This window comes from Gossypium hirsutum, chromosome A02, assembly GCF_007990345.1.
Source record: "Gossypium hirsutum isolate 1008001.06 chromosome A02, Gossypium_hirsutum_v2.1, whole genome shotgun sequence".
In the NCBI taxonomy this organism is placed as follows: domain Eukaryota; kingdom Viridiplantae; phylum Streptophyta; class Magnoliopsida; order Malvales; family Malvaceae; genus Gossypium; species Gossypium hirsutum.
In genome coordinates, this window is record NC_053425.1 from 105,802,471 (window position 1) to 105,860,315 (window position 57,845).

At 33.0% G+C, this 57,845-nt stretch overlaps 3 protein-coding genes and 3 long non-coding RNA genes across 6 annotated transcripts; 5 read left to right on the forward strand and 1 right to left on the reverse strand.

Annotated features, from left to right (window-relative positions):
* Nucleotides 1-20,765: 20,765 nt before the first annotated feature.
* On the reverse strand, nt 20,766-22,179 carry LOC107931633 (uncharacterized). The gene is made up of 2 exons (XR_001693278.2): nt 21,572-22,179; nt 20,766-21,078 (listed from the first exon to the last, which is right to left on the reverse strand). It is a non-coding gene; the product is annotated as an uncharacterized lncRNA (long non-coding RNA).
* Nucleotides 22,180-23,968: 1,789 nt separating this feature from the next.
* On the forward strand, nt 23,969-26,258 carry LOC121209586 (uncharacterized). The gene is made up of 2 exons (XR_005904713.1): nt 23,969-24,340; nt 25,024-26,258. It is a non-coding gene; the product is annotated as an uncharacterized lncRNA (long non-coding RNA).
* Nucleotides 26,259-32,939: 6,681 nt separating this feature from the next.
* Nucleotides 32,940-33,841, forward strand: LOC121209588 (glutamate receptor 3.4-like). The gene is made up of 2 exons (XM_041080492.1): nt 32,940-33,386; nt 33,545-33,841. The coding sequence occupies exons 1-2, from the start codon at nt 32,940-32,942 to the stop codon at nt 33,839-33,841; spliced, it is 744 nt and encodes a 247-aa protein (XP_040936426.1).
* Nucleotides 33,842-39,177: 5,336 nt separating this feature from the next.
* LOC121209589 (uncharacterized) lies at nt 39,178-40,322 on the forward strand. Its single transcript, XM_041080498.1, has 2 exons — nt 39,178-39,732; nt 39,839-40,322. Exons 1-2 carry the CDS (start codon nt 39,424-39,426, stop codon nt 40,190-40,192), a joined length of 663 nt encoding a protein of 220 aa, XP_040936432.1. The 5' UTR covers nt 39,178-39,423; the 3' UTR covers nt 40,193-40,322.
* Nucleotides 40,323-41,209: 887 nt separating this feature from the next.
* On the forward strand, nt 41,210-42,446 carry LOC107931659 (uncharacterized). Its single transcript, XR_001693281.2, has 2 exons — nt 41,210-41,935; nt 42,208-42,446. It is a non-coding gene; the product is annotated as an uncharacterized lncRNA (long non-coding RNA).
* A 10,701-nt stretch (nt 42,447-53,147) lies between these two features.
* On the forward strand, nt 53,148-54,257 carry LOC107931630 (uncharacterized). Its single transcript, XM_016863571.2, has 2 exons — nt 53,148-53,911; nt 54,011-54,257. Exons 1-2 carry the CDS (start codon nt 53,476-53,478, stop codon nt 54,091-54,093), a joined length of 519 nt encoding a protein of 172 aa, XP_016719060.2. The 5' UTR covers nt 53,148-53,475; the 3' UTR covers nt 54,094-54,257.
* Nucleotides 54,258-57,845: the final 3,588 nt, after the last annotated feature.

Sequence of the window (57,845 nt, forward strand, 5' to 3'; positions counted from 1 at the left end):
TTTTACTAGAAATTATAAGTTATTTCATAACTATTGAAATTCAGCATTTCCACATAAAACTCTAACTTCAAACTCTTTTACAATTAGGTTCCAAACATTCACTTTCTATTCAATTCTTTCAATAAAATCATATAAACAATTTGACGCTCTAATTTCCATGCCAAATCATCATATACTTCCAGAACATATTCATAGCAACTTTCAATTTCTTTCATAGAGTAAAAAACTAATGAATTCAACAAGTGGACCTAGTTGTAAAAGTCACAAAAAACATAAAAATTTTAAGAAATAATCAAGAATTGAACTTACTTGATGTAAAAATATGAAAAACCAGCTTAAGAGAACTCTTCCATGGCATTTTTTCTGATGAGAATGCAGAAAAATAAAGAGAAATCTAGATAATTCCACTTTAGTCCTAGCTTTATTAAGTAAATTTTGCAATTTTGCAATTTTTCCCTTAATTCTCCTTATTTTCTTACTGATTTCATGCCCTTACCGTCCAGTCCAAAGAGACCTTGGGTCTATTTTCCTTTTAAACCCTCTTTCTTGTATCATTTAAGCTATTTAATCATTTCCCACAATTTTGCATTTGATACAATTTAGTCCTTTTTGTTCAATTAACTATCAGAACTTTAAAATTTCTTGACGAAACTTTAATACTAACTTATTAACACTCCATAAATATTTATAAAAATATTTATGGCTCCATTTAAAATTCTCGAGTTCTCGATACCTCGTTTTTTATTCTAATTATTTTAATATTTATTTTTAGTACACTATTCACTATTTCAAAATTTTTCTTAACTTCACATTAACTTATACTCACTAAATTAATAATATTTCCTACTCATTTGTCGGATTTAGTGATCTCGAATCACTGTTCCGACACCACTGAAAATTAGGCTGTTACATGCATGCGGCCGGCTTCGCCATTATTAACTCCAATATTGGGTGCTGCTGACGCGAACATGCTTATTTTTCCACGCAATTTCTAGGAGGTTACCAAGTAATGCAAGTTCCCAAGGATAATTTATGGTGGATAGGGACATGAGAACACGCTTTGAAACCCCTACCGTTGACCCGAAATGAGTACTTTTAGCTTACCTTTCCCTGCAACTCAAATGAAAGAGGATTCAGTTTCAATTTTCTACTCATTAGAGGCATGCAGGGGGCAACCTTTACCAAGCTTTTTGCTATTGTCTTGCTATTATTATTGTCATCAAAGTGTAGTGGGACAATAGATGGAGCTGATCAGGAAGATGTAAAAGCTGATGTATGTATGCATTGTGTCACCGCCAGAGATACATACCAAATCCAATTACAATTCAACCATTTGCATGGGGGAGTTAAACCCATAGATCTCCATGGTAACGTGATGTAAGCTCCTTGTTTCACGATCGATCGATTGATCTATCTATAATTAAGTTAGAATAGATGTATGAATCTGACAAAAATTGACTGTTATTAATTTTGCAGATCATTATCAAAACTGTGTGGCCATAAAAAACCTGACTACGCATAGACACAGGTTACCAATTCTTTGTACTGTCACAAAATATGAAACTGCATTTTCTATGGAAGTAAATGAGTTTGCCAAGAGAACCAAGGCGACCATACTTTGTGCTCTACCTGCAAGAGCTGAAGCAACAATGATAAATGAATCATCAACGAGTTACATGTCTCGTCATATGTATGAAATTGTTCGCGATATTGCTAGAGCAATCGGCAACTTCCCGTGGATGAAGTTAAAAACTGGATTGACTATGTACAAGTCCGACAGAATTAGTGATTTAGACATCGTTACTTTCAGCTTGAACTGTCGCCAACCACAAAATGCTAGTGGGATTGTTCAACTGGATGCAACTTTATCGTTTTTGGCATCCAAGCCGGTTCACTGTTATAAAAAGTTAAGCATTGGTGTACCAGTAAGATCGATTCCCAGGCAGTTTATTAACATAAGCCATGACAAGAAGAACTACAAGGAAACACAAATAACAGGGTTTTGGGTAGATATTTTTAAAGAAGCTACTTCAATGATGTCAGCCGGTAGACCTTATAATCTGGTTCCTTTCTACGGGTCTGATGATCAGCTGTTTAAGGAACTTGCTCGCAGGGTTAGTCTGTGACTTTGTTCTTTATATTTCCTACAAATCAAACATCATTTAGACTGACTGAAATAATTTTCATATCTTTTTATGTATGATAAGACTTTTGATGCAGCCATTGGCTTAGCAGTAATGACCAATGAACAATCCTAGGTTGTAGAATTCTCATATTCATATATCAAAGTAGGCACGGTGGTAGTGATTAAGGAGAACCTTGAAATGAACCAATTTTTTTCATTTATGATCCCCTTCACCAACAAGATGTGGTTTACTTTGGCTGCTATCATAGTGTTCAATGCTTTTGTTATTCGATTAGTTGAATCTGGAACTCGCCATGAATCTATTGGAGCTATCTTCTGGATCCCTTTGGCGACCCTCTTCTATGGAGGGCATAGTAAGATTTATTTTAAAATCACGCATTTCACTTTATTCTTGAGCAGCATGTTCTATATGGATACCAGTTGCAATTACCACACTACATGATAGGATATACAAGCATCTTCAAGTAACCCTCGTACTGATAATTGGTCATATTGTAATGCAGAAAAATCACCGAGGAACAACTTAACTAATTTTGTACTGGCCCCATGTGATACGAGTCACAAAAGCCCAAATTCTTGAGGGCAAGGCCCAATAAGAAGATTCCAAGCCCAATCAAGAAATCCACCCATACTTAGTTGAAAATCAGGCCAAATTGTCAAAGTGGCCCAAGTTGTAAAGTTTTATTTTTATTTATTTATTTATTTTACTTAGTTTAAATGTTTATACAAGAGTCCCAAATAAAAGACCCTTGGCCGAATTTCCATATTAAAATAATTAGGAGTTCTTTTTTTTAGTTTTAGTTTTAGTGTTCTAATTAAATTAGGAAAACATTTGAAAGGCCTATTTATATGGCTTGGCCAACCACCCTACATTACATTACAATTACATTGAAAATTTCAGATTTGATTTAAGTGAAAATTCTCTTTGAGTTCTTCAAGGATTTTCTCTTGAGTTTTCTTTAGAAGTTGTTTTAACAATCTTTTTGATTGTGGGAGCCATCTTCAACCTTCTTCTTGCCATTGATATTCTTTGGAGGGGAGATTAGAGCCGTTTGAAGGGAGTTGTGAGATCTTTCGAGATTTCAAGGCTTCTTAGGACTTATCTTTTAATTTCTTACTGTCAACTCTTTCTTTATTTCTACTTGTGCTGAATCATTATCTAATCTATTTTCTTTTCTTATTGTGTTTTCAGCCTTTTTCTATCTTAAGGAATCAGCCCAAAAATCCCCAATTTCTAGGGTTTTTCCATACTCTTTTTGGGTGAAATTAGATTGTCGAAATTTGGGGAAAACTATCTTGGTGTTCAATTGGGCAGAATCACAATCTCCTTGAAGGTTTCAAGAACCCTAACACTTATTTCTATTCTCAATTTGATTCTTTGCTGATTTGGGGATTTTATTTCAGATTTGAAAATTTAAAAATCTAATCTTTTAATTTTCTGTTTCGTTTCAGATCTAATTGTTTAGGGTTTTCGTAGGAGTTTCAGATTTTGGGCGTTTTAGGTGTTCTTGGTTGATTTCTAAACTGATCTCTATTTTTTAAAGCATAAACAACAGTTTTACCCAGAAAAATTGTTCAAAAAAAATTCATTTGAGTGGGTAAACGTTGTCCGATTGATCTGAAATTTTACATACATGTGTTTGGCACTGTGATTGAATATAAAAAATTATTCCCGCAAAAAAATCAGTCAAAAAGTCAAAAAAATCGAAAAAAAGACGAAATCCAATAAAAATTTTAAAAAAATTCAGCGGGTTGAGTTTGGTGCCCAAACTTTCCAGATCAAAAATTAAATATTTAAGGACATTCGAGATTTAATTTTGTGATTTTTTGAGATCAGGAACACCTCGAACGAAGTTGTCAAGTTACTCCACAGTTTTTCGGGTTTTCTGTTTTCAGCAATTTTTATTGATTCTTAGCTGTAGGTTTTCATTTGTTTACCTTTATTCTTCCTTTACGTTATCTAACACCTTCTTGTTTCTTGTGTTAGTAGGATTTAAACGTGTGCACAACTTCTTCCTCGGTACAACACGAATCAATTGGTGTCTCGTCAGTTTTTGGCATCCTAGTGCAAATTAGGATTCTTTGGTAGTTTGGTTCACACTCTCTAATTGGTTGATATAAACTCTGATAAAGAACTCACAAGATTGAATTCGACCTCATTGAGAATTTGATTTTTTCTTTTTGAGTGATTAACGGTGAGGTTTGATAACTTTTATTTTTGAGTGTTGAGTATTTTGCAGGTTTTAAAAAAAAAATGTCTACAGGTGATAATACTAGTGACATATTTAAAAAATTCCAACAACAGTTGGACGAACAGGCTGCTGCACTTCGAGCGTTGACTGCTACTATCAATGAGGTGTGGTTGAATCAAGAGCCTCAATATCGAGATCAAATTAAAGACGATGTGGATAACCAGCCTCCTGCTCATAGGCACGCTCCTCGGCGTGTCCCTAGAACTGATTATGATCTTCATGATCGTGGACAACCCTCTTTGACAAAACCAAAGAGCGAGCAGCAACGAGAACATCTCTTTCATACTCGCTGCCATGTACAAGGTAAGCTTTGTAGAGTTATTATTGATGGTGAAAGTTGCTCGAACGTAGCCAGCACGACGATGGTGGAAAAGCTTTGCTTAACCACTACCAAGCATCCACGACCTTATCAACTACAAGGGCTTAGCAACGAAAGCCAATTTAAGGTCACTCAACAAGTGCGCATCGCCTTTTCTATCGGTAAATATCAAGACGAAGTCGTGTGCGACGTAGTACCTATTCAAGCCTGCCATTTATTACTAGGAGAACCATGGCAACTGGATCGAAAAGTCACTCACGATGGTCGTACCAATAGGTATTCTTTCAAGCATCAAGGAAAGAAACTTACCTTAGTGCCGCTCACTCCGGAACAAGTCCATGAGGACCAAATCAAACTGAGAAATTCTGTTAAAACAAGTGAGGAAAAAGAAAAAGAGAATGAAAAAGAGCAAAAAGAGATTGAGAGTGAAAAGGAATGTGAAATAGAAAAGAAAATTGAAAAAGAAGTTGAAGAAAGAAGAGAAATGAGTTAGAAAAAGAAACAAAAGAAAAAGACGAGGAAAGGCTAGTGAGGAATGTTTCTACTAACCAAGATATGAATTTTTCTTGTGTTGCTACTTTTCAGGTTCCCGAAAGATCGAAAGATAACTTTCAACTTCAATACCTCTCAAATGAAAGACGCTTTCATACGATCAACTTAAGCAAAGATGAAATCACACTACATGATCCCGAAGGTAAGCGAGGTAAGGAAATTTTAGAAACCGAGTCCAGTGCAGATTTGAAAATTATTGATAAAACTTTTGGTGACTTAGTTCTTAAAAGATCCCATCATTTTGATCCGATTAATTGTTACTCTTCGATTGTGGTTGATAAAGTCATTACGAAAAGAAGCGTGATTTGTTATTCTCTTGATTTACCTTGTGTAAAATCCTTGAATTTGTCCAAATCTGTTTTGGAGAATAAGGTAACGAAATTTGCCAAATTTGTTTTCAATTTATATTCTTGCCTTAAACAGTTTATGTGGTTGTACATGAAGTTTGAGTTCCATTTGACAAAGGTTAACTCAACAACGGAGATTCGACTACACTATGCCCCCGATGAACGAAGGTTTGTTTTAAATGAAAAAGGTAAAATCGACCCTTATTCTTTTGCTTATCGAGGTAAGATGCTTGAAACCTTTGAAACACTTTTGTACTCCTCGGATAGTGATAAAGATCGTGTTGATGAACACTTAGATCGAAACGTGCTTGACTGTCCTATTTTATTTATTGATGATCTATCTGTTTTGATGGTTGATAAAAAGATTCTTGTTTTTGATAATGCATGTGTGAGTGAATCTATAGACCGTCGATTAATGCATGGTATGATTATGCAACTCTGTGAACCATGTAAATCTTTTCAAATACCTACTTGTGACGATTATGTTTACCATTTGATTTATTACTCGCAATTTATTCATGGTTTGTGGGAACAATGTGAGACGACTGAATGCCTTAAAACATGTCCATCTTTGTTTCAAATATTTGACGAGGCAGTGGTGAGTAAATTAGATTGTTTGCATGGTAATCTGAATCTGTCCATTCACATGCGTTATACCTGTTCTGTTATGCTTATGATTGGACTACAAGCTTGTTTCCGTTGCTATTTACTATCTCATGGCTATTCTTTTCAGTGGACTCAATTGCCATTAGTCCCGTTCGATAGAGGAAAGTCGAGTTCATTTGATTTTTCAGATTCGAGGACGAATCTTTTTGAGGAAGGGGGGAATGATACGAGTCACAAAAGCCCAAATTCTTGAGGGCAAGGCCCAATAAGAAGATTCCAAGCCCAATCAAGAAATCCACCCATACTTAGTTGAAAATCAGGCCAAATTGTCAAAGTGGCCCAAGTTGTAAAGTTTTATTTTTATTTATTTATTTATTTTACTTAGTTTAAATGTTTATACAAGAGTCCCAAATAAAAGACCCTTGGCCGAATTTCCATATTAAAATAATTAGGAGTTTTTTTTTTTTTAGTTTTAGTTTTAGTGTTCTAATTAAATTAGGAAAACATTTGAAAGGCCTATTTATATGGCTTGGCCAACCACCCTACATTACATTACAATTACATTGAAAATTTCAGATTTGATTTAAGTGAAAATTCTCTTTGAGTTCTTCAAGGATTTTCTCTTGAGTTTTCTTTAGAAGTTGTTTTAACAATCTTTTTGATTGTGGGAGCCATCTTCAACCTTCTTCTTGCCATTGATATTCTTTGGAGGGGAGATTAGAGCCGTTTGAAGGGAGTTGTGAGATCTTTCGAGATTTCAAGGCTTCTTAGGACTTATCTTTTAATTTCTTACTGTCAACTCTTTCTTTATTTCTACTTGTACTGAATCATTATCTAATCTATTTTCTGTTCTTATTGTGTTTTCAGCCTTTTTCTATCTTAAGGAATCAGCCCAAAAATCCCCAATTTCTAGGGTTTTTCCATACTCTTTTTGGGTGAAATTAGATTGTCGAAATTTGGGGAAAACTATCTTGGTGTTCAATTGGGCAGAATCACAATCTCCTTAAAGGTTTCAAGAACCCTAACACTTATTTCTATTCTCAATTTGATTCTTTGCTGATTTGGGGATTTTATTTCAGATCTGAAAATTTAAAAATCTAATCTTTTAATTTTCTGTTTCGTTTCAGATCTAATTGTTTAGGGTTTTCGTAGGAGTTTCTCGTGACTTGGCAACTCGATCTTGGTCCGCGCGCAACCCCGTATCACCATGGTTCATCCTGATCCTGGTTGTTTCTTCAACGTATACAACAAGCTTTACTTCCATGATAACAAGCTCAGACACCGAGTCATCATCTTACTTAGATATAGAAATTATCAAGAAAACAAATGCAACTATGGGTTATGATATGGAAGATTCAATTATGTTGCAGCATTTAGTGGAGGTCATTGGGTTTCAAAGAAAGAATATCAAGCACATTGCTCAATCTTCGTTTGATGATTATGCAAAGGCTCTATCAACTGAAAATATAAAGGCTGCATTCTTTTGGACGCCATATGCCGAAGTTTTCCTTGCAAAATACTGCAAAGGTTTCAGAGCTTGGAGCCCAAGCCATGGCCTACGTGGTTCTTAAATTGTAATATAAACGATGCTCGTTTTCCTAATTTGTTGTTCAAGCTTCAAGGAACATCTTTGACAATTTTCTTTTCTTGTATTATAGATCGTTCCGCAGGGTTCTTCTTTCGGTTCACATATGTCAGAGGCCATAGAGCTATTAATACAAAGTGGGAAACTCAAGAAAATGAAGGAAGATATGCTATCTCTTTCATATTGTTCGAGTTCAACTAATGATGGTACCATGAAACGAGGAATAGGACCTGGACTCTTCTCGGGTTTTTTTTTATTTTATTAGGTTCAGTGTCTGCAATTGCATTGGTGATCATGGTCATTCGACTATTGAGAAGACGTTGGGAGAGACTGGTTCAAGGAATGTTGATGGGTAGAGATCTTTGGGTGTGGTTGACTACTCTGTTTTCTCGAAACCAGAGGGGAAATATGCTTCAGGTTCAACTAGCAAGGATTAGTTGAAAATGTTGGAAGTGTCGGAGATGATCAACAATTGATGGACAACAAGCTAGACCAGTATTGTATCTAAATGATAAGTATCTTGAAAGGTTGGTTCAAGGAATATTGACTGGTAGAGGACTTTGGGTATGACTAACTACTCTGTTTTCTCGAAACCAAAGGGGAAATTAGCTCCAAGTTCAACTAGCAAGGATTAGTTTCACTTCCCAAGCAGAACTTACCTGCTCCTAGTATCATGGGTGTAAATGGAGGTCGAAGATGTATTCAGTTTCTTATATATATCATGCCGATGAAAATAATTATGTTAGAAATTTATAAGGAACGATCATAATATATATATATATCTTTTTCATAATCCAAGATTTATATATATCGCCCCCTTCATGTTGACGATTCCTTGGTTTGGATCCATAATCTAAATGGAAGGAATCTATTCGGTTCGATCTGGATATTATGTTCTCGTCACTTAAAGAAGGCCATCAAGTTACATCATCTAGTGATGAAAGCTTTTCAATTTGGGATTGGAAGAAAGGGATTTGGAATTTGAAGATCTTCCCTCGAGTTAAAAATTTTCTATGGAGATCTTGTCACAACTCCAATCCCTCCCTCGAAAATCTCACTAAAAGACGATATATCGTCTCTATGCCAGAGATGTGGTGAAGAGATTGAATCGATGGAACATGTTCTATTTTTCTGCCCATTTTGTATGACAGTTTGGAAACTTTCTTCCTTTAGTTACTGTCCAAGGAAGGAATGTTTCAGAGGGATGTTTAAATGGTGGACTGATATAGGCAGTTGGCTTATGACTAAAGGAGTAAAAGAACAGGTGGAACTACTCGCCCATATTTGTTGGAACATATGGACGACCGGAAATCGATTGATCTTCGAAGGTATCAAGGACAATCCTCTTGGTATTTGGCACAAAGCATTGAAAGAAGCTGCTGAGTTCAACGAGTCTGTTGATGCTGAATGTTACACCAACAAACTAAACATTATTTAAGGTTAAACTTGAAATTTAAAATCTAAGAGACTAAATTCTTGAAAATAAAAATATAGGATCTAAATTTTAAATTTTCGAAAAATACAAGGATTTATAACCTATTTTGACCAAGATATTATGTTGTTATTATGTTGTTGCTAGCATTGAATATTGGAGAATGAAGTTTGCAGCCGACTTAGCCATTTATTAATTCCAATAATCGGGTGCTGCTAATGTGATTAAGTGCCCATTTTTCCACACTACATAGTCCTAACACAATTACTAGGAGGTTTTCGAACAACGCAAGTATTTCCTGAGGGTAATTTGTGGTGGTCAGTGACATGCCTGGAAAGCCCTACCGTTGACCCAAAATGAGAAATTTTATCTTGCCCTTCCCTGCTGCTCAAACCAATGGAGACTATTCAGTTTCAATTTTCAAGGAGAAACAGAAAGGTTTTCTAGTTATTAGAGGCATGTCTGTCTAGCTTTTGGCTTTTGTTTTGCTATTAATACTGTCGTCAAATTGTAATGGAATAAGAGACGGAAAAAATCAGAAAGATACGAAGGATAATTCACGTATGATGCGTTGTAAGTGTAACACAGCCACAGATGCACACCAAATCCAATTACAATTCCACCATTCGCCTGGGAATGCTACACCCATAGATCTCGAGGGTAAAGTGTGATATAATATTTGCTTATGATCCAACTTTAATTATGTTAGAACTGATGATGTATGAATCTTACAAGAAAGAAGCTGTTGTTGATACTATTACAGATCATTATCAAAATTATGTGGCCATTAGAAATCTGACTTCACACAGGTTACCAATTCTATGTACCGTCACAAGTAATGAAAATGCATTCGTTGTGGAAATCAATACGTTTACTAGGAGAGCCAAGGCCAACGTACTTTGTGCCCTCCCTGCAAAAGATAAAGCAACAATGGGAAACGAATCTTCGACGAGTTACATGTCTCGTCATATGTACGAAATTGCTCGCGAAATTGCTAGTCTAATCGGCAACTACCTGTGGATGAAGCCTGAGACATCTGTCCACGAGGAATATGACAGAATTAGTGATTTAGACATAGTCACTTTCAACTTGAGCCGCAATCCAATGCCAAATACAGGTGGGATCATTCAAATGGCTGCAACTTTATCGTTTTCGACATCCAAGCCAGTTCACTATTATATAGAGATAAGCATTACCATACCAGTAAGATAAATTCCCATGCAGTTTCTTAACATAAGCCAGGACAAGAAGAACCATAATAAAGCACAAATAACAAGGTTTTGGATTGATCTTTTTAAAGAAGCTATTACAGTGATGTCAATCAATACCACTTATAAACTGGTTCCTTTCTACGGTTCTGATGATCAATTGTTTTTGGCACTTGCTTGCAGGGTTAGTTTATGACTTTGTTCCTTATATTTCGTACAAATTATCAAACATCAGTTGACTGACTTAAATTTCCAAATCTTTTTTATGCATTGAAGACTTTTGATGAAGCCATTAGCTTAGCAGTAATGACCAAAAAAGGGTCTGAGCTCATAGAATTCTCATATCCGTATTTCAAAGTAGGCCCGATACTAGTGATGAAGGAAAAAATTGAACCGAATCAAGTTTTTTCGTTCACGATGCCTTTCACCAACGAGATGTGGTGTACTTTGGCAGCTATGATGGTGTTCAATGCTTTCGTTATTTGGTTAGTTGAGTCTAGAACTGGTCAAGAATCTGTTGGAGCTATCTTCTGGTTCCCTTCGACGACCCTCTTCTATGGGGGGCATAGTAAGATTTATGTTAACTTCAAGTATTTCACCTTATTGTTGAGCATGTTCTATATGGACAACATGAATTTTTTGTAATGCAGGGGAATCACCGAGGAACAACTTAACATATTTTGTGTTGGCCCCATGGTTGGCCCTGATCCTGGTTGTTTCTTCAACCTATACACAAAGCTTTACTTCCATGATAACAACAAGCTCAGACACCGAGTCATCATCTTTATTAGAAATAGAATATCTCAAGAAAACAAATGCTATATGGAAGATTCAATTATGTTGCAGCATTTAGTGGAGTGCATTGGGTTCCAAAGAAAGAACATCAAGCACATTGCTCAATCTTCAATCGATTATTATGCTAAAGCTCTATCAACTGGAAATATAAAGGCTGCATTCTTTTGGGCTCCTTATTCGAGTCTTTTTCTTGCAAAATGCTGCAAAGGTTTCAGATCTTGGGTCCCCAACCGTAATCTATGTGGTTCTTCAGTTGTAATAAAAACCATAATCTTCAATTTTAACTCTATTAATCTATTGTTCAAGCTTTGAGGAATGTCTTCTGTTTATTTCTATAGATTTTTTCATGAGGATCTCCTATTGTTTCCGATATGTCAGAGGCCATCCTGCGATTATATAAGAATGAGAAAATCAAGCAAATGAATGATGATTTGCTATCATTTCCAGAGTGTTCGAGTTCAACAATTGATTGCACCATGAAACGAGGAACAGGAACAGGACCAGGACCAAGACCCTTCTCAATTTTTATTTTATTTTATTCTTTTTTCCAATCTATCTACTGTTCATGGGCTGGCTACCCACTCTAAGTCCAAAAGCCTGGTCAGAAAATGATATGTTTGAACAAAATATGATGCCTGAAAAATCGTCGGTCTACCCCAAATATTATCTTATAAAATAATATTATATTAGTTATATATTTATATTAAATTAATAATCCAATAACATTTAAATCAATTGCCCAAAACCTAAAACAATTTACCCAACTAAATAACCCAACCTAAAATATAAAATTATAAAATTTATATTTAATAAATAAATTTTTTATTATATTTATTTATGTTTTTAATATAATAAAACATGTATTATATTTATGGTAGTATTTTTTATTTCAAAATAAATACTTTTTAATGTGTTAGAAAACTTTTATTTTACCCTTTTTTAGTGTATTATATTTTTTTTAAAAATTAATTTAAATAAAAATTCATCTAAAAAAATCAAATATGGGCTGGCCGGGTCGAGCCCTAGTTTACTTTTGTTAAATTGGGTTAGGTTAGAACAAAAAAGTATGTAATAGCCTAAATTTTCAGTGGTGTCGGAACAGTGATTCGAGATCACTAAATCCAAAAAATAAGTAGAAAATATTAATACTTTAGTGAATATAAGTTAAGTGTGAAGTTAGGAAAATTTTTGAAATTGCGAATAGTGTACTAGAAATAAAAATTAAAAAAAAATAAATTAGAATCGGAAACGAGATATCGAGAGCTTGAAAATTTTTAAAACGAGCCATAAATATTTTCATAAATATTTATGGAGTGTTAATAAGTTAGTATTAAAGTTTCGTCAAGAAATTTTAAAGTTTCGATAGTTAATTGAATAAAAAAGATTAAATTGTAACAAATGTAAAATTATGGGAAATGATTAAATAGCTTAAATGATAAAAGAAAGAGGGTTTAAAAGGCAAATAGACCCAAGGTATATTTGGGCTGGACGGCAAGGTGCATGGAATCAGCAGGAAAATTGATGAATTAAGGGTAAAATTGGAATATTGCAAAATTTACTTAATAAACTAGGACTAAAGTGAAATTATCTAGAATTCTCATTATTTTTATGCATTCTCATCAGCAAAAACACCATAGAAGGGTTTTTTTAAGCTGGTTTTTCATATTTTTACTGCAATTAAGTTCAATTCTTGATTATTTCTGGAAATTTTTGTGTTTTTATGACTTTTACAACTAGGTCCACTTGTTGAATTCATTAGTTTTTGATTCTATGAAAGAAATTGGAAGTTTTTATGAATATGTGTTGGAAGTATATGATGATTTAGAATGGAATTAGAGTTTTAAATTGTTTATATGTTGATTTTATTGAAAGAATTGAATAGAAAATGAATGTTTGGGACCTAATGGTGAAAGAGTTTGAAGTTAGGGTTTTATGTAGAAATTATGAATTTAAATAATTGTGAAATAACTTATAATGTCTAGGTAAAGCATTAATTGGGAAAAATTAGCTTCATTGAGGGATTAATTGAGCAAGTACTGAATTGTATGAACTGTGAAATTTGGGGCAAAAATCGAAATCAACATTTACACTAAAACAGTTTTGGACAGCAGCAGTAGTCTAACTTTGAAAAATCACCATAAATTTTAGAAATCGAATTAGAAGATGAACAAAATATGAAATTAAAGCTTATTGAGTATAGTTTCTCATAGAAGAAACAGTGTAAGCAACGAAATTGTAGATCATGAGATATAATAGATTTTGTGAGACAATGTCAGAATGATTTCGGGTTCCCCTGTTCTGACTTTGGAAAATCATAAAAAAATTGGAGAAAAATAATTATGGGCTTAAATTTATAATTTTAAAATCCTTAATGAGTCTATTTTCAATAGAAACAAACATGGACATCATCCAAATTCTGTACGAAGAGATAATTAATTTTTAGTGAAGAAGGGTCGGAATTGTCAGATAGCAGAACAGGGGTGACTTTAAAGAATAAACTGTACTTATTGGCTAAACCAAAAATTCTAAAAATTTTATGATAAGAATATATATGAGTCTAGTTTCAGGGAAAATTATCTGATCCTAATTTGGAGTTCTGTAGCTAAAGATTAAAATAATTTAGTGACTATGGCACCGATGGACAGCATTGGAATATACATAAGTAAACAATTACATTATAGATAATATTACTTATAAGCGGGTTGAAGATGAAGTCAATACTGATAAGTGAATGATTTTACAATGATAGATCGAGAACCTGAAGCAAGTAGAGGAAAAGAAAAAGTAGCTGATTAGTCCCTAAACTTTCACAAATTTTACAAATCGACCCAGGTAAGTTCATATGGTTGAAGTTTAATGATTATATGTAAATTTTATGAATTATATAATGTATGATAAAATATATTTATTGATGAATAGAGAATAAAATAACAACCCGGAAATCAAATAAATGATCAAATTGAGCGGAACGTCGGATTTGAGTACTTCTGATCAGTGACAAGTGATAAGTGGTAACTTTAGCTACACTTATCTGATCAGTGACAAGTGATAAGTGATAAGTGATAAGTGGTAGTGTAACAGCCCAATTTTCAGTAGTGTCAGAACAGTGATTTGAGATCACTAAATTCGATGAAGAAGTTAGAAATATTTTTGAATTAGTGAATTTTGTGATTTAAAAGAAATTATTAGGTAAATTGGGTCGAAAACGAGGTATCGAGACCTCGATATTATAAACTGAGCCGTAAATATTTTTATAAATATTTACGGAGTGTCAATAGGATAATATTAAAGTTTCGTTAAGAAATTTTAATGTTTCGATAGTTAATTATGAAAAAGGATTAAATTGCAATAGGGATAAAAGTTTAATTATAGATTAAAGAAAAGTTAAAAGGACCAAATAGGCAATTATGCCTTTTTCCAAAGTTGAGGCGGCATAAGTATAAAAATCTGAGATTTTTATGTGTTAAAAAATATTATATTATAGTAATGATTATGTTTTTATATTATATTATCATTAATATATTATATTATATTATATATATACATAAAACAAAAGAAAGAATAGAAAAAAAGAAAGAAAAGAAACAGAATAGAAGAGACGAAACAGAGAAAGAAACAGAGAGCAAAACGGGCAGAGAAGGAAGGAAAGAAAGAAAGAAAGAAAGAAAAAGAAAAAGGGAAATTTAAGGTTTTAAGGTTCCAAGCTCAATTGGTAAGTCAAATTAAGTCTTTTTCTTATAATTTTTGAGTTTTTGGAATCCTAGAGATAAATACTACTTGATTTATGTTGATATTCTGAAAGTTAGTAGATTGTTAGACATGAGTTATGTTGAATTAATTGATGAACTAGAGGTTAAAATGATTGAATTTTAAGTTAGAAGTTAGTAAAAGATTGATTTGTAAAATAAAATATAAGTTTTGAATTGATAGGGATTAAATTGAAAGAATCCCGAAATTAGGGATTTATGGGGAAATTGAAGAATTAAACTGAGTTTATAGTAAGAATTAAGAGAGAATATAGAGTTAGAATGCAAAAATAAAATTAGTATTGATAAGGAATTAAATTAGAATTTGATGTTGCCATAGAAGAAAAAAAAATGTTCAGAATGTTATAAAACATAAGAATAAGAGATGAAGTTTAATTTCCGAGCCTTGGGGAAAAATTGTAATTTTCAAAAAGTTAGAGTCGAGGGCTATTTTAATAAATTTGAATATTAAATAAGTTAAATTTGCTATTATAGATCAAGAAGAACGAAATTCGGGAGTAGATCGGGGAAAAGAAAAAGTAAAGGACTAAATTGTAAAGTTTAGTCACATTTTGTATCAAGGTAAGTTTACAGTAAATAAATGCAATATTCTTTTATTTTACATTATTATTGTCAATTTCCAGCATTTATATATTTATGTTATGAAAATATTTAAAGTCGAATTTAAGGTGAAGTGACAGAGGAAAAGTGTTAGAAAGCCCCGGTTGAACCCTAGGAATGTTAGGATATTAGGGTTGACAGGACAGAACAGAAATGAGCCATGTAAGTCCATATTAGAAATATGGCTTTGGAGACAGGATTGAGCCATGTAAGTCCATTTATATATGGCATTGGAGACAGGAATAATTCATGTAAGTCCATGTCAAAGACATGGCATTGGCAGGGTATTGATAGACAAGAATGACCCTAGTATCCTTAGTATTCCGAGTGGTTCAACGGGTCAGAATACGAGTTAAATTACAGTGAATTAACAGCAAAGGAAAAGTAGATTATAATTATGAAAACGGAAAGGTCAGGTAAGAAAGAAGGTAAGGGAATAAAGAAGAAGATAGAAATTGAGAAGTAAAGAAATTTATGATGTTAGATGATATTATGCATAATTATCCATTATGTTGAATGTTGTGATTTATTTGCTTGTAAGCTTACTAAGCCTAGTGCTTAATCTCTTTATTTTCTTCTTCTTATAGTACTTATCTAGCCACTCGGGGATCGAAGGAAACGTCGGAGGCCGATCACACTATCAAAGAAATAACTCGGTATAATTAGACGTTTTGTTTTGTGTATGGCATGTATAGAAACTTAGCTACTTTTGGTATAATATGAACAATGAGTGATGTGTAAGTAGTTAATGATGTATGGTTATTAAAATGATTAAGGATGAAGGTGTTTGTTGTTATGAAAGATTAGGTGATAAATTATGCATGGAAATCATAAAAGGATAAAATTTTGCAAAGAAACAGAATTCAGGCAGCACAGTGACGTGAATTTGAAAAATCACCCAAGATAGTATAAAATGAATTAGAGGGTGAATGATATATGGAATTAAAGCTTGTTGAGTCTATTTTCATGGAAAAATAACGGTGTAGGAAAAAGAAATTTATATTTTAAGATATGTGAATTTTAGTAAGATAGGGTCAGAACTGTTTTTGGAGTCTCCTAATCTGAGTTTAGAAAATAATTACAAATTGTACAAAAATGGTTATGAGTTGAAATTTACATGCTTAGATTCCTTAATGAGTCTATTTTCTATAGAAACAAGTAAGAACTTCATATGAAAATCCTATAGCGAGAAAACTTATTTTTAGTGACTAGAGGTCAGGGCAGTCTGGTGGTGACACAGGGGAGACTTTAACTAATAAACTGTACTAATTTGCTAAATAAAAAAATTCTAAAAATTTTATGGTGAGTAGATATATGAGTCTAGTTTCAGGGAAAATTTACGGGATTAAATTTCGAGTTCTTTAGCTCAAGTTATAATTAATTTAGTAACTGCTGCGCGATTAGACAGATTTGCTGCGAATAATGAAATAAATTTTCAAACCTAGTTTTTATGCTCCGAACTGGTAAGATAAGCCAAGTAATGCCTCGTGCTCGACTCCAGAAACGGTCTCGGGTAAGGGGTGTTACAGGTAGCTTCAGCTACACTTATCTGATCAGTGACAAGTGATAAATGTGATCAGTGTAAGATCGTGGCAGGACTATGACTTCAAAAAGTGATAAGTGATCATACGCAAGACCATAGTTATACTATGGCAAAGTGAAAGTGAAGTACTCAATTTTCCGTAACCGTTCCCTAATTTGGTTGAAGAATGATATGTGACAAACGGGCCCAAAAGAATTAAAGGAAATGGATGAGTGGTAGTAAGTTTATACAAGGGAACTTACCAATGACTGTGGTTGACAGGTGAACTTAATAGTTGTGTATATTGTATAAGTGTATAAATATTTGGTAAGATTTATGTTTTATGCCTATGAACTTACTAAGCTTCTATAAGCTTACTTGTTTTATGCCTATGAACTTACTAAGCTTCTATAAGCTTACTTGAATGTATTCAATGTCTCTTGTAGATTGACGTGGAAGAATACGGAGGATCGGATCAACACAGAAGATCACACTATCCAGATTATCTCTGGTAGCTTTTGTAAATTTCCTTTTTGATTTATATGGCATGTATAAGGTTTGATGATTATATAAATACTAAGACTTGTTTAATGAATATACATTAAAGTAAAGAATGATGAATATGTTAAATAGTATAATTATAATAGTAGTATAATTTGGTATCAAATTGATTGAAATGAATTGGTTGGTTGGATTGGTCTCGGTTTTAAAATTTGCAGGGAAGGTTAGATATTTATAAAGGGGTTATATTGAACAAAAAAAAAACTTTGGGATTTTGCGAAAAATTCCCTATGGTTCGATTTAATTCTGGTTTGGTCTCGAAGTATTTTTTGGGCTTAGGAGGCCATCTAAAGGACGCCATGACATGTTTTAGTAAATGAATAGTATTTAACTCGTATTAATGGAAAATTAATTCGATAAACTCCAGTAATGCCTCCTATCCTATTCCGGCGACGAATACGGGTAAGGGGTGTTACAAAGTAAGCCCATTTTTTGGACTGGGCCTGAGCTTGGAAAAGTGGTCTAAATACTTTGTATAGGCTAAATACTTTGTATAGACTCGACTCAGCCCATGAGCCCCTCTAGTATTATAACAGCCTAATTTTCAATGGTATCGGGAATAGAGATTTGAGATCACCAAATCCGACGAGAGAGTTAAAAATTTAATAAATTAATACCTATGACTCAAATGCGAATATAAAAGCATTTTTGAATTAGTGAATTTGGTGATTTAAAAGAATTAATTAGGTAAATTGGATCGAGAATGAAGTATCGAGACCTCGACTTCATAAATCGAGCCATAAATATTTTTAGAAATATTTATGGAGTGTTGGTGAGGTAGTATTAAAATTTAGTTAGAAAATTTTGGCGTTTGGGTGGTTAATTAAATAAAAAGGACTAAATTGAAAAGGGTGTAAAAGTTGCTAGAAGGATTAAATAGCTCAATTGTCAAATGAGGAAGGACCTAAAGTGCAAATAATCCTAAAGGAGATATTTTTGGCGGCAATAGCTGAGAAAAATCAGGAAATGGATGAAATAAGGGCAAAATTGGAAAATTGCCAAAATTGGCTAAATAAAAATGGGACTAAATTGGAATATCTAGAATTCTCTTCATTTTCTCTTCATATTCATCAGATGAAAAATAGCCATGGAGGAGGGTTCAAGCTGGTTTTCATACTCTAGCTTCATGTAAGTTTAATTCTTGCTTTCTCCTTGAAATTTTTATGTTTTTGTGACTTTTACAACTAGGTCCACTTGTTGAATTCATTAGTTTTTGATTCTATGAAAGAAATTGAAAGTTTCTATGAATATTTTCTGGAAGTATATGATGATTTGGCATGGAATTAGAGCTTTAAATTATTTATATGCTGATTTTATTGAAAGAATTGAATAGAAAGTGAATGTTTGGGACCTAATTGTAAAAGAGTTTGAAGTTAGAGTTCCAGATGGAAATTCTGAATTTCAATAGTTATGAAATAACTTATAATGTCTAGAAAAAGTATTAATTGAGAAAATTATCTTAATTGAGGGGTTAATTGAGCCAGGACTGAATTATATGAATTGTGAAATTTTGGGCAAAATGGAAATCAACATTTTGCACTAAGACTGTTTTAGACAGCAGCAGTAGTCTAACTTTGAAAAATCACCAAAAATTATATAAATCGAATTAGAGGATGAATAAAATATTAAATTAAAACTTATTGAGTCTAGTTTCTTATAAAAGAAATTATGTAAGCAATGGAATTGTAAATCATGAGATACAATAACTTTTGTGAGACAAGGTCAGAATGATTTCGAGTTCCCTTGTTCTGACTTTGGAAAATCATCCAAAATTGGATAAAAATAATTAGGGGCTTAAATTTATATGTTTAGAATTCTGAATGAGTCTATTTTCAAGAAAAATAAACGAGGACATCATTCGAATTCTGTACAAGAAGATAATTAATTTTTAGTGAAGAAGGGTGGGAACTGTCAGACAGCAGAACAAGGGAGACTTTAATGAATAAACTGTATTAATTGGCCCAACCAAAAATTATGAAATTTTTATGGTAAGAAGGTATATAAGTCTAGTTTCAGGGAAAATTAGCGGATCTTAATTTTGAGTTCTGTAGCTCAAGATAAAAATAATTTAGTGACTATGACACAGATGGACAGCTTGAATATTCACATAAGTAGATAGTGAAAATTATGGATAATGTTACCTACAAGTGTGTTGTTTATACTAAGGATGTGGAACGGAGAGGAGGAGGAGGAAAAATATGTATGAATATTCAGCTAGCATGGCTAATTTGTATGTTTTAGGCTCAAGGACTAAATTGAATAAAAGTAAAACTTTATGGGTAATTTTGTAAAAATGTCAAAAATGACTAAATTGAAGGGAATGAATTGTTTTATTATCTAAATTAATAAATTGAATGAAATTATCAATTTAAGATTGGGTGAAATTTGGGAATATGGTAAATTACCAATATGCCCCTAAATCTTGGTATTTCTGCAATTTAGTCAGGTAAGTTCGTATATCCTGCATGAGTGTGTAAATATGAAAATTTAAGTATTGTATCGTATTTTATATGATATTTTAAATTGAATATATGAAAAGAATGTTACATGAAACATGAAAATGAATACTAAATAATATAAATTAATTGAAATTATTCTAAAAATCTCGGTAATGCCTCGTATCCTATTCCAGTCTCAGGTACGGGTATGGGGTATTACAAGTATCCACTGGAGCGAGTCCAGTGACTAAGTCTCTGCGTTCTATAGGCCCATTAAATAGTAAACATGTAATGACCCTAATTTTTAGGTTATCGGAAAAAGTAAACTTTCGGGTCTTTGATTCTGAAAATTAGATTCGTAAATATTTATTAGAAATATTTACGAATTTAAGTGAGAGATTAATTAGATTTTAATTAAGTAAATCTAGTTTAATTAAGGTTAATTTAGTGAAAGGACTAAATTGAATAAAGTGTAAAGGTTTAATTATAAACTATAGGAAAGCCAAGGGACTAAATTAGCAACTAGACCATAAGGTGACAAATGTGTGGTAAGTATAAATACATATGTGTTATTTTAATTGGTACAAATATATGTATAAATATGTATTTACTTATTATATAAGTAAATAATAATATAATGTAAATTATATTATATTATATAATTATAATTGTAAATGCCCAAATTTGACCGGGCCCAATAAGCCCAAATCAGACAAAAGCAAAAATAAACAAAAAAATCCAAATATTAACAGTCCATTAAATGTCCAAATTTAAAACCCAAAACATTACAAACCCAAACCCAAATTTAAAACCCAAAACTAATAAAACCCTAAGCCCAAAAAGGGCCCAAAACCTAAATCATGTTTGCAGCAAACCCTAGCCCTAGCAGCAGCTGCGCCACCAATAGCCTCCGTACGCGCCAACTACCCCGTCACGTTGCCTCCGTACCTGTAAAATAAGACAAGCAAAGGACGGACACAGCAGTAAGAACAAAAACCAAGCAGAAACTTTGTAATTTTTCGCTTTTGTTGTGGCTATAAAAAGCCAAGAAATATCAATGTATTGGGCTCTCTTTTTTTTACGCATACAAGGAAATCAATACAAAAAAAGGGGAATCAAGGTGGTCTTTTGGTTTTGTTTTCCATTTCCTTTGCAAGTTTATTTTCGAATATAGCACATATATGTATAGATATTCAAAGAAAACATAAAAAAAAGTTACCTTTTTGAGATTGGAGAAGGGAATCGAGGGGTTGTTTGTTTGATTTTACTTTTAAAAGGCTTTTTCTAGAACTTTGGGTTTTAAATCGGGGGGAGGGAGATTGAAAAAAGGAATCAAAATTGAAAAGGTGATTTTGGATTCAAATATTTTTAATTTCTTCTTTTTTATTTCGATTCCATTAGTCTTTTGCATTTGAAAACAAAGAGAAAATAAGAGATTTACCTTGCGGATGTGCTAAGAGATTCCGTCTTCTTCGTTGAAATCGAAGCGTAGAAGGAATCTCGTGGTCGAGATTGTCGTCCTTCGAGGCCCAAATCTGTTTGTCACCATTGATAGAGGCAGATCGGTGCTTAAGAGAGGGGTGTTAGGATCGGTTGAGGGAAAATCAAGAGAGGTTAGGGTTTTGATTTCTTAGTCGGCCAAATGAAGATAGATATAGGGAAGGATTTCCTTCATTTGCTGTGGAAAGTGGCAGAGTGCCATTCAAAGTTTTTTAGGGTTTAATTAAGCGTGCTTAATTGTTTTGGGGTGAATTGCGCATTTAGTCCCTCCTCGTTTTGCTGTCATCTGATTGAGCCCCATTTATGTTTCTTTTGCTTTTTAATTCTTTCCTAAAACTTATGCATTGTTTTGATTTGATCCATGTTTACATTATGCGTTCAGAAACCTAGAATAATTGCGTTTTTTATCCTTGCACATTCACGCGCATTGCACTTTGGTCTTTATTTCTATCTTAATGGTTTATTTTATTTATTAATTATACCTTTTAATTTGATTTTATTTCAATTAAGTTTTTATTTCAATTTATATAATTCATTATTTTTTATTCATTTGAGCATTTATCTTTTAAATTTTATTTATATACCTTTGGAGTTACTTGGATAAGTTTACTTCGTTTTTTTAATTATAAAATTATTATTTTAAAATTCTCTTTTTATCATATTATTTTAAATTTTGGTATAATCTTTAATTTAAATTACCTTTATATTAATATATATAATTTATATTAAAATTAGCTTTATTTTATAAACATTATTAATTCTATGTTATTATATATATATAATTTCTTTTAAATCTGTTTATTTGTATTTCCTTTTAAATTTATTGTTTATTCTTTAAAAAACATATTTTATTATTTCTTTGTTATTTAAGATCCTTAATTACATGTATATATTGTTTTACTATATATTGGTTTGTTATTTCTTCATGTATATTTTACTTTATTTTATTATATCTTCATTATATATTGTTTACATTGATTTTTTTTATCATTGCATGTATATTATCACCTTTAAATAGATATGTTTTGTTTTTAAAATATCTTTGTATGTTATTTGCTCCAAATTTCTTCTTTCACAATATTTATTTTAATATTCATTTTCATATTCTTAGTTTTATTTTCATATATGCAAATCATTTCAAATCCTAGCATGCATTATTCATTTATAAATTTTTCATATAGTTTTTGAATTGTTTTGTATTATATTAGCCCTTAGTATCCATATTGCTTTGTATATTATGTGTTGCATTTTATCTTTCATATTATTTTTATATTATTATCTTATATTATTTATTCATTTTTTTTGGTATTATTATATCAGTTGTTATTCATCCATGCTTAGGAGTTTGGTTATATTTTTTGAGGATTAATTATTGTTAGATTAATTGGTTTCTTTAGGTTATATTATCTTTATTCACCAAGTTTTGTACTTTAGTTGTACATGTTATCCCATGTTCATTATTTCTCTTGTTTAGTTCAAATCAAATAAATGTGTTTTGAGCTAGTTTACAATTTTTCTAAAATAAAGCAATGTTCAATATTTGGAAATTTGAAGAATCGTGCCCTACCGTGCTGGGCTTCGATTCTTCATTGGACTAAATAATTGGACATCCTTTTGTAATTTTCAACGTATAAGCTTTTGTGGGTCAAAAATCAATCGTATTTTCAAAGGTATGAAGAATCTTATCCAATCGTGCTGGATGTGATGCTATATATCTTTGAAACGAGAGAATTTTGATGACCAACTTGGACCACACAAATGTTTTAAAAAATGAACCATCTTTCATTTTTTTTTAATTTTAGACATAAGGGTAACACTTAATCAATTCGGTACCAATTTTGGGAGTAGTGAGGTTGCTAACCCTTCCTCATGTGTAACCAGCTCCCGAACCCACTTTGTTTTTTGTAGACCAAAATTGATTTTATAAAATGTTTTATTAGGTGATCTAATCACACCTAAACGAAAAGATTGGTGGCGACTCCACAATTTGTTTTAAAAAGTCAATCCCCGTTTTTTTTAAAATCAAATCAAAAAATTGGTTTCGACAATAATATATTGAATAAAGAAAATAAAGAAATAAAACATAAAGGAAAAGAAAAAGAAAGGCACGAATAGCAGAGAAAGAATGAAGGAAAAAGGGAAAGAAAAAGAAAAGAAAAATTTAGGGTTTTGAGATTTCAAACTTGATTGGTAAGTCAATTTAATCCATTTTCTTGTAATTTTGGTGTCTATGGAATCCTAGGAAGAAATACTATTTGAGTTATGTTGAAATTTAAAAAGTTATTGAGTTTTTAGATGTTGATTAAGTTGAATAAATGGAAGAAATTAAGTGTATTTTGATGGATATTTAAGTTAGAAGTGGTTAAAGGATTAAATTGTAGAGAGAGACATAAGTTTTGTTATAGTAGGGATTAAATTGTTTAAATTATAGAATTGATGTTTTATATTGAATATTAAGAGTTGAAACTTGGTTAAAGTAGGTATAAAATGAAAACTATAAGGTTATTTGAAGAAAAAGAATGGTTATGGTGGAAGGACCTAATTGGAAATATAGTAAAAGTTATATGGAAATAAAAGAGTGTGTTATTAAATAACATACATTGATAATTTTAAATGTTAAATTTTATGTAGCCAATGTAGCACCGGAAACGTCATCGAAAAAGGGGAAAGAAAAAATGAACGAGGATATCGAATAAACTCGAGAATTTCGGTTTGTATTTCTATAAACTATGTTTAATGTTTTAATACAATGTAATTGTTATTTTTAATAATTAGAATGTATAATGAATGGTATGATGGAAACTGTTACTACTTCTGTATGGAAATGAAACGATTAGAATACCCTATTAACAGTGTCAGGCTAGTCGGATACAATTGACATGCCATAGGATTGGAAGTGTTCAGGGATATTCTGACTGTGTGTCGATGAGACACTATATGTGTCGACTACTTTGACTGTTCAGGATTTGTTCTGAAGAGGTACTTTGTACTTGACTATGACTGTTACTGTTACCCTACTGTGTATTCTGGTTTCAGCCGATGAAACATTGTATATTATCCCCGGTGTGTGGGTTGGATCCGTGTATCCGTTTAGGTCCAAGTTATGTTAATAGGGGCAAATGAAAGTACTGAAGACTGTCTGATATTGATTAAGTGACTGTGACTGATTTACGAATGTTTAAGTTATTGAATGATATGAAATATAAATATTTATATATGAATTAGTTAACTACAGGAAATATATGTAAAATGAATGTAAGGGGTGAAGCTATTAAGATTATGAAAGTAAAGTTTAAGTTACAATGTATATACATAGCTTATTATTGTTTAAGTATTAGTTTATAGAAATACCACTGAGTGCATACTCAGCGTATGGTTTGTTTCCGTGCGCAGGTTAGGTATGAAAGAAAGTTAAGGACTCAGCATCCAAGCCAATCCCGAACTCAAAGTGGTGAAGTACTTTTCTTTTGGTAAAATGGCATGTACCTAGACTGATAGATTTTATTTTGTAAATGATAAGAATGAACATGAAATATGTTGAAACATTTAGTGTGAAATATGCATATTTTGAAAGTTAAACTTACATCAGTTTGACTAGTATGATAATGTAGTATAATTTTGATATGAATTGTGGTACATAATCTTTAAGAGGTATTGAAGTGAATGAATGAATATTTGCTAAGTTTGAATGGCATAATGAATGATATTTGATTTAAGAACTATTAGTAAATGTTTGGGCATGAATTATTAGCATGTAAAAATAGCTTAGAACTGGTCAAAAATCATGTTTTCACACGGCCAAGTCACATGGGCGTGTGCTCAGGCCATGTGGCTCTCTGTTTATGTCACACGGGCTATTCCCATGGTCGTGTGTGCAAGTCAGATCTGCCCACGGCCTGGCCCCACGACCATGGGAACCCCATAGGCTGGCCACACGGGCATGTCCCAGGCTACACGGGCGTGTGCCCCCATCTTCAAGGTAAAATTTCCAAAGTTGTCGGTTTAATCTCAAATTACTTCTAAAACATGTATTGGGTCCCGTAGACCCAAATTAGGGACTTTATAGTGTAATTTGAGAAGTTCCGATTTGAAATGCAAATTTATGACTCGATTTTGTATAAATGCTAGTGTATAATTCGGTAATGCCTCGTAACCCTATTCCGGTGATAGTTTGGGGTTAAGGGGTATTACAAAACACTGGCTACAAATTTTAAAAATACTCCATACTCAGGGCGATGATTGAACCCTCAACCATTAGTTAAGATAGAAGAGACCCTTTTTATCTCACCTAACTCTTGTGGTTCAGGTTTGTTTATTTTATCAGGTACGACATCTGCAATTGTAATGTTAATAGTGGTTATTCAACAAATGAGAAAACGTTGGGAGAAGGTGATTCAAGGAATGTTGATGGGTAAAGAACTTTGGGTAGCACTGACTACTCTGTTTTCTCAAAACGGGAGGGGAAATCAGATTAAACTTCAGCTAGCAAGGATTGGTTCCACTTCCCAAACATATGTTACCGACTCCTAACATCACGAATGTAAATGGCACTCATAGATGTAAAAATAGGACTAATATTTACTACATCTTATACGTGAATATATAAATAAATTAAGACTACTATTTAATTTTTATTGTTTTGATTTCTAAAAAAATCGATATAAATAAATTATTTATATTATAAATGCATTAAATATTAATTCTATTTTGAAATTTAAAATAAACAATGTGTTTGTTGTTAATGCCGAGAAATACTTTTACTTTGATAGAATCATATCTAAAATAAATTTTTAATATGTTGTTTTAATTAATATTATTAATAAAATTATTATTATAGTCATGAAAGTAGAAGATTAATTGCACACTTAGATTACATACATTATACCTCTAACATCCATGATAATAAAAATATTGATAATGATTTATAAAAATACCTAATGTGTAAACTTGTTATCTATGCAAGTCCAAATGGTAGCACTCTTAAAATTTATGTACTCTTCATGCATAATTGTTTAACAAATTCTAATGTTTTTGATGAATAGCACAATTGGGTATAAGTTACCTATGGAATTCATGTTATGTAGAGATGCGATTTAATCTAACTGAGCTTTACTTGTGTGTGTTTATTGGTTACAATTAGGTCTTTTTTGTTCTTAATGCTATCGATAAGTTAAATCCCTATGCACAAATTTATAGAATTTTTTTTGAATGAAGAAATTATAATATTGTTTATTCATAAAAGGAATAATTTCAGCAAACTTCCTTTTAATTATTGATAATGTAAAAAGAAATCGGTTATTAGGTGCAATATCGGTAACTATAACTAATTTATTAAAAAATAATAAATTTTTTTTTCATTGATGATCAAACTAATAAATCAAAACTAATAAATTACTTTTGAGACTCTCATTATATTGAATTTTTAAAATTTTATTTTGTAACCTCTTTTTACATAATTATATATTTAGTTTTAATTTTAAAATTCCCCTTATTTTTTGTTTTATTAAAGAAATAGAATTATCACTAATGTCTTGGATTTGATCCTACTTACTACCATCTACAAGTTTATTATTGACTAAGAATTTATTTTTGTAGGCCTCAAACCATAGTTGTCTATGGGTCAGGCCCTAACAAAATTTTAGGCCCAATTGATAGGCCCGACCCGAAAAATGAGCCCAAAATTTTACCCAAGTTCGGCCCTGATTATAAATGTTAAACTCGAACCTACCTGTATTAAAACCTAGAGTATCGATGCAATAGAGAATGTATCGACACTTACTATGAGGTATCGATACCTTAGGGACAATATTGATACTTAGGCAATTTTTTTTTTAATTTTCAAAACATCGAATCTTAAAACGGTATTGATATTGATACTAGGTAGGGTAACAATACTTTTGTGAAAGGTGCTGATGCTTTGTTAAGGGTATTGATACTTTCGGGCCAAGCCTGGGCTAAAAAACTCTTACTCGAAGCTTGACCCGTTTAGAACGTGGACCTCATTTTTTTTTGTCTAAACCCATTTTTCGGGTCTATATTTTTACTCAAACTATCTCATTTTTTGGGCAAACCTTAGGACTTGAACGAGTGGCCCAACCCATAGACAACTCTATCTCCAACCATACAGTTATATTTAAAGGGTTTCCATGTAAAATTCTGTATGTTCTTTTCTCTTTTTTTCTTTTTCTTTACTATTCATTGTCATTATCGATGTTTAATTTTCACAGAAAGGAATCATATAGTCTAGAAATTTCTCATGTTTTATCATTGCCACAACCATCTTGAACTTTGTTCTGCTACTAACTATAAGAGATTATATATGATTATAGAGAATGATTTTGTTCATGTATGATGAGAGAGAATGGAAATTTTGTTTTGGTTGCATATTGTCTAATAGTAACAAAATTTTTGTATTATTATTTTCTAGGTATATGGACTTGTTTGATTTATGAAAGTATTTGGCACATTGCCAGTAGAGTTTTTAGACTCCATAAGTAGGGCGAGGTGTTGACAAGTGTTCTATAGGGGTATAATAAAATATTTTAAAAACAAAGACCCATGACAAATTTATAAGGCTGCTTGTGGAATAAAAAAAGTAAATTGATACTGTACTAAATTGTAACACCCTCATACCCCACCTGATCGTCAGGTCATGGTGCCAATGTGTTACATCCATTGCCGAAGCAATTATTATTAAATTAAATTCATTTCATCATTTTAATCTCACTACTAAGACCAAATAACTTTTACAACTCAATTTAAAAGTATTTCTAAATTCAATTCGAGCTTTCGATAGGTCTTGAAATAGTTTATAATTAAATAGGGACTAAATTAAAAAGTTTTCAAAATCCCGAGCCCTCGTCGCAACGTTGGCGGTTCCTTGTTTTGACGTCACTCACTATCTTCGCTCGTCGCAACATGGTGAACCTTTTGTCATGACATCAATTCTGTGCCCAATTGATTTCCTTTTTATCATTTCTTATCACTTACAATCAAATTTATATACCATAATTCTACCAATTTCATATACATATCATTCCCATGTAACTATTTCCAATTTCAATGCCATATGTTTCTAAATCAAATTTATAAGATTAACACAACTATCAAATTTTACAAATAAATTCATCAATACACCATATTACAATTATTCATTTAATCTCTTAACAATTCACTTAAACTATTATTATTAGAAATTCTATGACTTATATTAATTTCTTAGCATTACACTCTTCTACTATTTTTCCTCTCCTCTCCATTCATCATCATTATGTACATGTACTCATACAAGAATTTATGGCTTTTAGTATTGTATGTGTATATGCAATATTAATTTCAATTTTTACTAATTACATAATTTTAACAAAGTTGTCCACTTAAGTAACAATCACTAAATTATTTATATCTTAGCCTACAGTGTTTCAAATTAAAATCTGCTTATTATTTTTGAATCTAGACTCAATGACCTTTTTACCATAAAAATTTCAGAATTTTCACATAAGTCAATTAATACATTAAATTTTTTTAATTTTCCCCTGTTTTGTTGCTAGGTAGTTTCTACCCTTCTCCACTAAAAATTATTATCTTTCAGTACAAGATTCATATTATGTTTCTGTTCATTTCCATTGAAAATAGACTCATCAATATTTTAGGCATATAAATTTAATCTCCTAAATTTTTTTTGTACAATTTTTAATAAATTTTCAAAGTCAGAACAGGGAACTCGAAATTATCCTAACTTTGTCTCACAAAAAATCATATATCTCATAACTTACAATTTCATTACTTACATCATTTCTTTTGTGCAAAACTAGACTCAATAAGATTTAATTAAATATTTAATTTAACCCCTAAATCGAAATCTACAATTTTTGGTGAATTTCTAAAATTGAACTACTGCTACTGTCTAAAACTGTTTTGTTGAATATATTCACTTATTTTGATTTGTATCACTTATACCAATAATTAACATCTATTTTACTTATCAACTATTAAATTTTTATTCAAAATCACTTAATTATGTATACCATCACACTTTCGCTTTTTATTTCATCACTATCTCATCTCATTTCATTTATATTCTCATTTCAACATTTAGTTCCACATAACTTATTTTGTTTACTTTTCATCACTACTACTTCAATTAAATTCACACATATACAGTCAATCATTATCATATATTAAATTAAATCTTTGAAATATAAATAAGGATAGCATGAATACTCACCTTTTTCTAATAAATAAGGATAGCATGAATACTCACCTTTTTCTCATAAGAGCTTCCTTGTCTTTGCTTCTCCTGTATTATTTTCTCACTTTCATGCCTTTTTTTTCAACTTTCATTAATTCTATTTTCTCATTTATTGCTTCTAAGATGGTCATCTAACTCTCTAATATGTCTACATCATTTCTCCTTTTGGGTAACTATGAAAAATTTCAAGGAATTTGAGAGAAAAGTGGGGTTTTATGAAAAGTGTCTCACATATATAAGTGACGTTGGAAGCATGAGGACTTTTCTTCATGTTTCCGTGCAAATATCTTTCAATAAAATAATACAATTTAATATAAAATATCTTATAATAAATTAATAATAAAATAATCTTTCAATCATATTTCAACACTTTTCTTCTTTAATTATTACACCATATAATTATTTATTTTGAGTAATGAACATTTTACCTTTCATGTTTCTTCAAAATTTCATCCTTGAATCACTTCTCACTTTAGATAAAATTGTGATTTAGTCCATTGTATTTTTCTACTTATTCAATTTGGTCTTGCATACCAATTCCTTGTCATAATAAGTTGGGTTATTTTCTCTTTTGGTCCTTCGATTTTCTCATTTTTTACTTCAATTCTTCAAATTTTGGATTATCATACTTGAATCCCAAAACTTTTCACATCTTTACGAATTAGTCCCTATCTTAAATTAATATATCACAACATTCTTCTTTCACTTTATCGAGAAATCAATTATACACAATCTCAATTTATTACTACTTTCAATATATAAAAATTTTAAGGGTGTTACACAAATACCAACAATTCCTTTATATGGTTAAAAAGTTATAAATTCTAGATTCTTTCGCTTTAAGTGTTTCTCGATTTCATGTTTTATAACTCGAGTTGTAATCTTTCGAAAGATATATTTTTTATTCACTTTCATAATTGGTTTCTAAAAGCATTGTTTAAATTATGTTATATTAAGATAATCTTGGACATGTTTAGTAACTTTTGGAGAAGAGTTAAGGCTATGAAAGGAAAGAGGTAAGTATAACCTTATGGTTTTATTGGACTGGTAATTTATATAGAAGTAATATAGACAAATGAGTTTAATGCTTCGTATTTGATTGACAAATGGAAGTTACCGTTGACCTTACTAATGGGTTATAGTAGTTAGTTTAGGCCCAACTAATGAGCTATAATGGTTAGCACATGCCCTACTAACGAGTGATAATAGTTGGCATTGGCTCCACTAATGGGTTATAATAGTTAGCTCATAGTTTCACTATTGGGTTGAACTCTTATTTATATCCTTAATAGAAATATATATTGTTAGTGATATGTGTGGAAGGATAACAAAGTCTCCCTTTAATCTTGAGAGTATTTTCGACGCTGTCGTATTTCCCTTTATATCATCTTAAGACAATACTTAAATTATTGAGTATTGTACTAAGATGATCTGGTCGTGTCATACTCCATCTCGTGGCGTAACAGAGGATGCAATAGAATGGGATAATTGGTGAGTTTTATGCAAACATTGTGATTTGTTTAATCAAGTTTTTACCCTTATAGATGAGTTCAAAACTTGTTAAAAAAATTCTTCAATCTTTGCATCAAAGATTTAGTATCAAAATGTTCGGCCGACAATTCAATTGATTTTTTTAATCTGATTCGATCAAGTTATGAATCAACTGATACAACATCTTATTTCAAACTAATACTGTCTTATTCTAACAACAATAGTAAAACGTTACATAACATCAACCAAAAGCATCTCTAGAATGGTTATTATTGGATTCAAGTATATTTGTGATAGGAATTAGCATGATTTCTTTTAAAATATTAAGAATAATCATGTTACTGACTTGGCCATTAGCATTGATCTATCATAATTTGATATGTCAAATTAGGCTCCTCGTTACACCTACAGAGCTTATTATCGAGAAATTTCAAAGTCTTTTTCGTAGTTTTAGCTTAATTTTAGTTCTTGCATTCTAATCAGTGTTAATTGATTTTTTTTCTCATTTTGAGACCTAAATTAGTCAAATGTGTCATTTGGACCCTAACAATCGATTGAGTATTGTAGAAACTCGATGGTGGCACGAAATTGAGCGAAAAATCAGCAAGGATAAGGGTATTGTGATATTGAAGCATGGGAATCGTGTAACACCCCAAAAATCTGAATGTTTAATTGTGGAACTCGATAATAATTTATTCTCTGTATTTTTGGCTATGTGCTTTGTGTATATGTTTGGGGTTGGGGGTTCAAATCGCATCTTTAGAAAGTCTTACTATTTTGTTCTAAAGTAACTTCTATCCTAGAATTGTCGACTTAAGTTTAATTTTGTACGAATCTGTTTCTGACTATTTTTTACTTATTCATTATTTAATTGGGTCAAACTCCAACAATCATGCATAAGGTGCACATTTTTCCCATACAACATAGCCTTAACACAATTACTAGGAGCTTTCCAATGAAGAGAGTAAGACAATTAGGGGTGGTCAACAATGTGAAAACATGCCAAGAAAAGTCCAACTGTTGATCCAAAATTAAAAATATTATCTTGTCCTTCCCTGCAAGCTCAAACCAATGGAGATTACTCAGATTCAATTTTCAAGGAGAAATAGGAGCAACAACTATACTCATTAGAGGCATGTTGGATGAAACGAGTAGCATCTTTGCCAAGCTTTTTGCTTTTGCTTTGCTATTATTATTACTGTCATCAAAATGTAACACTGTTGGAGATGCACACCAAATCCAACTACAATTCAACCATTCGCATGGGAAATTTAAACCCATAGATATCGAAGGTAAAGTGATTCAAAAACATTTGATGTAATCTCCTTGTTTCATGATCGATAATTAAGTAGCTGTTGTTTATAATATTGCAGATCATTATCAGAATTACGGAGCGATAAAAAATCTAACATCACACAGGTTGCCAATTCTATGTACTGTCACAAATTATGAAACTACATTCTCTGCAGAAACCAATCTGTTTACGAGGAGAGTCAAGGCCAACGTACTTTGTGCGCTGCCTGCAAAAGGTAAAGCAACAACGGGAAACGAATCTTCAACCAGTTACATGTCTCGACATAAGTATGGAATTGCTAGCGAACTTGCTAGTCTAATCGGCGGCTACCTGTGGTTAAAGCCTGGAACGGTTGTCTATGGGCAGTGTGACAGAATTAGTGACTTAGACATTGTTGCTTTTGATTTGAACAGCCGCAATCCAACGCCAAATGCAGGAGGGATCATTGAAATGGCTGCAACTTTATCGTTTTCGACATCCAAGCCGGTTCACTATTATACAGAGTTAGGCATTTCTGCTCCAGTAAGATCGAATCTCAGCGAGTTTGTTAGCATAAGCCCTGACGAGAAGAACCACAAGAATACACAATTAACAGGGTTTTGGATTGATATTTTTAAGAAAGCTACTGCAATAATGGCAACAGACACCACAAGGAAAAATAAAATGATTCGACTTTGTGGTGCTTCTATTGATGAATCGCTGAATGAAGTTTCACGCAAGGTTAATTTTTGTTCCTTATAATCTATTCCCTTTGCTTTACAATTTTGAATATCTGAATCTTGAAACTTACAGTAAAGTAAGTAGCTATTATAAAATATCTGTTGACTGGCTGAAATTTCAATTTCAATTTTTTTTATTTTTTATTTTATGTATTGAAGGATTATGATGCAGCCGTTGGCTTACCAGTAATTAGGGATTACCAAAGAATGGTGACAGACCAGTATGTAGAACTATCATCTCCATATTTTGAAAAAGGCTCAGATCAATTGAGGAAGGAAGACCTTGAACTGAACCAAGTTTTTTCATTCATGATGCCTTTCACCAACGTGATGTGGTTTACTTTGTCAGTTATGACGGTCTTCAATGTTTTTGTTATTTGGTTAGTTGAATCTACAACTAGTCATGAATCTGGTGTTGTTCCAATAGGGTCGGAAGCGTGTAAATTATTGTACTAAAAAATCACACAAAGTTCAATTCCCAGGGAAGAGAGGTGGATCACAATGATCTCTTAAATACCAAGTCTTTCCTTAGTCAGAATATCCCTTCTATAGTAATTTAATAGCACAATTAAATACTACTATTATACCCTCAAATATTGAAAGAAAAATAGGACAAAAAAGAACACAAGAGTTTTAACGAGGTTCGGTAAATTATACCTACGTCCTCGGGCACTAACACCAGATGATAACTTTACTATCTCCAAAATATTACAAACAAATAGAATTCCTTAAGAATTCTCAAATGGGAGAAGAGAGAAAACTAAGAGAGAAAGATTGGTTGGGATGGTTGAAATGAGAAATGGTTAGGCCTATTTATAGTTGAGGTTCAGGGACTAACTTGCAAATGACCTAAAAATTAGGGACCAAAATTGTAATTATCCCTTTCAACTTTAAACAACTTGCCAACTATTTTTTTTCTTTCGGTGCCAATTGCACCTCCCACCATTTTTGACTTTTCAACCCCTTTTTAATTTAACTTATCAACAATCTCCACCTTGAAGATTTGATTAGGATAATCACATCTTCACACACTTCCTTCAACTCCCCAAATTCGATAAAGCTATCTTTTGTAGTGCCTCCAAATGCGCTCTCGAGCGCCATACACCTAAAGGTGCTCAAATTCTCAGGATGTTAATCAAGTTCAAACAATGATTAAACTTGATTGTTGTTACCACCTTGGTCATCATATCTGCGGGATTATCTGTTGTCGGAATCTTCTCAAGTAGAATTTTTCCTTTTTCAAAGACTTCCCGCACAAAGTGATATCTTACGTCGATATGCTTGGTTCTTGAATGATAGACTTGATTTTTCGCTAAATGAATAGCGCTCTGACTATCACAATATAGACTAATGTGACTTTGAACAACTCCCAAGTCTTTCAATAATCCATTAAGCCAAATAGCCTCCTTAACAGCTTCTGTAACTGCCATATATTCTGCCTCTGTAGTAGACACAGCTACTGTAGACTGTAAGGTAGACTTCCAACTCACTGGGGCTTTCGCAAGAGTAAACAGATACCCCGTAGTTGAACGACGTTTATCTAAATCACCAGCAAAGTCGGAATCAACATATCCAACTACAAACTGACCAAGTGCTTCATCCTGTTCAAAAATTAAACCAACATCTACGGTTTTTTGAAGATACCGTAGAATCCATTTCACAGCTTGCCAATGTCCTTTTCCAGGATCATGCATATACCTGCTCACAACTCCAACAGCTTGTGAAATGTCAGGCCTCGTACACACCATCGCATACATCAAACTCCCAACTGCATTAGCATATGGGACTTTTGCCATATATTCTCTTTCTTCTTCAGTTTTCGGAGATAATTGAGCACTAAGTTTCAAATGAGAAGCAAGTGGGGTACTTACATGTTTTGTGTTTTCATTTACACCAAAACATTGTAATACCTTTTTCAGATATTGCTTCTGATTCAAACAAAGCTTGCCTCTCTGTCTATCTCTACTTATCTCCATGCCGAGAATCTTCTTGGCCTCACCTAGATCTTTCATCTCGAACTCTTGATTCAACTGAGCCTTCAGCTTATCTATCTCATTTTGGCTCTTCGAAGCGATTAACATATCATCAACATACAAGAGTAGATAAATGAAAGATCCGTCATGCAGCTTCTGCAAATACACACAATTGTCATATTTGCTTCTTGTGTACTTCTGCCTTCTCATAAAGCTATCAAATCGCTTGTACCACTGCCTCGGGGATTGCTTCAATCCATATAGCGATTTGTTAAGCTTACAAACCCAATTTCTACCACCAGCATCTGTGTATCCTTCTGGCTGAGTCATATAGATCTCCTCTTCTAACTCACCATGCAAGAAAGCCGTCTTAACATCAAGTTGAGCTAGCTCCAAATTCAACTGTGCTACCAAGGCCAACAAAATTCTAATGGAGGAATGCTTCACAACAGGGGAAAATACATCATTGTAGTCAATTCCCTCCTTCTGAGCGTAGCCTTTAGCTACCAATCTTGCCTTGTAGCGAATATCCTTCTTGCTAGGAGATCCATCTTTCTTTGCGAATACCCACTTGCATCCGATTGCCCTTTTACCTTTCGGTAATTGCGCCAACTCCCAAGTATTGTTCTTCCGGAGAGACTGCATTTCTTCATCCATGGCGCTTTTCCATTTATCACTTTCTAAGCTTTGCATTGCTTCTTGATAAGTGATAGGAATATCATCAACAACGGGAAGGGCGTAGGCCACCATATCAGTAAATCGAGCAGGTTTACGAATTTCTCTCCGTGGCCTTGCAACTACAACTGGTTCTGGTGTACTTAGTGGTTCTTGGGTCAGAACCTCTTCAACCTCTAATTCCTCCATTGTGGCTGGAGAATTAGACTTATTAACTGGGCAAATCCCCATCTGCTCAAACTCCACCTGTTTTGGAGTACACTCCACCTGCTGTGGAGTATTGCTCGTCTGAATATCTTTATCTGCTACCTTTTTCAATGTGGCAGATTCATCAAAGGTAACATCTCTGCTACAGATCATTTTCTTTGTGCTTAAGCACCAAAGACGAAATCCCTTCACTCCAGAAGTGATTCCCATAAAGAGAGCTTTCTTTGCCCTCGGATCTAACTTTGACTCCTTCACATGGTAATATGCAGTGGATCCAAACACATGTAAAGAATCATAATCTGTAGCCGGTTTTCCAGACCATACCTCCATAGGAGTTTTTCTTTCTAATGCAGATGATGGCAAACGATTAACAAGATGGCCAGCGTATGTCACAGCCTCAGCCCAAAATTGCTTGCCCAACCCAGCATTGGACAACATACATCGAACTTTCTCCAGCAATGTTCGATTCATACGCTCTGCCACTCCATTCTGTTGTGGTGTATCCCTAACTGTGAAGTGTCGAACAATACCATACTCTTGGCACACATCGAAGAACGGATCACTTTTATATTCCCCTCCATTGTCCGTCCTAAGCCGCTTGATTTTCTTGCCAGTCTGGTTTTCGATCATAGTTTTCCATTTAAGAAAAACTCCAAGCACTTCATCTTTAGTTTTCATGGTATACACCCAAACTCTTCTGGAAAAGTCATCAACAAAAGTAACAAAGTAGTGTTTTCCTCCCAACGAAGGTGTTTTAGAAGGCCCCCACACATCTGAGTGAATGTATTCCAAAATACCTTTTGTATTATGGATAGCAGTGCCGAATTTCACTCTCTTTTTCTTTCCCAGAACACAGTGCTCACAAAATTTTAATTTGCAAGCCTTTGCACCTTTCAACAATCCTTGCTTTGCCAGAATTTGCAAGGATTTTTCGCTAGCATGTCCCAACTTCATATGCCACAACTGCATTGAGTCCAAGTCTTTGTTACCGGAAGCTGTAGCGACTGCTCCAATAACTGTACTACCTTGGTAGTAATACAAGTTATTTTTCCTGATGCCCTTCAATATCACAAGTGCGCCAGATGTCACTTTCAAAATCCCATCTCTCATAGTAACAACTGAACCATTGGATTCCAAGGCTCCCAATGAGATGAGATTTTTCTTCAAACTGGGCACGTACCGAACATCAGTCAGAACTCTGGTTGATCCATCTTGATTCTTTAATTGGATTGAACCTATCCCAACAGTTTTACAGGCATTGTCATTGCCCATATAAACAACTCCTCCATTTAGTTCTACTAAATCAGAGAACCACTCCCGGTTAGGGGACATATGATAGGTACAACCCGAATCCAATATCCACTCATCTGAATGGAACGACGATGATGATGCAACCAGTGATAGTTCAGAGTCACTAGTATCATGCTTTGCAACACAAGCATCTACAGCAGCTTTTCCCTTATTCTTCAGCTTTGGACAATTTTTCTTCCAGTGGCCTTTCTCATGACAAAAAGCACATTCATCTTTCCCGAGTCTGGACTTTGACTTTGATCTCCCCTTTTGAGTTTTCTTCCGAGTATATGAACGACCTCGGACTACTAAAGCTTCTGTATCTCTGATTGAGTTTTTCTGTTTGTCCTTCTTTCTCTGTTCATAACTGTATAAGGCCGCACAGACTTCGCTCAGAGATATATCACTCCTGCCATGAAGTAGAGTAGTTTCTAGGAACTCAAACTCCTCAGGAAGTGACCCCAACAGCATCAAAGCCAAATCTTCATCTTTGAATGTCTCATCCATATTCAGCAAATCAGTGACTAACTGATTAAATTTGGTGATGTGATCATTCATTGTGGTACTTGGGACGTATGTGAAGCGAAACAGTCTTTTCTTCAAGTGGAGCTTATTTTGACTGTTTTTCTTCAAAAAATTTTCTTCAAGTGCCACCCACAACTTATTTGCAGAAGTCTCCTTTGAAAAAGCATACCTCTGCTCTCGAGAAAGGCATGATCGAATTGTGCCACATGCCAACCGATTGATCGCCTTCCAATCTTTCTCCTGTACATCATCTGGTTTCTCTTCATCAATTGCAATGTCTAGACCCTGCTGAAAAAGGGCATCTAGAACCTCACTTTGCCACATACCAAAATGGCCCGTGCCATCAAAGATCTCCACGGCCAATCTTGCATTTGCAATTGTCGGTCTTGTCCACATGGACGATGTTGAAGCTCCTACACCGACCGTTTTCTCCATAATCTTTCAATATACCTAAGGAAATCTTTTCTGATGTGGAAGATCAGTTTAAACTGCAACCACAGAGCATACTACGATTAACCTTCGGCTCTTGATACCACTTGTTGTTCCAATAGGGTCGGAAGCGTGTAAATTATTGTACTAAAAAATCACACAAAGTTCAATTCCCAGGGAAGAGAGGTGGATCACAATGATCTCTTAAATACCAAGTCTTTCCTTAGTCAGAATATCCCTTCTATAGTAATTTAATAGCACAATTAAATACTACTATTATACCCTCAAATATTGAAAGAAAAATAGGACAAAAAAGAACACAAGAGTTTTAACGAGGTTCGGTAAATTATACCTACGTCCTCGGGCACTAACACCAGATGATAACTTTACTATCTCCAAAATATTACAAACAAATAGAATTCCTTAAGAATTCTCAAATGGGAGAAGAGAGAAAACTAAGAGAGAAAGATTGGTTGGGATGGTTGAAATGAGAAATGGTTAGGCCTATTTATAGTTGAGGTTCAGGGACTAACTTGCAAATGGCCTAAAAATTAGGGACCAAAATTGTAATTATCCCTTTCAACTTTAAACAACTTGCCAACTATTTTTTTTCTTTCGGTGCCAATTGCACCTCCCACCATTTTTGACTTTTCAACCCCTTTTTAATTTAACTTATCAACATCTGGTAGTTTGCCTTTCGGACAAGTTGGAACTATTTTGTGGCACCCTATAGCAACTCTCTTCTATGGAGGGCATAGTAAGATAAATCTATGGTGGTTCCCCTAGTTTCTGAGCACGTTCTATAAGGATACCGCTTACAGATAAACTATTTATATTGCAGGAGAATCACCGAGGAACAACTTAACATATTTCGTGTTGGCCCCGTGGTTCATACTGATCCTGGTTGTTTCCTCAACCTACACACAAAGCTTTACTTCCATGATAACAAGCTCAGACACCGAGACATCACCATGTTGGTTAGATATAAAAAATCTCAAGAAAACAAATGCCATTGTGGGTTGTGATATGAAACATTCAATTATGTTCCAGTATTTAGTGAAGGTCATTGGGTTCCAAAAAAAGAATATCAAGCACATTGCTCAATCTTCATTTGATAATTATGCAAAGGCTCTATCAACTGGAAATATAAAGGCAGCATTCATCTGGACGCCTGATGATCGCTTTTTTCTTGCAAAATACTGCAAAAGTTTCGGAAATCCAAACTGTAATCGACACAGTTCTTCCATTGTAATAAAATCATTCTCTTTCAGTTCTGGTTATGTTAATTTGTTGTTAAAGGTTTTAGGCTTGTCTTTTGACCATTTTTGGGTCTCTTATTTTACTTGCATTACAGGTATTTCAACGGGGTTCTTCGTTTGTTAATGAGATACCAGAGGCTGTGCTGGGATTCAAGCAGATGAAGGATGAAGATTTAGATATGCTATCACTTTCAGATTGTTCGAGTTCAACTGGTGATGGCACCATGAAACGAGGCATAGGACCCGGACCTTTCTCAGGTTTGTTTATTTTATCAGGCTCGGCATCTACAATTGCATTGTTAATCACGGTCTTTCGACTGTTGAGACGTGGTTGGGAGAGGTTGGTTCAAGGAATGTTGATGGGTAGAGGAATTTGGATTTGGCTGTCAGCTTTGTTTTGTCGAAACCAGAGGGGATATCAGCTCCAACTTGAGCTAGTAAGGACTTAAATAGATGAAATTTCGATTTTTTTTTTTTGTGATTATAGACTTTAATGGATACTCCTCGTTAATGCCACAAATACACAAGGCATTAAATCTATATTATTGTAGATACTTAAAATTTTCTTACATAATCAAATCTTAAAAATATATTATGTTATTCATAATTTAATACGATGAAACTCAGATGATATTTGTTAAATCTATAATATATTAAGTCTATCAAAAATAATAAATTAATATAAAAATATATTTGAATCTATTAATTTATTAATAATTTTAAATGTTATAATTTTATCTTTTAAATCAATACGAGGTAACTCGTTTATTATGATGGATTAATAGAAAAGTTATGTTAAGACTATAAGCACCAATCATCAATTAAAAATTGAATAATAATTTATTTGATAATTGAAGTTAGATAAACTTTAAAATCAATCCCTTTTAGTTTGAGATATTTCATCATGGTGGTCCCATGTGATGTCTAAATTCAACATTCTTTTGACGTGATTAAGAGAAGAGAAACGATTCAAATATAATTAGGTGAGATGCTCATTTTTCCACACAACATAGCCTTACGTAATTACTAGGAGGTTTCAAAGTAGTGGAAGTTCAAAGAGATAACTTGCAGTGGACTAAATTGTCCTACCATTAATGACCCAAAGCAAAAGGAGATTCAGTTTCAATTTTCAAGGAGAAATGGAAAGATTTTCTACTCATCAGAGAATGTAGATGCAGGAGGAAACCTTTTGGCAATGATTTTGGAATTCAACCATCCGTATGGGAACGTTACACCCATAGATATATATGCAGTAGTGTATCTAGGCGGACTGGTACATACCGGTTCCCTAAGAGAAATTTTTAAAATTTTAAATTAGTAAAAATAAAATTTTATTTTAATTCCTTCAAAATAATAATTTAATTTAATCATTTAAAAATTTAAAAATAACAAACTATTAAAATTTAATTTTAGCCCCTAAAAATATTTACTAGCTTCGCCCTGTATCGAAGTTTAGTTATGTTAGAATTGATGTATGAATCTGACTGTTGTTGATAATACTGCAGATTATGAGGCCTTCAAGAATCTGAATTCACGCAGGTTGCCAATTCTATGTACTGTCACAAGTTATGAAATTGTAGAAATTATTAGAAGTTGTGAACTGTTAGTCTGTTACAACTACTTCTGTTAGTCTGTTACAACTACTTCTGTTAAACAGTTTTCATAACTAGTTGTTCTATTTGTGTATAAATACATCATCTTGATGTTCATTCAGGTCAAGGAATAATAATTTCAGTTTAAAATTCATTTCTGTTTCTATTTTCATAGGCATTCTTTCAGAAATCAATGCGTTTACCAGGAGAGCCAAGGTGACTGTAATTTGTGCTCTGCCTGCAAGAGCTGAAGCAACAGCGGTAAATGAATCATCAAGAAGTTGCATGTCTCGTTGTATGCATGAAATTGTTTACCAAATGATTAGTGCAATCGGCTATTATCGGGAGTTAGAGCCTGGAATGCTTGTCTACGAGAAGTCTGACAAAGTGTGATTTAGATATTGTCATTTTCAACTTGAAAAGCCGCCCTCCAACGCAAAATGCAGGTGGGATCATTCAAATAGCTGCAACTTTATCGTTTTCAACATCCAAGCTAGTTCACTATTATACAGAGTTAGGCATTGCTGCAGCAGTAAGATCGATTCCCAGGCAGTTTGCTTACATAAGCCATGACGACAAGAACCACAATGATGGCAACAGGTACCATTTATGACTTGGTTCCAATACAAGATTCTATTGATCTATCGCTGAAAGAAGTTTCTCGCAACGTTAGTTTGTTCCTTATAATCCCTTTCTCTTCGCTTTACATTTAGTACTAACTCTACCATGATATACATAAGTTGTTCTTTATTCTGTTATGAGATCGAAGATTACAGTTTTGTAGATCTGAGTCTTGAAGCTTATAATAAGTAGCTATTATAAAATATCTGTTGATTGACTGAAATTTCCAAATTTTTTTTTATGTATTGAAGCATTCATATCCGCCTTACGCCAGTGCACGGAAGAAGGAAGACCATGAGCTTGTTGGAACTAAGAACAAGGATGAATGAAGGTTTGATAGAACCTTGAGTTTGAAGGCTTGTTGCTTGGTGAAGAAACAAAACAGAATTTGCTTGAAATGATAAAAAATGAAAGCAAAGAAAAGGGAGTTTTGTAATGTATTCTGATAAATTTCATTAACATTCGAATGAATGCACTAAGCCATTACATATACCAGTCCATATGCTGGTCAAAATGAGACAAACATCACCTAATCATCACCTACTACTATTAGTTACATTGAAACTTATAAAACATTGCTTGCACACAAAGCTATGCTGATTTATCAATCCATCAGCACTTAATTCCTTCAAAATTATACCAACTAAGTTCATTTTGAACTAAGTAACTAAACTAGTGCTTGAAGTAACAAAACAAAACTGCAGCTTCATCTTCAACTGCAACTTCATGGCTCGGGCTGCATTGTCTGCTCTTTAGCTGCTTCATGTGCTGCATGCAGGCCAACTTCAACAGAGCTGAACCAAGTTTTTTCATTCATGATGCCTTTCCCCAACGAGATGAGGTTTTCTTTGTCAGCTATGACGGTCTTCAATTCTTTTTTTTTTATTTTGGTTAGTTGAATCCACAACTAGACATTTTGGACAAGTTAGAGCTATACTGTGGTTCCCTATAGCAACTGTAACACCCTAACCCGTATCTGTCGTCAAAACAGGGTTACAGAGTGTTATAAGTTACCAGTACATACAGAACATTTACAGATTAATCAAAACATTACTATTCACTTTCTGAGATCATATATATATATAATAACATTTATTTGGGCCCTCGAAGCCCAACATGAACATTAAAATCAAGTCGGAACTCAACTGATTTCTCATAAAATTTTTCGCTTAATCATCAAGCATTCATATTTAAAGCTAGATCATATTTTTATAAAATACCACATTTCAGATGCGCAGAATAAAATACTTGCCTTAGACATTTCAATTCAACTTCATACCCAACAAGCATCATATTGAAACTAGTCATATATATACATGTCATGATATGTATCGTTCTCATACTGTTTTCTTATAAAAATATATCATTTATTTTCCTCCTCCTCCTCTTCATTCCACAACCTTAATGTATATAACATTCTTATAAGTACGATTTCACAATTTACTTATTAATGCTCACATCAAACTGTTCACACGAGTCATAGTCACTCAATTATTTATAATTCGAGCTACAGAGCTCTAAATTAAGATCCGTAAATTTTCCCTGAAACTAGACTCACATATCATTCCACCATAAAATTTTCAAAATTTTTGATTTAGCCAATTAGTACAGTTTATTTATTTAAGTTTCCCCTGTTTCACTATTCGACAGTTCTAACCTCTCTTCACTAAAAATTAATTATATCATAGTACAGAACTCGGATAATGTTCTCGTTGATTTATATTGAAAATAGACTCATTAAGGATTCTAAGCGTATAAATTTTACCCTCTAATTAATTTTATCCAATTTTTGGTGATTTTCCAAAGTCAAAATAGGGGAACCCGAATTCACCCTGACCTTGTCTCACAAAATTCATTATATCTCATAATTTACAATTCAATTTCTTACATTGTTTTTTCTATGAGAAACTAGACTCAATAAGCTTTAATTTCATATATTATTCATCCTCTAATTCGATTTTTACAATTTATGGTGATTTTTCAAAGTTCCCCTACTGCTGCTGTCCAAAGCTGTTTTAGTTCAAGATGTTTATTACCATTTTTCCTCTAAATTTCACAGGTCATACAATTCAGTCCTTGCTCAATTAGCCCATATATTAAGCTAATTTTTCTCAATTAAAATTTTATTCCATCATTCTAAACTATTACACAACCTTTGAAAATCAGAATTGTAACACTAAACCTTAATTCACAACTTTTTCACAATTAGGTCCTAAAATCAATTTCTATTGAATTTACTTGAAAAAATCATCAAACAACAAAATCAAAGCTTAAAATTCATTTTATTTCATCATAAACAGCCAACACTTATCAATGATAGCTTTTAATTTTGTCCATAAAATCAAAAACTAATGAATTAAACACTTGGACCTAATTGTAAAAGTCACAAAAACATAAAAATCTCAAAGAAAAGGGCAAGAATTGAACTCACATATGTCAAAGTATGAAAAACCAGCAGCTTTTAGACCTCCCATGGTGTTTTTGCTGAAGAAAAATGATGATATCTCTAGATTTTTCAATTTTGTCTTGTTTTATATGTTTAATTTGCAAAATTTCCCATTTTGCCCTTGTTTCTCCTTGTCTTTTTTGCTGATTTTCTTGCCCAACCGTCCAGCCCATACAATTTGGGTCCAATTGCCTTTTAAATCCCTTCTTTTTAATCACTTAAACTATTTAATCACAATTTAATAAATTTCGCACTATTTTTAATTTAGTCATTTTTAATTAATTGACTAACGAAACGTTAAAATTTTCTAATGAAACTTTAATACTAACTTAATAACACTCCATAAATATTTATAAAAATATTTATGGCTCGGTTTGTGAATCTGGGGTCTCGATACCTCGTTTTCAACCCAATTTACCTGATTAATTCTTTTAAAATCACAAAATTCACTAATTAAAAATAATTCTTTTAAGTTCGCGCTTGGCCTATAATTATTATTTGTTAAAATTTCTAAACTTACTCGTCGGATTTAGTGATCTCGAATCACTGTTTCCGACACCACTGAAAAATTTGACTGTTACAGCAACTCTCTTCTATGGAGGGCATGGTAAGATAAATCTATAGTAGTTCACCTAGTTTCTGAGCATGACCATTTACAGGTATACTCAAATTATTTATAGTGCAGGACGATTACCCAGGAACAACTTGACTTATTTTATGTTGAGCCTATGGTTGGTCCTAATCTTGGTTGTTTCTCAACCTATACACAAAGCTTTACTTCCATGATAGCAACATGCTCGAAAATTGAGTCATCATCATGTTGGTTAGATATAAAATATCTCAAGAGAACAAATGCAATTTTGGGTTGTGATATAGAAGACTTAATGATGTTGCAACATTTAGTGGAGGACATTGGGTTCCAAAGAAAGAATATCAAGCACAGTACTTAATCTTCATTTGATGATTATGCCAAGGCACTATAAACTGGAGTTATAACGGCTGCCTTTTTTTGGACGCCTGATAATCATTTTTTGCTTGCAAATTACTGCAAAGTTTTGGAAACCCAAACTGTAATCCACACGGTTCTTCCATTGTAATATAAACCATGCCCTTTCAGTTTTGGTTATGTTAATTTGTTGTTCAAGCTTTCAGAGTTTTTCTTTATGACCATTTTAGGTTTTTTTTTCTTACATTACAGATTTTTCCACGGAGTTTTCCTTCTGTTAGTGAGATATCAAGGCCGTTCTCAGATTCAAGCAGATTAAGGAAGAAGATTTAGATGTGCTATCTTTTTCAGATTGTTCGAGTTCAAATATTGATGACACTATGAAACGAGGAAAAGGACGCAGACCCTTCTTAGGTTTTTTTTTTTGTTTTTGTTAAGCTTTGGCCTGCAATGCAACATGCAAACCAACATTGTAGCTGAACCAAATGAAGCAAAATCATTTTGTTTATTTCTAACTTGATTTGGTTGCTTTGTAATCTAACTTTTAAGTTAGTAGGATTTGGTCAAGATTTGAATATGATAGCTGGTATGTCAGCTACATTTTGTTTGTAATTTTAGCTAAGCTTTTGACAAGCATTTATGGGAGCAGTTATATTAAGTAACTGTCAAAAAAAAAATTGATTTCTTCCAAAAATTTCTGCTTTGTTGGTAGTTTCTTTGCAAGTCTCAAGTATTTGAAGTTCAAACTTTTTTCATATTTTATCCGGGTTAATTACGTTGTTGCTCTATTTCCAGACAGAGCTTCATACTTCATCCGAATTACTTGCTTCTGTTTTTCTCATTTGCTGTTAAACCCAAAAAATGGTATCAAGAGCCTGTCATCTTTGAGGGCCTCTATTGTTGGTATTTTTCTTTATGGAGAAAACTTATAGAGAAAGAAGTTGAAGTTGTTTTTGTTGCTGCAAGATGAGTTTTACACCACCACCACCTGTGTTTGCTGGAGAAAACTACCACATCTAGGTAGTGAAGATGAAGACATATCTCCAAGCACACGATTTGTGGAATGTTGTAGAGAATGATACTGAACCATCTCCATTGAGGGCCAATCCCACTATTGCACAGATAAGGAAACATAGTGAAGATTGTGCCAAGAAGCATAAGGCTATGGCTTACTTGCAAAATGGAGTATCCGATGTGACTTTTACTAGGATAATGGCATGTGACTCACCAAAGCAAGCATGAGAGAAGCTAAAGGAGGAGTTTATGGGGTCAGAAAAGACAAGGCAGCAACAGCTGATCAACCTTGGGAGAGACTTTGAGAACTTGAAGATGAAAGAGTCAGAGACCATCAAGCAGTATTCTAATAGGATAATGGCTATAGTCAACAACATTAGGCTCCTTGGTGATGATTTCAGTGAGAGCAGAGTTGTTGAAAAGGTCATTACAACTCTCCTTGAGAAATTTGAGTCAAAGATTTCTTCATTGGAGGACTCGAGGGATTTATCAGCCATTTCACTGTCTGAGTTGGTTAATTCCTTTATGCACTTGAGCAAAGGAGGGCCAATAGGTAGGAAGAGCATCCTGAAGGAGCTTTCCAAGCAAAGGTCAAAGAAGGCTCAGGTTCAAGTTAGAAAGGGAAGAAACCATGGCTTGACAAAAGGGAGAAATCAAAAAGGGATGTTGAAAGAAAAAGCTTTCCACCATGCATTCACTGTAAAAAGACCACACATTTGGAGAAAAACTGTTGGTATAGAACAAATGTTCAGTGCTGGAGATGTAAACAATTTCATGTTGAGAAGGTATGCAAGAATAAAAAGAAGGTACAAGGTCAGCAGCAAATGCAAGCTAAGGCTGCTGAAGACCTTCAAGCTCAGGAGGAGCATGTTTTCTCTGCATCTTGTTATGCAACCTTAAACAAAATCAGTAAGAACTGGTTAGTTGACAGTGGTTGTTCTCACCATATGGCTTTAGATGAAAGGCTGTTCAAGGATCTTGACAGAAGGTTTACTTCCAAAGTTAGAGTTGGAAATGGAAACCTTATTGAGGCCAAAGGCAAAGGAGGTGCAGTGATCAACACACATTCAGGTAACAAAGTTATTTCTAATGTACTTTATGTGCCTGACATAGACCAAAACCTGCTTAGTGTTGGTCAACTAATTGAGAAGGGTTATCCACTAGTTTTCAAGAATAACTCCTGTGTTGTTGAGGATGCATTTGGTCAAGTACTGGTTACAGTGGCTATGACTGATAAGTGTTTTATGTTGGATGTAAATCAGTTAGAGAAAAAGGCCTATGCTAGTGCTACTAACTTAGCTAGCTTATGGCACAAAAGGTTAGGCCATGTCAGTTACAAGTCACTTGATTTGCTGAATAGATTGAATTTGGTTGAAGACATGTCCAAAATTAAGGTCAGTGATGATGTTTGTGAGGTTTGCTAGCTTGGTAAGCAGGCAAGACTGCCTTTTCCAGTTAATAAGGCATGGAAAGCTCGAGGCAAGCTTGAATTAGTTCACACTGACATTTGTGGACCAATGAGGTCTTCCTCCTTTAATGACAGCAAATACTTTGTGCTGTTTATTGACGATTTCAGTAGATTCTATTGGATCTATTTTTTAAAGCAAAAATCAGAGGTGTTTGAAGCATTCAACAAATTTAAAGCTCTAGTTGAGAACCAATCAGGCTGCAAGATCAAAGCTTTGATATCAGATAATGGTGCTGAGTATTTGTCTGAGAAGTTTCAGAAGCTATGTGAGCAAGCTAGAATTCATCATCATCTAACAACAGTTTATACTCCTCAGCAAAATTGAGTTTGTGAAAGAAAAAATCAAACAGTGCTCGATATGGCTAGATGTTTGTTATTTGAAAGCAAATTGCCAAGTAAATTTTGGGCTGAAGCAGCAAACACTTCAGTATATCTACTTAACAGGCTGCCTACCACTGCTGTCAAGGACAAAACTCCTTTTGAAGTTTGGCATAATCTCAAACCAATAGTGCCACACCTAAAGGTGTTTGGTTGTGTCTGCTACACTCTTATATTAGTTAAAAAGAGAACCAAACTTGACAAAAGATCTATGCCTGGAATCTTTATTGGTTACAGCAGCATCAATAAAGGCTACACGGTATTTGATCCCTCAACAAAGAAGATTTTGGTGAGTAGGGATGCGAGGTTTGATGAAGAGAAGGTTTGGAGCTGGGATGATGTAGATGCAAGATTGATTGAAGAAGATCAGCTAGACAGCAGCTTGGAACTAATTGAAGAAGGGCCAGTTGATGATAATTTTGATGAAGCACCTGTGAGAGGGACAAAGACCATTGCTGATATCTACCAAAGATGTGATGTTGTAATAGTTGAACCTTCAGATTTTGAAGAGGCTACTAGGGATAAATGTTGGAAGAAGGCTATGAAGCTGAATTAGATATGATCCACAAGAATGACACTTGGGATTTGGTTGATAGACCTGATCATAAGAAAGTCATAGGTGTCAAGTGGGTATTTAGAGCCAAGTGCAATGTTGATGGCTCATTGAACAAGCACAAGACAAGGTTTGTGGTGAAAGACTACAGTTAGCAATATGGCATTGATTTCATGGAGACATTTGCTCCAGTAGCAAGGCTAGACAAAATTAAACTTCTGTTTGCCTTGCCTGCACAGAAGCAATGGAGAATTCACCAGCTCGATATCAAGTCAGCATTCTTAAATGGCTTCCTAAAAGAAGAAATTTTTATTGAACAACCAGAGGGGTTCAAGGTTTCTGGTGAGGAGGACAAAGTTTACAAGCTGAAAAAGGCCTTGTATGGTCTAAAATAAGCACCAAGGGCCTGGTACGATAGGGTTGATGAGTACCTATCTAGGCTCGGGTTTGAGAAAAGTTTTAGTGAACCTATACTATTAATAAAGAAGTCAAAAAATGAAACTCTTCTGATTGTCTCACTTTATGTGGATGACTTGCTTGTAAATGGAAGCAAAAAAGAGTTGAACTGGAAGCAAAAAAGAGTTGATTAATGAGTTCAAAGTGCAGATGTAAGAAGTTTTTGAGATGACAGATTTGGCAGTCATGACATACTTCCTTGACATGGAAGTGAATCAATCTGATCAAGGCATCTTCATTAGCCAACATGCCTTTGCTTTGAAGATTCTCAATAGATTTTGCATGTCAAAATGCAAAACAGTCAACACACCAGTGGCTCAAGGGGAGGTTGACTAGTAATGGGGATCAAGAAAGGGTTGATGAAAAGGAATATCAAAGCTTGGTAGGTTGTTTGCTTTACTTAACTACTAGGCCTGATATTATGTATGCTGTGAGCTTATTGTCCAGATTCATGCATTGCTGTGATGTTGTCCATTTTAAAGCAGCAAAGAGAGTTCTTAGATATTTGAAGGGAACTTTGAATCATGGAGTGATTTTTGAGAAGGCAAAAACGCTCAAATTGATAGGGTATTCAGATAGTGATTGGGCAGGGTCCATTGATGACATGAAAAGCACCTCTGGATACTTTTTTACTCTTGGCTCGGGAGTTTTCTGTTGGAGTTCAAAGAAGCAACAAACTGTTGCTCAATCTACAACTGAAGCAGAATACATTGTAGCTACTGCAGTTGTCAATCAAGCCATTTGGCTTAGGAAACTTTTGTGTGATTTGAATGAAGAACAAGTTGAAGCAACTGAGATCAGGGTTGATAACTAGTCAGCGGTTGCCATAGCTAAAAATCTTGTTTTTCATGGCAAAACCAAACATTTTAAGATTAAATTCCATTTTGTTCGAGAGGCTGAACAATCGAAGGAGGTAAATCTGGTTCACTGCAGCTCAGAAAATCAGTTTGTTGATATTTTAACTAAGTCTTTCAGTGCCACACGATTTGAAGCTTTGAGAAGAAAGATTGGAGTTTGTTGCATACAGTCCAAGGAGGAGTGTTAAGCTTTGGCCTGCAATGCAACATGCAAACCAACATTGGAGCTGAACCAAATGAAGCAAAATCATTTTGTTTATTTCTAACTTGATTTGGTTGCTTTGTAATCTAACTTTTAAGTTAGTAGGATTTGGTCAAGATTTGAATGTGATAACTAGTATGTCAGCTACATTTTGTTTGTAATTTTAGCTAAGCTTTTGACAAGCATTTATGGGAGCAGTTATGTTAGGTAACTGTAAAAAAAAAAAATTTCTTTTCTTCCAAAAATTTCTGCTTTGTTGGTAGTTTCTCTGCAACTCTCAAGTCTTTGAAGTTTAAACTGCTTTCATATTTTATTCAGGTTAATTACGTTATTGCTCTATTTCCAGACAGGGTTTCATACTTCATCCGGATTACTTGCTTCTATTTTCCTTCTTTGCTGTTAAAACCCAACAATTTTATCACCCAACAATTTTATCTAGCACGACGTCTGCAATTGCATTGTTGATCACGGTCATTCCACCGTCGAGAAGACGTTGGAAGAGATTGGTTCAAGGAATGTTAATAATGAGTAGAGGACTCAGGGTGTTGCTGACTACCCAGTTTTGTCGCAGCCAAAGGGGAAATCAGCTCCAACTTCAACGACCAAGGATTTAAACGGTGGTTATAGTGTTATAGAAGCATTTTCGATTATGATTGGACGTTGGTGACCACTTCAAAAGTAGAACAGTCGTAGTCTTGCATGTATTTACGTGAAGAGTGGTCATTGGTTACATTTAGTAATACAAGTATATTTAGCCTCTATTGCATGCAAGTCCCAATAGTTGCTCCCTTGCAGTCACGGACCATGATACCAAAACTGGCCTTCCCTTTCCTGTGGCGGCGGTTGTTACTACGCTTGTTGAAGCTGGCCTGGGTTGCTACCTATATTAGAGATCATTTTTAGCTCCATAAGGTAATAAAAGCAAATGGCTCAATAACAGTAGTCTTAATATCTTCATATATCTCTCGACTCCTGTTGAACTATATGGATAACAAAGCAATGTTGGACTTCCCCATATCATGAAACCACATGCCCCCAATAAATTTAGGCTCCCATAAAGTCGACCACTAAAATAAGTAAATTTACCAAAATTAACCTGTTGGCTCGAGAAATTTTCGTATTCCTGAATGATGGATCAAAACAAAGCACCACTTCTCATAGCCTCACCAGAGGCTATGTTGTCATCAGCAAATAAAATGTGCGTAAGACTAGGACTTCTACAACTCTTCCCAGTGCCTCTCAAACCTATTTAATTTACTCAAATATCTATTGTACATTATCTCTAATAGAAACTTTTTTAGAGATCTTCTTTTGGAAATATATATCAATACTTTTATATTGAAAGTTATAAATCAATAAATATTTTTATTTAATAGCTTAAAATAATTATTAAAAATTATAAATATCTGCAAAGATAAATATCTATTATAAAACTTTAACATAACCTCAAATTTTTATTTTTTTATATGTGGCTTATATTTTTTATATTTAAAAAATTTGAAGAATTTATATTGTGAAATTGTATGATGATAAGCTGCCGACATAGCCTTTTCCTCCACGTTCAAACATGACATGTAAAACATCGGCGAGTGGAATATGCTGTGAAAATTTATTGATACAGTGGGCTATGCCCATGCCCCATGGGATGCCTTGTGGTTTAAGTCAATAGCTTAGAAAGGCTTGTTCTGACCGGCAATCAATAACTTAACCAAAAATAAGGATTGGTTTTATGTAAATTATGTCAATGAAATTCATGAAAATAATTATGTAAATTATGAAAATAAAAATAATTTAATTTAATTACTTCATTCGATAGGTTGATGAGGGAATATATAAAGATATATAAGGTGTTATTTTTCGATAAAATTATTATGAAATTTTTTGTATTAAGAATTAAATTGTGTTATGTGTCATTTATTTAAAAAAAAAGTAAATTAATTATTACACATTAGATCAAAGAGTAAATTGGTCTATTAGTAAAATTTTTTATTTATTTCTACTATTAAAATTTAGTCATGATAAATAGCATGATGTACGCGTGACACACCATGTATAACTGTTTGGATATTTCCTCAGTTACACTAACTTCTAATAGTGAAAATAGATAAAATTTTTAATAAAAAACTATTTTTTATCTAACATATAAAAATTAAATTATCTATTTTTCAAATGGAAAACATAACTTGTAATACTTGTTTTACTTTTACATATACGACACTGGAATTATCACAGTGTTCAAATTGGGTTATATCTTATAAAGGAAACTTCTTGGAGAAACTCAGCTAGAAATTTCAAGTGGCTGAAGCTGACCATATGCTATATATATATTATTTAAAAAATTCAATAAATTCAATGAAAATTAATTAATTAATGTAAAGAGGATGAAAGAAAATTGGTTAAATTATGATATTAGTTTTTGTATTTTATGAAAGTTGTAAATTTAATTTATATACTTTAATTTGATCAAAATTAATCTCTATCTTTTTAAAATTTAAAATTTTAGAACTAACCCAAAATATAGTAATTAACTCTATTCGATTAAATTTAATTGCTAATCTTATACAATGTATATAATTTATATTTTAGAAATCAATACATCCACCGTCAATAAGAATGATTAATATCCTTGTCGCGAATACCTTCTAAATAGATAACAGATAAGAATAAAATGTAGACTATTTCTATAGGCAAAAATCAAACCCAAACCTTATTATTAAAAGATAATAACCACTACATCCCACGTCATTATTCAATTTTATAATTAATGGTGATATGCAAGTGATATAGAGCTAATTTCAAATTTAAATAGAAGTTCCTTAGACCTCGCCTTGATTGTATGCTGATTTCAACATTAATTTAAAATTTTTATAGATTAGAACCAAAAAAATTTTATAGATTGCTTAATATAATACAAGGAAACAAATAGTAGTATAATTTACGATTACCAATCTTCTAAGAAACATTTAAAACTTTATTTAAAAGCAAAATAAATAAGGGAAAAGAATAAAGATAGACCAACCAATCCCAAGTCTCCTCAGCGTCAACCCCTGACCCACCACCTCCACCGCCACCGCCACCATATAACCCATCTCATCCTTCGCTTGTAAACCAATATCCCAAAATCAACACACCCGCCATTGAGCTCCCCACCCCGGCGGGCGAGGTTCCTCAGGACCTCCTCGGGGGAGCGGCTGTTTCCATGTCTAATTTTATTAACCAGCCACCACTTCCACAACAGCGAGCAAATAAGCTAGAATCAGAATCACCGCAACAACTGCCGATGATGCCTTCTTTATCCCAGCTTTACAAGCAGCGATCGTGGTCGCCGGATATTAACCGTGACGAGGCATGGCTTAGAAGGAAAGGAAAAATCGAGAAGAGGAGAAGCAAGAGCGTGACGGATGAAGACCTTGATGAACTCAAGGCTTGTATTGAGTTGGGGTTTGGGTTTGAGTTCGATTCTACCGAGTTGGATCAGCGTTTGTCTAGTACTTTCCCGGCTTTGGGTCTTTACTACGCCGTTAACAAGAACTATAACGACGTTGTTTCCAGGTCTGTGTCGTCTCCTTCAGCTGCTTCCGATTGTGATAGTATCCCTTCCCCTGTTGGCAGTCCCCATGCCATCTTTGACCCTGGTAAGTAATAAATTTTCAATTCAATAGTATCTTAAATCTGTTGGAATTATTTCATTTTCATTTTCGTTTTCTGATTTTATTGTTTGATGCCCGGTGAAGCTGATCCACCGCAGACGGTGAAGACAAGGCTGAAGCAATGGGCACAAGTGGTTGCTTGTTCGGTGAGGCAAAGCTCACGGTGATGATGACGGTCTTCAAATTAAAAGGATAACCCAGATTTGCTATCAATGTAAACAAAAAATTCCAGAACTTTGATTCATTAGAAATTGAAGAAAAGCAGTTGAAAATCGCTATCTTGTATTGAAAAAAAAGGAGCTACTAATAGATTTGACTGTTCTTGCTTTAAGTAGGCAATTTTGCAATGCTCTCATAGTTTTTCTTTTTTTTTTTTTACCCAATTTGATATTTTTAAGGTAATGTAGTTTCTGTCTGAACTCTGAACTATAATGTGTAAAAGGTCAAAAGATGTCGGCAGCTTTTTCACGTATGTTTTTTTCAACTTTAAGGGCTTTAAACTCTTTGTATTTGATAATGGAATCCATCCGATGGACAGAAAGTGGATACAGCTTGCTTTCATTCATGGATGACAAATTAATCATTTTCTTACATGAAAAGAAAAGCATTTTGGGGTTTAAGGAAAAAGGTTTTATGCTTTTTCCTTAATGCGAGTTCTTTTTAATTATCTTTATCACCAGCTTGAGTAAAAAAATTATGTAAATGAGTGCTTTTAAATATATATTCAATTAAGTTCGAATGAAAAAAATCGATTTCTAGCTCAACTTGATTGCATTTCTATTTAAAAGTGTACCAATGTGATGACAAGGTGAAGAGGGATTCATTCGTATCTACAATTAGCAACAGGAATTTCAGGCAATGCTATCACTGAGCATTAGACCTGATCACGGGTCGGGTCATTTAGTTTGATTTAAAAGCTCGCCTGAACTATGAGAGGGTTTGAGCAAATATATAGGCCTAAAAATAGGTTTAGATAAAAAAAATAAGGCTCGTTTAAAAAATGGACTAGGCCGAAGGGTAAGGTATTTTTGGCCCAGGCTCGACCTAGCCTAGCCCGAATTCACTAAAAGAAAAAAAAATTACTCTTTTTTTTAATGTTATTTTCTTATTGTTTTCTCCCTATTTTGCTATCATTTTACTATTATGTTGTTACTATTTTATTATTATTATTTGGATATTGTATAAAATTTATTTTATTGTTAATTTTGTTATTATTTTAAAGACATTTGTTAATTTTGTTATTACTTTAGAGGTATTTGCTTGTGAAGTTGTACTTATTTTAGTGTTATTATTTAAGTCTACATATTTTTTAAAATTTATTTTTAATTTTTTGGGATATATTTATTTTGATATTTTTAATATTTTGATGTACTATATATATTTAAAAATATTAAAAAATAATATAAAAATTAATACAAGCGAGCCGCGTCAAGTTTAAATTTTAGTATTTTTATCTAAGTCGGCTTGAACAAAATTTTAGGCCCACTTTTCGGGCGGAGCCTGAGTCTAATAAATGGACTTGAATTTTTTATTAAGCCTACGGATAATCACCTCTACTTAGCGCCAAAGATCATTAATTTGGTACGAGGTTGAATTTATAAACAAAAACTCATATCCTAGAAAGCTATAGTGAATTACTTTTTTCCGTTGGATTTTGATTAGCCTTTAAAATAATTAGAGAGATGTAATTTTATGTGATTTTTATATTCAACATAATTATTTTTTCGTCTTTCAATTTTATAAAAATAAATTATTTTAGTTCTTGTAATTAATTTTTTTATCTTTTTAGCTCTTAAACTTGTATATTTTTGTCAAATCACTTTAACATTATGAAAAAATTAACATTTGTTAACTTTACTAACATGATATACAATTTAAATAACATATTAACATTTAATTAAAATTTAAAAATTTAAAATTATTTTTTATAATGGGTATATTTTTTAAATAGTTTTAATAATTTTTAATTTTTAAAAATACTTTTTTAAACTTTTAAAATTTAAAAATTAATTAAATTCTTATTGTATTCTATGTCAATAAAGTACAAAATTAATTTTTCAATTTATTTTAATTTAAATAAAAGGTAAATTTGAACATTAAAAAAGATGAAAAATTGTTAAATTAATTTTTTTTAAAAAAAATGGAATATGAAATAAATAGTTTTTGCATTGAAAATAAGTGGCTGACACTAATAACTTGTTGCAGCCATGGTTCTAAACTTCAAATCGGATGCAAGAAAAGTTAGAATCCTTTGTGACCAAGGGAAGAAGATGGATCTGTTCCTCTTGGCTTAACGGAAGTTGGTTCACATAGAAGTGTATTCGATGTAAAAAGGTGTGTTCTAAAATGATCTGACTAATGAAAAGGATATATATGATTTGATGCCTTAAGATAGCTGTCTTACTAAAAACAACTAAAAGTTGAGTCATGTTAGGCTTCCCACGCATGTATTTGGACGTGATGTGTTGGTAGGCCTACTAGCATGTTTAGGTTTACAATGAAGATCAATACCTAATAATTTCATTTTTTAAATTTATATATAACATTTTCAACTTCTTCTAATGCTGGAGATGTGATGAAATGAGTTATAGACGATATTCACTTTTTAGCTACATGTTTGAAAGAAACATGTTAAGCTCACGAGTTAGTAAACATATCAAAAATTGAATGACACATTAATCTCCATCATTATGCACAAGTTTATTTTAATGAAAACTACAATAAGATACCGATTCAACAAAATACAAGCCACTTACCAATGTCACTTTAACGTTCACTTGCCTTTCAATTCAGTTGCTCAATTGTAGACTTAATAGAACACAATAGGATATACAAAAATGTCGATGAGGTGCACCAAAGTGCCACTATTCTTTGCATGAACGTGCAGATGTCATTTTGCACAGAAGTGCCACCAACACTTGCACCATAGTGCCGCTCTCACTAGTGTGTGTAGTCACTTTCCTAATGACATTTCATTTATATCCTACTAGTTCTCATTTTGTCCACTTGGACATTCAAACTATGCAATTTTATTGTATTTTCTCACCAAAGAAATCAATTCAAAATTTACCATTTTTTACAATTTAGTCATTACCAAATAGAATCAACCAATCATCTATTTCACTTGACACCTATTATGTGTCTACATTCAACATTTCACTAAATCAATCCATGTCAATATCTAATTCACCTATCTAACTTTTTCACTCTTTGCAAATTAGTCATTTTCTCTAATTTCACTACACATACACTTTCAATGCATTATATTAATACTGTTTTATTTTGAAATAATTTCCAAAATACAACATATTTTTTTAACAACAAAACATATTACATGAACGTTACTTAACCAATTTATCATGTTTTTAAATAGGGTTTAAATCAAGTAAAATAAATTCTTGAAATACTTACAATAAAAATTGCTTGAAATGAAGTACCCCTTCTTTCTTTCTTCACTTGTTTGCTATCTCCTTACCCTTCTCACCCACTTGATATTCACTCTTCTTCTCCTTCTCTTCATTACACAACACATCTACAATATTCAATATCAAAACAAAAATCATATATTATTTCCATGCATTATGATAAAATAAAATTGATGTTCTATGAGCCAATTTATCTTTCTTACCTTAAATCCCTAACTTTCTTCATTTTTCTTTCTCCTCCTAAAATGGCTATTAACTAGCTTTGCAAGATGATAAGCTTACTATGGAGTTATACTCTTAATTTTGCTAACAATTAAGGAAGAAATGTTTAAGTTTGGGAAAGGATTGAAAATGGAGGGACTAAAATGAAAGAAAAACAAAACTTGGTAAGGTTAGGGAAAAAGAGACGTGGAAGTGAAGCTTGTGAAATGATGATGATATATAACAAGGTGTGACGTCTTTGTCTTTGGTTTTTTCTTTTTGTACGTCTTTCC

Bases quoted from the DNA above. Each gene is read 5' to 3' on its own strand.
- LOC121209588 (XM_041080492.1), top strand. From the start codon at position 32,940: ATGTCTCGACATAAGTATGGAATTGCTAGCGAACTTGCTAGTCTAATC. The intron at 33,387-33,544 runs GTTAATTTTTGT...TATGTATTGAAG, and splicing joins TGAATGAAGTTTCACGCAAG to GATTATGATGCAGCCGTTGG.
- LOC121209589 (XM_041080498.1), top strand. From the start codon at position 39,424: ATGATAACAAGCTCAGACACCGAGACATCACCATGTTGGTTAGATATA. The intron at 39,733-39,838 runs GTAATAAAATCA...CTTGCATTACAG, and splicing joins ATCGACACAGTTCTTCCATT to GTATTTCAACGGGGTTCTTC.
- LOC107931630 (XM_016863571.2), top strand. From the start codon at position 53,476: ATGTCTAATTTTATTAACCAGCCACCACTTCCACAACAGCGAGCAAAT. The intron at 53,912-54,010 runs GTAAGTAATAAA...TGCCCGGTGAAG, and splicing joins CCATGCCATCTTTGACCCTG to CTGATCCACCGCAGACGGTG.